Raw genomic sequence first — 71,172 nt, 5'->3', positions numbered from 1 at the left:
CCATTTAAGAGATGAGACACCTTCTTGCCTTCTTGCTTTCCATCCTACACACCCACCATATCTCCAGGACTATCATTCATTCACGCATTACTCATTCATTCTGTATGTATTTGCCTAACTGTGGTTTCCCTGAAGTTTCTGTCACGGGGAAAGAAAAAAAACACAACAACCCAGGTTCCCTGGGTCTTGTTTAGTCACTGAGTCTAGACCCTTGTCTGCTGTAGCCTGTTTTAAGACATTGTGGAAGGATTATTTGATTCAATCAGCAAATGTCTCCTACCACTGGGGCTATGTAGTGAATGACCCAGAGACCCTGCCCGCAAGGACTCGAGTCTGCTGAGGGAACCAGCTCCCCAGGTTCTCGCCCCACTGTACAGGGGGTGACTCGAAGACAAAGACTGGGTCTCTTCCTCTCTTTGCCATTAAGAGCAGACCAATGGCAGGCCTGTCGAGTAGATCAGAGAGCAGAGAGGGCAGTGGGTGTCCAGAACCCTCAGCTGAGAACTCTTAGGCTCCCAGCGGGGAGCGGTTGGCATCTCAAAGGTATAAATCAGGGTTTCTCAACAACATTAATATTGGGGACCAAACAACTCTCTGTATTGGGGGGCTGTTCCAACACTGTAGGGTTTTCAGCAACATCCCTGGTCTCCACCCACCAGAGGCCAATAGTAGCACCCCCATACTAACAAAGACAGCCAAAAGTGTCTCCAGACCTTGCCAACTGTCCCCTGAGGGGCAAAATTAGTCCAGATAGGGAACCACTGGCTTCACCGAAGCGAATTTAACAAAGGAAGTATTTACAGAGGCGTGGGCAGGCTAAGGGAAACTTTAAGGAATATCGAGGCACCCAGGGACTAGAAACAGCGGGGATCAAGGCCTGAAGGGGCAAGAGAAGGGAACAGTGTTGGTGCTCCCAGGGAGAGCTGGAACTGTGGAAGCAAGGCCAAGACAAGAGTGCAGATCTTGGAAAAATGTAACCCTAAGAAGATGAAGGCAAAACCGGGAGATGATGAGTTGCATCAGCACCCCTACTTGTTTCTCATCCTGCCCTTTAATCTACCACCGACTCCTCCCTCTGCCAGGATCCAGTGAGAAGTCGGGAGGCGTGGGTGCCTCCCAGGGCACAGAGCGGGGCAGACGAGGGCACGTGGAGGTGGTGGGCAAATGGAAGATAACCACTGCAGTGAGATGGCAGCAGGCCCCGGGCACTGGGCATCTGAGCTCAGTCTTGTAACTTGTGCAGTTTTCCAGGTGGGGCAGACCGGGAAAGGGCATTTTCTCCAGAGGGAACAGCACGTACAAAGGCACAGAGTTACAAAAGAGCCTGGCTCACTTAATTGTTTATTTAATTATGATTGTTTGTTTGATTGATTGACTCTGATCTACGAGCACTAGGTGAAAATAAAACATTCAAATGGTACAAAAGGGCATAAAATGAAAAGTAGGTCTTCCTCCCCCCCTTGACCCCAGCTACCCAGCTCACCTCCCCAGAGGCCACCTTTCTCTCCAGTCTCTTATCGCCTTCTAGAAAGAGTCAAAGCAAGTGCTAGCTGGGAAATGTATAAACTTCTAATTTGACTTGATTTCACGGATGTTTGTGGAACTGCTACTGTGTGCAAAGAGATGGACCAGGAGTCTGGCTTTGGACTCTAAGCTCGATCCTTCACCAAACACTCTGTGGTTTCCCATTTCCTCCTCCAAGCAAGGAGTGAGTCTCCAAGGACCCTGCCAGCCCTGCCAAGGGTTTGCCCACAGTTGTGTTGTTCAACTGATGTTTTGTGGGTTAAACAGAATGAAAGCTGAACCACTAGCAAGAAGCGCATTGTAACACAGGAGCACACATTAGCCTTGGGTGTGGTTCCAGAGACCCCATGTGGTTGTTTAGGAGAGACAAGTGAGGTTTCTGTCTCCAAAGACCTGCTGTTGTTGGAGTCAACAGAACAGTTGCCTAAGAAAAGAATACTGAAGTATGGCCTTAAGCGTGGGCTGGGTTGGGAGCAAGTAGAGTGGTGCTTGGCCTGGCTCACACCTGCCCAGGGAAGACCAGATCCTGCTTGGCTACCCCCAGCTGGTGTCTGTAGCCCTGGGGGTGGGGTGGGGGAGTTTAGGACCAGAAGGAGGAGCTGGGAGGGCCAGTAAGCTACAGATATGAGGAATCCCACAGCCGACTGGTACACCAGCAAATAACCAAATCTGGGAACCAAATAGATGCCCAGCCAGAAACCCAGAAGCCAGAACAACCCAGATCACCAGGAGCAGCCGAAAACAGGGCTCTTCCTTACCTCTGTTCCTCCATTCTGATCTCTCTTGTTCTCTCAAGACCCACTTCTTTCCTGGCAATGCCTGTATATCGAACGCTTAGGGCCAACCTGCCTCGCATGGACCAAATGCCTGCTTCGTGCAGGTGCTGACCACACACCAGTTCTCACTCCGCTGGCTGCTCTGCAAGGAAGGTGTTGGGGATCCCCACTTTGCAAACAGGGAAAACAGGCTCAAAAAGGGTGGGGGGTGCAGGACAGTGTGGGGTCAGGGACTGTCAATGTATAGTGATATCAACAGGCATTTTGTGACAAAGAATTATGGAGTGTTGAGCACAGAATCCAAGAATCAGAGAAATCATGAAGTCCAGGAGTCCCAGACTCACAGGTTAGCAGTGTAATCCACACCCCCCCCCCATCCTTTCACCACACCACGGATAAAATGGCTCTCTCTGGCCCATCTCCCATCTGTTTAGGCCTCTTCTTCTCTCACCTGGGGTCTTGTTCCAGCCTTCTCTCTGGTCTCTCCTCTTTCCAAACTTGCACGCAGCAGCCGAAGCAACTTTCCAAACTCTAGGCACATTATGCCACTCTTCCCCTTAAAACCCTTCACTGGCTCCCCCTTTGCCCTCAGGATAAAGTTCAAACTCCTTAACATGGTTTACTAGGTCCTCTGTCACCTGGCCATAGTCTCTTGCTACTCTGCTGATCTCCAGCACCCGTCCACCGGCTCTACACCAACTCATACTGACCTCATCTTAGGAGATATCCACNCTCTTTCCCTCTTCCTAACCCCTGGACCTTTGCACCTGCTGTTCCCTCCACTTGGACCACAGTGTGCACCAGCGCCCCCTTCTCTGTTTGGAATCCTCCCTCTCTCTTCCTGTCTCCTCTGGGAAGGCATTTCTGCTCACACCCCTCTCAAGGAGGCTGGGTTGGTGCCTCCTTTTCTACTTCCACCCCCCGCCCCCAGTTCCTGTGCCTCCCCGCTTGACTGCTCACTATGCTATGTATCACATGTGCCCATGGGCTTACCTGTGTCCCCATCGGCCACATGAGTTATCGGAAGGCAGAAACGGGGGTCATCTTTTCTCTACTGAACCCCTAGTTCCTGGCACCGTGCCTGCGGTGAAGAGTCGCTGAGCAAAGATATGTATTGTTAAATAAATCTTAGTATGTTAGAATCACAGAATCATAAAATTTGAGAATCATGGATTTGGCAAAACAAAAACCTGAAATCTCAGAATTGTATAATCATCAATTTAGAGAGTATTAGAAATACAAACTGCGAATTCCCAAAGCAGGACCTCAAGGTGGGAAGAATTCTTGCACAGGTAACTTGTCCAAGGAGTGTTAGTGTATTAGGAAAGTCTTAGTTGTGCTCTTCCATATATTTAATTTATATTTTTACATGTATTTATATAATATTACATTCATGTCTTGCAAACGTTTCTTTTTATAACATATCCTTCCATAATATGTATTAAGCACCAAACTTATTTATTAGGGAATATTTGTTAAGCACACATTATGTACAGATACTGTGTTGGCAACTGTGTTTTATCTATGGCTACATAGTAAATTGTCGTGATTTAAAGAAAATGTATTATCTCACAGTTTTTGCATGGTAGGACTTCAGGAGTGGCTAGCCGGATGGTCTGGCTTAGTCTCTCATGAGGTTGCCGTCAGAGTGTCCGCCAGGGCCATGGTCACCCGAAGGCTTCCTGTGGTGCCAATGTCTCATCCGCGTGGCTAGCCGTTGACAGGAGACCTCAGCCCCCCCTCTGTGTGGACTTCACCACAAGGCTGCCTGATGTCCTTACAACATGGCTGCCGGATTTCTCAGAGCAAGTAATCCAAGATGGCAAAATGGAAGTCACAATGCCTTTTTTAACCTGGCCTTGAAAGTCACATTTTTTCATTTCCACAGTATCCTTGGGGATTACACAGGGCAGTCCTGGTCAGGTTGGGAGAGGACCTCACAATGTGTGAATATCAGGAAGTGGGGCTCATTGGGGGCCATCTTGAAGGCTGGTGACCACAGCAGTGCTGAATAAAACTGACAACGTCCCTGCTCTTAGAGTTAACAGTCTGGGGGAAGGGTAGAGGAAGACAATAAATCAATATACAAATAAATAGATAGTTTCAATAGTTGTAAGCACAATGAAGGAAATCACACAAGACAATAAATTAAAGTACAGGTCAGCAAAGGAGAGTCATTGGTCCAATCTGGCCTGCTGCCTGCTTTTGTAAATAAAGTTTTATTGGTACTCAGTCACGCCCATTCACTTAGTTATTGTTTATGGCTGTTTTCACGCTGTAACAGAAGATTTAGGCAGTTGCAGCAGAGACTATAGCCTGCAAAGCCTCGTATATTTAGCTAAGTTGGTCAGGGAAGGTCTTTTTAAGAGGTGACATTTGAGCAGAGATCAGAATGGTTAGAAGAAAGCAGCCACAGGAGGAGCCGGGGAAAGAGTGAGTGTTCCAGAAAAGGGAGACATCAGGCTGTGAAATGAGAACAGGTTTGGTGTGTTGAAGACCAGGGCCAAGGGGGCTGCAGTGGAGTGACCGAGGGGCAGAGTGGTAGGAGATGATTTTGGAGAAGTGGTCAGAGCCGTGTCGTATAGGGTCTGGGCGCCCCAGTAAAGGCTTTGAATTTTGTTCTAGGGGTGGTGGGAAGCCATTGGAGGCTTCTAAGAGGGAGAAGTAGGATCTGGTAGGGGTGGGAGAGATGCCTGTAGTTTGCCCCCGCCTCTGAGCGACACAGTGCTTCTGCTGCCCCTCTAAGCACAGCTGTCCTAGAACTTGTTGGTGTCAATGAGACCCAGATAAAGACATTTTGCAAACTTTGCTATGTGTGCAGGACTCGGCAATCCTTCTTGCCATAATGTCCTTTCTTTTGACCCACTTTGAGTGATTGCTCTCCCATCTCTGCCTGCCTGTTCCGGATCTAGGCGATCTGTGAAGTTGGAAAGAACACTGGATTTTGAGTCCTGGATTCCAGACTCTTTCCTGACACGGACTTGTGTGTGACCTTGAGAGAGTCAGGCCACCTCTCTGGGCCTTAGTTTCCTCATCTGTAAAATGAGGTGAGAGCCCAGTCTGCTTGGAGCCAGACCCCATGATTAGAAGTGGGGTTGTATTGGGCACATACACCACAGTCCTAGGGAAAGCCCGAAGGTTCTGTTCACGGGCTTGGCCAGGCTGGGGTTGCTGACTTGGGCAATCGGTCACAGCAGTGGTTGGTCCATTGGGCAGAGGGCACCTTGCACATTGTCTCCTGCTTGAATTTTGAACAATAGGGCAGTTCGCGGCCTCCCAGAGCCCCCCTGGGATGGCAGGCTGAAGTTGGCTGGGGGCAAGGCCTTGGAGGCAGAAAGGAAAGTCAATGTCCATGTCCAAGGCAGCCTTGGATGTCAGAAAGAGCACACAGTCTGTTGTCAGAATCCTGGCTTCATCGCTTACCTGCCCTGTGCCCTGTGTTCTCAGTTTTCTCGTGTACGAAATGAGTGGAGTCTCACCTAGGATGCTTCAGCTGTCAGAGGCACTGGCATTGGGTATATCACTAAGAAAGAAAACACACTGACAATGAAATTATGACATAGTGCCTTCTTATGGTTTAGAATGCTTGTTTTATATTTAGTAAAGAGCTCAGAGACTGACTTACTGTTTTAAAAATCGCATGTCACCCTTGTGCATAAATACAAAGGAAAATATAAGTGAAATGAATTAGGGAACTCGGAAAACTTCCTCACGGTCAGCACGCAGCTCGTCTAGATAACTCTGCCGCTCGCACGGACTGTTCCTCGTCCGTATTTGTTCGAGCAGTGCTGTCCTCCACACACCGAGAGCTTGGCTCACCTGGCAGTTCTTGAAACCATGTTCCACTCCATGGTCTCCAGGCTTTCCTTCCCACCTGCTCCTCTCCTGCAAGGTTGATGCTAGTGCTTCCGTTGCTCCTATTAGGTGTCAACAGAGGGTTTTCAGGAAACAGCCAGGGCTCGTGTCCCTCCCTCGGCGGCCCCTAAATCGTTTGGGATGAAATACACAGGGTGAGCTCTCAGGCCACCGGGAGTAAGGACCAGAACCAACCAGGTCATGACTGCCACCTGATCTCACCACCTATGGGATGCCGTTGACTTACAGACCCATCCTACCTTCAGAGATACAAGGAGAAAAAAGGCGCTTCGTAAATATATCACAATAACCGCTTTAAATTAATTAAGCCAGGTGTAATGAGCCTCCTGGGGTTTAGGCAAGCACGGAACGTGATAAGTGTGTGATGGGCCCTGACCACAGGCCCCGTGTGCCTGGCTCAGCAGTGGCTGTCCCTTGGCATTACTCAAGTGTCCCCTGACTCTCCCGGCCTGGGGCATTGCCCTCACAGGGCTGCTCTGTTTTATGGCGACAATCACTGCCCCTGCCAGACGTGATCTCAAGCTATAAAGGCTTTTACAGTTTCACTCTCCCCCTGAGATAAGCCTGGGAGCCCTTCCCAAGGCCGGGGAGCAATTTCAGAGCCACGGGGGGCGGGGCCGGGCATTACACAAGTTAGGAACATGGAACAAGTTTTATGGCCCCAACTTCTCTAAAAATACCGCGTTCTCATATCCTCAGCGTGAACCTGGTGGTGAAACCTCCAGCACCTGGAGCACAGTGATACGGATTTCTTCACTCATTCATTCAACAAACAGGGTATTGGTTGCAGGGCACACCAGTACGGCTCTCCTGATGTTGTCCCTCGGACACGCCGTGTGGCCCCAGGGCAAGTCACTTGCTCTCGTCTGCACAAGGACAGTGGATGTTACCTGCCTCACAGCCTCACTGAGGTGGTCACTCCAGACAAGTGTGTCAGCGAGCACTTAGCCTGTAGTAGGCCTGCAACGGATGTGGCTTGAGCCCCTTTCCCTCACCATCGATTTCCATCCCATTTGTTCTTTGTGCCTCTTCTTCCTTCCAGCCTGGATGGTGGCGTGGTCCAGGGTGAAGTCCTCACCTGCATCGCTGCTGGCTACGCTCCCTCTTTAAATGAGCTCCATCAACCACTTGGCTTTCTTTTTCTTTCATTTTTTATATGAAGGTAGACATTTCCATGTTCTAAAACTTAACTCTCTTGAAGGTATGGTTCTGCAAGTTTGGGCAAGTGTATACAGACATGTAACCACCACCAGAGTCAAGATACAGAACATTTCTGTGATCCCCCTCCACTAGGCCCCTTCGTATTGGACCCTCCACCCCCACCCCTGCCCCTGGCAAGGACAGTGCCTGACCCTAGAATTTTGTCTCTTCCAGAATATCATAGAGATGGAACCCTATTGCATGTAGCCTTTGGGGTCTGACATCTCACACTCAGAACGATGCATTTGAGACCCAGTTTGCTTGGATCGGTGGTTTGCTCCTTGTTCTTGCTGAACAGTATTCCCATCTGGCTTTTAAATTACATCTATGCTTATGACTTGGACTTCTCTCCAACCCAACTTTGCCCTGAGCTCTAGGCTTGTATATCCAGTGATTTCTTGGATGTTTCATTGGCATCTCAAACCAAACCAAACATTCCCAACAGAACTCTGCTTTCAAACCCAGCTCTACTGCCCAAAACCTATGGTTTCCTGGATCTACTGCCCCCCTCAAATCTATAGCTCCCCAAATCTCAGACCCCTAAATCTATAGCCCCCAACTCTACAGCTACCCAAATCGCTAGCTCCCCCAAACCTGCAGTCCCCCAGTCTTCCTCATTTCAATAATCGGGACCAGCAGTCCCACAGCTACTTCTTTTCTTCCCTTCACACATCCCACCCATTAGCAAGCTTTTGGCTGAATCCCGATCTGGCCATCTTGCCCCTTCCACCACCTCTATTCATCTTCAGTGCCCCGTAACACATTACTCCAGACTTAATGGCTTGAAACAAAACTCATTTACTATCTCCGTGTCCAGTCAGAAGTCCAGGCATGGCGTGACGGGGTTCTCAGCCCACGGTCTTACAAGACTGCCTTCCTACCTGGGCTGGGCTGCATTCCTACCTGAAGGTTCCAGGGAAGGATCCATTTCCAAGGCTCATTCAGGTTGTTGCCTGGATTTGGTTCCTCATGGTTGTGGGATGGAGATGACAGTTTCCCAGCTGGCTGTTAGTTGGGGGTCGCTGTCCATTTCTAGAGTCTGCCTGCATTCCTTGCCATGGGGCTCCCTCCATCTTCAAAGCTGGCATGGAGCCTACCCCCGACCTCAAATCCCTCTCACGCTTCTCATTTCATTTGCCAGAAAGAAAGCAGCTCCTTTGAAGGGCTCAGCTGTTTAGGGCAGACCCACCAAGGGTGATCTCCCTATCACCAGGTCAACTGGTTGGGGACCTTCATTACATCTGCAGAATCCCTTCACGGCAGCACCCACATTAGCGTCTGTTTGAATAATTGAGAGATGGCGTGTACAGACCAGGGGGCAGGAGTCTTGGCGTTCCCTTCGAACGCTGCCTACCACCCCACTCTTGTCCCAGTTGCCATGCTCTCTCCCCTAGACCTCTCACAGCGCCCCTGGGCTTCGCTGCTTTCACTCCCGTTCCATGTTGTCTGCTCTCTACACAGCCAAGAGTGAGCTTCTAAGATTGCATCACCGCCCTATTTAAAAACTTCTAAGAGCTTCTCATTGTATACAGATCTGGCCACAGCCTTCCCCTGATCGCAAATCTCCAGGTGGTTTCCTGTTTCCATTTGCCCAGCGTTTGAGGTCCTTACCACCTGGGGGAGGGGTGGGGGGTGAGCCACCATAGCGTGCTTGCAGGTGTGGGATGAAGACTTCAGTGGCATGCTGAGGGATTTAGGGATACACAGGGACAACATTAGGTGGCGTGTGCAATGACTATGGGGTGGGAAGCTGGTCCCTGTCCTTCCTCCCATCCACAGGTTGCATTTCCTGTTACTTGCCCCGACTTCCTGCTCAGCTGTCTCTCCTCAATCCTGAATGTGCTTCTGTCTTTTCTCTGCCTTCCTAGCACCTGATCCTTCCCCTGCAAGAGCACGCCATCCCTTTCCCCAACCACAGCAATCATTCCCTCAAACAACCATCTCACTGCCGGTCACTCTCACTCCTTGGGCTCTTAATATTCAACTGCTTGGGTTTTTTCCCTCTGCAAAGGAAAATCGGAAGATCCACGAAGGAGGCACCTTGCGATATTGCGTCATCATAACCCCCAGGACGCTTTGGCAAGAGGCTTGGCCCATTGACTATTTCTGTGCCCACCATGCAGTGACCCAGTCATCGACGTCCTCCTCGATCATGGTGGCCCCTGGTGTCAGACAACTGGCAGTTTGAATCCGAGCTGTCACATCAGTTATGGACCTTGGGCAAGTCCCTTCCTCATTTGTAAAATAGAACAACAAGGTGCCCAACTCGGGGGGTTATTGTGAGGATCAAATTCTGTCCAGAAAAGTCTGGCAAAGAGGAAGAAGTCAAATGTTGTCCTTGGAATCAGGATTTGGTTTTGAGTTCCACTATCATCAAACAGCTACTCGGAATCCTGGGATTCTGGTCTCTTAGATCACATCCTGGAATTTACATAGGACATTCTGATTTGAGAAATGTAGATCAAAGGTGATCTGGGTTCCGTGAAAGAGGAAGTAGGGCATCCCCACCAATTTGGGGTGATGGGTCATTCCCACTGCATGGAACTCCCTACGGAGCTTCATGCAGCCTATCACCTCCACTTCTCATCCCCACTCTGAGCAATGGGGTGACATTTGGAATAATGGGATAAAAAGCTTTGAACATCATGGCTTTGGAAGCAACCTTTGTAGGTAGGGGACCAGGTCCCAGTTCTCAGCGAGGCTACCTGGGTTGGTAGAAGTGGCATGGATTCAAGTTCTGGCTCAGTGGCTCCCTAGCTGTGTGCCTCAGGACAGGTTCCTTTGCCTCTCTGAATCTCGGTTTCATCCACTCTAACCCGGGGATGAGTGGATCTGCTGTTTGTCACCCAAGCTGATGTTGTTTTGCAACTGAAATGAAAATCAGACTGGAGGCTCTGGCCGCCCACGCTGAGATTTGAGATTAACTGGGGCAAAGGGCTAATGAGGTGGAGGAGCCAAGGCCAGAGGGATTTATAGCAGCCCTAGGTTTATGGTTTTGATATGGATTTATTAAGCACAGTCTAGGACTGAGTAGCCTCCCCTGGCCCCCAGCCCCCATGTCCATGCTGGCAGCCGCATGGACAAGGCTGGGGTTGCAACATTATGGAAAACATTTCCTGGAGCTCAGGAGGGGAGGGGAGGGGAGGGACAGCGGAAGGCAGGAGTGGCCTCAGGGATCTGCACGCAATGAATGGGTGCTCTTGAGGCTGGAGAACTTGATGATCAGCTTCTCATTAGAAAGGGTCTGGGTGGAGAGTTCACACTGAGCTCTCAGTGGGGTGGTGGGCACCTCATACCCAAAAGCTCTTAACAGTTACTGTGGTCTCATTCAAGTTAATCCTGACAACACTGCCAGAGGGAGGCGTCATTCCCAGTTTACAGATGAGGCTCGGAGAAGCCGAGTTACACTGATCTGTGACTCCCAGACCACAGCTGTTGTCACCTCCCTTGGGGAAGCTGAAAGCATCGCCCTGCTCTGCCCTCATCTGTGAGTGTTCCCACACCTGTGCACCCAGAGTCCAGCCAGCCAGCAAGCCCCGCCCTGCCATCGCTGAATGCCATGGTGTGCTGGTGATGGGTAGCCGCTCGCTCCCCAGGGGGAAAGCCTTGATCTGTAGCTCTCACCCGTTCTTGTCCCACCGTCACCGTCAGTGCCACACTGCCAAACATGAAGTTGGGAAGAGAAGCTAACAGTGGGCTCTCCAGTGCACACCCCTGAGTGATTATGAGGTTAGGGTACGTGCTGGCCACGGCACGAGCCCACCTACCTAGTTCATCAGGGGAAAGGACCAAGGTGGCCATAGACCTGGCTAGAAATTCTCGAGTGTGTCCTTGCCTTTGTTCTTTTTAAAAAACACTTGCTTTTATGAAATTTCCCCCTGCCTACCCATCCCCTATGGCCTGCCGTTGGCCCAGGTCCCTGGCAATGACCCAGAATTGGGTTCCATCTCAGACCCTGTTGCCATTCTCCCAGATCTTTCCATCACTGCCCCCCCACATCCATCCCCTCTTCAAGGAGGAGGACTGACTTTCGCTCTGTCTCCACAGTGAGCACTTGGAACCAGGATCAGAGTTAGAGTCCCACTTCTACCGCTACCCTGAGCCTCAGTTGTCTCAGCTCTAAAGGGGGGAGCGGGACAGGGGTAACAATGTCTAACCTGCTTACCTCTTGATGTGAGATGAAAAAGCAGTAATGCATATAAAAGCATTTTGCACAGCGTAAAAGACTACCTGGCTATTCTCATTGTTTCTAACACCTGACATGGAAGAAAGGACACCCATCCAAGGACTTAGAAAACATATGTGCCATTTATTTTGCTTTATAAACTTTTGTTAAAACACACAAGAGTAAGAAATGGGTTTTTTTTGCTTCTTTGCCCCATTGGGCGGCAGTGACGGGCTCAGGGGTCAGCACGGGAGCTGGTGGTATTCACACCCATGGGAAGCAGCCCGCTTCCAGAATCACTTGGTGTGAATTTCACAATTCATCCCAATCAGGGAAAATCACAGAACAATTTGGCATAAGTAATTGGCTTGGTCATCACAAAAAATCCAGGAGCATCCGTCTTTGACCCTCTCCTCTAGCCATGCTGCAGGGAGTCATGTGGATTCTAGAAGCTCCTGAGAGCTGCCCAGAGAAGAGGCTGTCTCAGGGGAGGCACTGGAGGAACTGCTTGCCCCTCCAACCCTTGTTCAGTTCTCCAGATTTTGTATTTTAGGACCAGAACTCAGGTGGCAAGAGAGAGAAAGATTTTCCAATGCCATGTCCTCAGAATCAGAAAAGTAAACTGCTCTTCGTTTCAGGTTTCCTACATCACAATAAAATTATTAACATAGAATGGACATCTCCTCCTGGAAGGGTTAATTTGGGGCTGAGGACTGAGCCCCTGACCCAGAAGACTCCCACTGTTAAAAGCCACTGCAACCCTACTCCAACATGTGGAAAATTCTTACCTCAACTTCCGCTCCCATGACTGAGGCCTGAGCGACACTGGGGGCTAGAGGAGCAAAGGGTGGGAATGACCACAATGGCAGAAAGATTCCAGCTTCTCCACCTTACGCCAGATGAGTCTGGGTTCCCTGACTGGGATTTCTGGGGACTCGGAGTGAGGGATGGCCTGAGAGCTCTGAGCAGGGGATAGTCTCTCCTAGGACTGGGACTTGGCTTGGTGGCATGGGTAGGCCACGCCTGGGACCACTGGAGATATAGAGTGGACATACTGCCCTCAAATCCCTCATGCCTCTGCCACAAAAAGCAATCACTAATGGTGGAATTTTGGGGCACTGTGGTCCTGCCCCCATCCACTCAGAAGGGTCAGCATGGGGTGGGGATAGGTGGCAAGTCTAACTGTTCACTTTTCTACCTAAGCACAGCTCCACCCCCAGAACACATCGCTTTTGTTCCCACTAGCTAGTGACCTTCTCCAGAATTTTCCCAAAGACACCAAAATTCCCATGGATGATGTGCTGGCTGTTCCATTTTGGGGCTTAATGTTTCCAGAGCGGTGCTCAAACCCAGGCCTTCTCAGCTCTCCCTTGGCCCACCCAAACTATCCCACTCCTGGACCGCCAGGCCACATAGGTCCATCTCCTAAGAACCAGACCCCTGACGCCCCTCCCCCAGACTTGGGGAGTGAAGAGAGGAAAGGGGTCCAAGAGTTATGAGTTCTCCTGGTCTTCAGCAGACAGGATGCTGGACCCTGCCTGGACACTAGTGTAACCTCAAGCCAGTCTTCATCCTGGGTGTGGGCAGGGCCCCCAGGAAGAGTAAGACTTCGGCTTCTGAGGCTAATGACAGGGGCGGGAAGGCCCTCAACTGGATCACAGTGAGGACGAGGGCCCCTTTCAGAGATGCTCCACCACCCTGGTTAAGAACTCTTGTTCTGATCCAGGCAGACCTGGGATCCAATCCTGACTCAGCTACTTACTAGCTGTGTGAGTTTCAGGAAAATCACTTAACCACTTAGATCTTAATTTCGTCTTCTGCAACAGTCTCTGGGTAATAGAGAGGATGCAAGATGATGCATGTCGAATGCCTTAACACAGCGCCAGAAACGAAGCAGAATTTGAGACAGGCCCTGGAGGGGGGTAATTCCTCCCTGACATCCTTCTGAGCTGAGCGTGCACCCATCCATCTTCGTCTCCAGGTCTCCTCGCTCTCACCTGGATCACACCATCTGGATCACGCCATCGTCCCCTTCTGACCTCCCTGCTCCCTCCCAACCCACTGCACATCCTCCCCAGCTGCTCTCAGCCTCAGGGCCCAAACCTCAGTGCCTCAGTCCTGGCATTCAAGACCCCTATGCTGCTCCAGACAGCCTGGTCTTTCCATTGCCTCCTTGCTACGTCCTTTTCCAACCTGGGACCTTGCCCAGACTGTCTGCCCCTCCTTGGAAAGTCCTTTCTCATCTGCTCCACCGGCTGGAATCCAGCCCTTCCTTAAAGGCCCAGTGCAGAGTCTGCCCCTTTCCCAGTGCTTCCTCTGACCACCTTGGCCTCTCCAAGTTCCTGTTGCAATTGTCCTCCTTGGACTGTCCTCTCATTCTTGACAGCCTGTGGGGAGCATCACCCCGAGTACCGGCCCGATTCCCTAAGAAGGGAAGAGCCATGGGTTAGAGGCGGAATGGTGTCTTCCTTCTCAACAGTCTCCCACACTGTGCCTAGCCCAGCTAGTGCTTTAAAAATGCTCCTGAAATGACTGGGGGATTGTCTGCAAGTCTTCTTCAGCCTCTGGAGAGGTGTCTGTGGTGAAATTAGGACGGCTGAGGAAGGTGACAGTGGCAGGTGGAGAGGAGCGCTGGAGGTTAGGGCAGCAGAACAGGGAGGGGTCAGATGCCCCGATCTGACCCAGCCTTGAAGGGCTCTGTGTCTGGGGACTAGGACAGTACTTGGTGAAAGAAGTACCAGTCTGAGGGGGGAGGGAGCTGTGTTTAAGCAAGGTCCCATGTCGTCTCCAGACAGCTGTCCTTTCGGGCTGAAGAAGTCGGGGGTAGGATAATGAAGGGGAAGGCAGTGGCTTCAGCAAGAGAAGAGCTGTCCAAGGCAGCAGCGGATTTTCCAGCTGGGGTCTCCCCAAGTCAAAGCCCCGTCATCCAGAGCAGGGGATGGAGGGTAGCAATGGGATGTGGCCCACAGCCTAAGTTCTTGGTCCCCTTGTCTTTCCACTGCTGCCCTGAGACTGGCCTTGTTGTCACGGCTTTCCTCACTATGAACAAGTGACCACCGGGGCTCTCTGTGGGGGCTGGGGGGCCAGCAGAGCCCCCGACCCCCAGCGGCTTGCTAGATGACTTCCTGCTTGGTGATGGTCGGCTGGGGGATGGCGGAGGGGGGCTTGACGATCGTGGCAATCGCTCCTGGCAGGAGCTTGTAGGGCTCAGACCCCGAGCCACCTGGCGGTGAGGGCTGTGGAGTCTCAGGGGTGGCTGGAAGGACAGAGAGACAGACAGGGGCTGCTGAGAATTCCAACCTTTGGGGAGTAACCAAAGAGTCCTGGGAAAGTTTTTCCCCCCTCTCTGAATTAGTTTCTTCTTCTATAAAACGAGAGACTTAAACCAGACAATGTCTAAGTTCTCCTCTAGCTCAAACCTTCTGAGTCCCAGATCATGAAGTCTAAGTCTGGTGAGGTCTGGAAGGCTGTGGCTGGGCCAGGTATGGCCAGAGGCTTCTGACCAGGTCCTACCAACCCCCATCTCCTCCACCATTTAACATGGAGATCTGGGCTGCTTCTCCCAAACCAGGGCCCAATTCTGACTCTCTTCAAGGACAATGGGACATGTGACAGCAACATCCTTTCTTGGAGAGAAAGAGCAGCAGATGATGAGACCCAAGTGTCTGGCCAACTGGCTCCAAAAATACCATTTTTTTGATATTGAGGTAGATGAATAATGGAAACTAATTGGCCTCACAGCATCACGTATTTGACTCACACCATGAGCCACTTGGCCAACTTTATTTGATGGACAAGTTTCCCAAAGGACAGTCTCAATGAAATGCAATCTCATTTTAGTGGACCACCTCATCCCAATGATAACCTTACTTTTTGGAAAACTTTGTCCAATGACAAACTCACTCTTGTGAGATTTCACCTGGGAGGACCATCTAGACCAGTGGACATCCCCACCCAATGAGTAGTCTCACCCAATTGTCTAATGGGTAATCTTACCTAATTGGGCAGTCTTACTTCAAAGATCAGTTTTACCTAATAGGCAACATCACCTAATGGAATTCTTATCCCAATGGACGTGTTCACCCAATGGATCCCTCATCCCAAGGACAGCTTCATTCAATAGAGGCTGTTAACTACCTCACTGAATAAATGGCCTCACTGAAAAAAAAGCCTTACCAAACAGACAATCTCACTCCTCATTCCTCACCCTGGAGCACACAGAACTGTTATATCCCAATTCCCATCTTCTAGACCCACCCTCTTCCTGGTTCCCCTCTTAGGTCCCAACCTCATCCCTTGCTGAGTAGAGCTCAAGTTGCCCACCTGCCTGCCCCCTGGGTCGGGGCCACTCACACATCTGTCCATTGCTGAGGTGAGAGGGCATCGTGTTGGCAACGATGACGTTTGTGCCCATGTGTTCCTGCATCAGATGTGGGTGCAGGGGATGATGGGCATGAGGCGTGTCACTGGAGGACCCTGCAGGTAGAGAGGGACTCAATCAGGATGGAGAGTCTGAGATAAAGACCATGGGCCTTGAGGTACATCTTCCTCAGGTGTGGCCAATCAACCCATTTGTCCAACACTGACAGTGCCTGTTGGCTATCTACTTCTGAGTTAGTAAACTGGGGCTTACCATTCCTATCCACAGGTTTCATGAGGGTACCGAGAGGACCCAACGAACCAAGAGGACAAAAGTTAAAAGAAAGAAGGAACTTGTAAGGAAGCTGTGAGATCTAAATATTATAACTAGTAGTGTACTGGTTGAATATTAATATAATGGATTTAATCAATGGCTCTCAAAGCTACATAGCTTGCCAGTCCTTCCATTTGGTGCCAACTCACCTTTAGCCTTGTCCCCCCCCCGCCATCTCTGCTGCAGCCAAACTAACCTACTGAGAGCACTTAAGTGTTCCCTGTACTTCCCTATCTCTGCTTTTGCTATGTTCCTTCCATGAGAGATGCTTTTTCCACACCCCCATGTCCACCAGCCCAAAAATTCCAGCTCAGGTAATTCCACCTTTGGGAAGGCTTTCCTGATTCTCCACACTCCAGCAGAAAATAAACCTCTCCTTCCTTGGAATTCTCATAGTAAAGTATCTATAACCCATCTTTTGGGAACATCTACTTTTCTGTCCATGAGCATTACAATTACAGATATATTTTTCTTCTCTTTGAGGGCCTAGCAAAGTGTCTAGAAAAAGTAACTACTTCCAAAATAAATGTGTCAGAATGATAATACCATAGAAGGTATAGTTTGGTAATGGCTGTGGTCACTGGTGTGCCATGATGGGATTTTAGGGCTTGCAAGAGACCTCTAAAGTTTCAATGACAGCTACCAATTACTGAGCATCTAATTTGTGCCAGGTACTATTTTACAGTGTTTTTCATGTTTGAAATAATTGAATCCTCTCAATAGTCCTATAGAGAGGGTATCGTTATCATTATTGTCCCCTTCTACAGATGAGATTACAGGGCCCAGAGAGACTAATTATTTTATCCAAGTTTATCTGGCAACAGGGCACAAGCTCCATCCTGATCTTTTTTCTTTTTTTTTAAGATTTTACTTTTAAGCAATCTCTACACCCAACAGGGGGCTCGAACTCACGACCCTGAGATCAAGATTTGCCCGATCTTCTGACTGAGCCGGCCAGACACCCCTGTTCTGATCTTGATCTCAATGACACTGGATTCATAATTCACAGGGTCAAAGTGAAAATGAAATGACTTAGTAGTTCTCGACTGGGGGAGATTTGGGCCCCTCTGGAGACATTTGACAATACCTGAAGACATTTTTGTCCAGCACTCCTACAGGGGTGCTCCTGGTATCTCATGGGAAGAGGCCAGGGATGGAGCTAGTGTATACCACAGCCCCCACAAAAAAAGATTATCCAGTCTCAAATATCTGTCGAGGTGGCCCTTGGCCATACCATCACCAGTGACCATGTCACCTCCAAAGTCCTGAGTTCAAGTACCCTCGCTTAGATCCTGACTCCTACCCTTCCAGCCCACTTCATTTAGTGCTATCACTGCAAAAATTCTCTCACCCCATCGTGGCCATCAAGTCAGTGACCCCTACTTCTTTATATCTGTCACCATGGCCCCTGATTGCTGGAACACCACGGAGCTGCCTTCCATCCTGAGCTGAACTCCTGCTCGAGCAACAGGCTCAAACATGAAACTGCCTCCTGTAACTCCCGGATGTCTACGGTCAGCTCAAGCTTCGCCGAAGTCTAAATGGTCTCTTGGTTCGTCTCCATGGCCACCACCATCTCAACCTCAATCTGTTTTCCCTCCATCTTCCTCCTCAGTTAAGTTATTCCATGAGCGTCCCTGTCACTCAAAGCAAAAATGTGGGTTTCATTCTTGGCCCACCCCTTCCCCCCACATCCGATCAGTCAGCAAAGCCTGCATGTTCTTCCTCTGCGCAGATGATCCAGTTTATCCAGTCATGCCTCCGCCCCAGCCTCCACCGTCCTACCCCTGCCTGGTGACAATAACATTCTCTGGGGTCTCCTGTCTCTCGTGCGCCCCCCGGAAGTTCACTTCCTACCTAACATGCCGAGTAGTTTGTTCAAAGAGTAGTCTGATTTTTACTCTTCTTGCTAAAGTTACAATGAAAATGAAATCCAGATTTCTGACCATGGCCTACAAGACCGTATGCTCATGATTTGGTGTCTGTCCATAACCGTCTTCATCTCATGCCGCCCCCTCACCCCATCTCATGACCTTACCCTTCTTTCTGCAACACACAAACCTCTCCTGCCTTAGGGCTTTTCTAGGAGTTAGTTCAGCCTGGAATGTTTTTTCTATTGACTTTTAAATGTTCTACTTTCTTTCATCCATTGGGTCTTAGCGCTAAAGTCCCCACTTCGGAGAGGTCTGTCCCTGTTGGCCAACCTATCAAAATAGGCCCCCTTTCAGTTACACTCTATCATATTACCTGCTTAGTTCAAAACTGTAGTTATCCCCTTTATTGTATACTTGGTTACTGTCAGTTCCCACACGCCCCATGCACACGTGTATGCACATGTATGTGCACAACCACACGTGCGCACACACATGCACACACACTCCCACGAAACCTCCTGGAGGGCAGAGCTCTTGTTCTCTGCTGCAACCCCAGCACTCAGAACAGTGGCTGACACACACCAGGCTCTCAGTGCCTGAATAAAGGGACCATTGGCCCCATTCTTGATGAAGAAAGCCAGGAAGGGGTTTGAGGAGGCCCAGGTAGGTTAAGGGATCTGGGCAAAGCCACAGAAGGAGGAGGCAGTGGCGTGGAGAGGTGAGCTAGGTGTGAGGCTTCTCTCTCGCCCGGGAGCCCCGCCCACCTCTCAGCCCCTCCTGGGCCTGGCACGGACCTCCCAGCAACATCTCCTGCAGCAGGTTGTCGATCTTGGCCATGCCGAAGAGCTTGATGAACTGGATCTGCTCGATCATCTGCCAGGTGATGCTCTGCAGGGTGGGCAGCAGGAGCAGCAGCTCGCCGAAGCGGCCGCGGGAGTCGTACTGGCGGTCGTTGATGTAGTCCTCCAGGCTCACCTGCACCTGGGAGCGCAGCCGCTTGATCTTGCCCGGGTCGCTCAGCCCCTTGGCATCTGCAACGGGAGGGCATGGGCACGGGCCCCACTGGAGCATCAGGGGAGCCGGCACCCGGATCGCCCCTGACTCCTGAAGCCCTGGCAGGGGGCCTAGTGGCCCCAGGTCACTTGTGGAGTCCTTAGCGGTGCTGGGACCAGGATTCAGGGTCCTCAAGAACCGGGGTACACTAGTGCATCTGTAGCTTCCTGGATGCAGCCAGAAAAAGCGTTTCTCTCACATTTCCTGAGATGCAGAACTGGGAGATGGGGGGTGGGGGAGCTTCAGGAACATACCCAAGAGGGCACCTAGCAACCTCCCCATTACACATGGGGAAAATGAGGCAGGGAGCAGGGAAAGGATGTGGCCCAGGTCGTGCATCCAGCTGTTGGCAGATCCGTAATGGGGACTTGGGGCTCTTGATCACGGTTGAGGTCCCACCGACCAGACCTCAGCTCATGCTGTTTCTCTTAGAAGAGTCTCCTCGCTTCCCTCCTCCCTTGCCTGTGTCACCTTGGGGTCTCAGCCTAGGTTTCACCTCCTCCAGGAAGCCTTCTCTGTTCCGCCCTCCCAAGCCTGCTTCACGAGTGTCCCTCATGTCCCAGGTTTCTGTGGGTCTTCTGTCACTACCGGCCACAGAGGCTGTACCTGTTTCTTCCACTAGATTGGGAGCTCTGGACGGGCAGGCGTGTCTCGTTGGTCGTGTTAAACCCAACACCGAGCGCCATGCATGGTCGGGGTTTGTTATATAGATAACTAGGTGAGGGGATGGTTAGATGGATGGAAGGATGAGTGAATGAAAAAAAAATCAAGAGATAAGCTCTAGATCCTTAACCTAGAACGGGATTCAAGTGATGGTCCAATGGTTAAACTCAACCTTCATGGAGGTCATGCATTTATTTCCTCTTTTATGGACCACGTAAGTGGCAGAGAGACCTCCAGTCCAGGGCTCGCTCCGCTGATCTGCATTTGTGTATGCCTTCATTCAGTCACCAAACATCCACGGAGCATCGCCTACATGCCAGGCCCTACACTAGGTCACCTGCCCCTCCGAGCCAGGTTGCTGACCTTGACTCAGCATCAATAATTCTCCCCATTTTATTCAGCTGCTCTTATCTGTCCAGCTCTGTGCTGAGCACTGCAGGGATACTGCTTGGGTCCGGCTCTCAAGGAAACCAGAACCAGAAATCTTACTCTTCAAGAAATGGGGAATGGTGTGTGGTAGGTAAGAATATAGGCTTGACAGCTAGACAGTCTGAAGTTCAAATCCAGGCTCTGCCATTTCCTGGTTGTATGGCCTTGAGCAAATTAATCAATCTCCCTGTGCCGCAGTTTTCCTAGCTGCAAAATGGGGATAGTAGCCATTCCTACCTCAAACGTACCACGCTGTAAGTAATAAGTGACATAATCCACGTAAAGTATTTAGAATGGTGTCTTAGTGAGTGTTCCATGAACTATGGTCATCTCCCTCTTCATTACTATTATTACCGGAGGGGATCTCCATGTAGGTAGAGCCTAGCACTAAGGGCAGTGCCTGGCACGCAGCAGGTCCCCTCTAATGTGTAAGGAGGGAAGGGAGCAAGCAAGGCTTTGGAGTCCAGGCATCCTGATATTGTGAAATGAAATCAGGCTTTGCATAAAGACGTAACTACAAAGGCATCCTGTAAAAACACAGGTAGAAAGGCAGTAGATGGGACGGAGAGAGGAGAGGCAACAGCATATAAAGACAATCAGTAGAGACACTAAAATTGCAGTGAAAATGCAGGAAGAAGATGGGAGAGAAAATCTGGGAGCGGTGACAGAGAAAGTGAAACCTTCAACCAGGGCAGGAGGAAAAATACGATCGAAAATGCTAACTCAAGAAAGAGAAGGCTTAGCATTTTATTTAGAGCCAGAAGAAACAGTTAAAAGACTCAGAAATGGTTCCCCCAGGAGAGTAGGCTTTGGCAGGGACAGTGGGGTACATTTTAAGTATGTGCAGATATTGTTCTGATAAAAATTTTTGAGCGAAAGAAGAAAAGATGAAAGGAAAGAAAAGAAGGAAGATAGGAGGAGGTCAGGAGAGGAAGGAGGGAGGAGGGGACAGAAGGGAAAGGGGGGAAGAACAGAACAAAGCCTCTGGAGTTCGTGTGTCTCGTCAAGTCACACCATCCCTTTGAACCCGGGTCTTCCTCGTCTGTTAAACAGCTCATGCAAACGGCCTCGGCCAGTTATTGTACTGGAGAGTGAGGCTGTGAATGCAGGTGACATAACCCAGTAGAAGTCTGACAGAGGGTCTGGAGCCTCGGGGGTGGGCGGGGGGCATGGACTGTACCTGGGTCAAAGAAGATGATGGCTTTGAGGCAGGCGTACTCGTTATCGTCAATCTGTAGCTCCTGAAAGGGCAGCACCAGCTCGTCGAGGATGCGCATGGACACCCGACTCATCTCTGCCAGCTCTGGGCAGTGCCGAGGGACGATGTAGTCATTGCCTGGGTGGGTTGGGAAGGAGAGGGGATGAGGACGCCACCTTGGGTATACCCTTCTCCCCAGCTTTGGACAGGCCTTGCCCTTTGCAGGTGCAATGTAACTGGTGCCCACGGGAGAGGTCCCCATGGGGATTGTCATGCCCATTTTACAGATGAGGAAATGGAGGCCCAGATGAAAGGAATGAGTTACTTGAAGTCATTGGAGTGGATCTGGAGCCTGGCTTTCTAGGAGCCTTTCACATCACCCACACTCCGTTCTCCAATATGACCCGTAAGACCAGTGACATTCAAGGGCCACTTGGGAGGCACCAGTGCATCAAGGTTAAGGGCCTAGATTCTAGAACTAGACTGCCTGGGGTTGAAACCCAGTTCTACCGCTAACTAACCACATATATTTGGATAAATTACTCTCTGTGCCTCAGTTTTTTCATCTGTAAAATGGGGATAAATAATAGAGCTGGTATACCTCAGAGGGTTGTTGTATTAAGAAAGGAATGTTTGCAAAGTACTCAGACTAGTATCTGGCCCATGGCGTGATGTATAAAAACATTTAAAATAATACATAAACATGCCATGGAAGCCTAAGTGACATAGGCCGGGGGCTCGTGACATTCCTGGAGGCCTCTTGCTCCTGCTCTAGAAGCTACATCAGAGTGCCCGGGCAGTTCCACGGATAACCCCGCTGTGCTCTAACTTTAATGCTGGAGAACTTCCATTCCTTGCACCCACATTTCTTCGCATCTGAGTGGAGGACCCAGTTGGGAACACTGGGAAAAGGACCTTCTTGATCTTTCTCCCTCGCCTCTGCATGCCATCTTGGAACTCTCCCATGCCTGGGTGCATTCCACCCCGGGCATGCCCTCTGCGGAGCCCCAGCTGGGGCAGGCAGCCTCCGTACCTAGAAGCAGAACGTCCTTGAACACCATGGATCGCTTGGTGGCTCCGAGCAGCAGGTGCTCACCAGCATGCGCTCTGAGCAGGGCCACCTGGAAGACAGAAGGGATGGTGTCTGGCAGCTGCACCCCTGGGAAGGTGTCTGTACCCCCAGGGAAGTTGCTCCTAGCCAACTCAGTGACCCTGGGCAAGTCGGCTTAATGCTTCCCTTGCCTTTACCTGCCTGAACTATAAAATGGGCATCAGAAAACTGCTGCCTCCCTGCCCAAACCGATAAAACCTGGAAAAGATGCAGCTAACCTGGAAGGGGAAAGTACGAGCACTCAGAGCTGCGAAGCCAAATGCTGACTCTATCTTTGAACTGCTGCGTTCTTGGGCAAGCAAAGCGGCCTCTTCCCTCTGGGCCTCATTTCTGGGCCTGATGAAACTTAACACCATTCTGTGTGTGTGTGTGTGTGTGTGTGTGTGTGTGTTTCAGCAGAGATACAATGCCTTTCATCAGACTCTCAAGAGGGTCTATGAGCCAAAAGTTCTGAAACTGTGGGTCCTGAATTCCTACCCATGAACCAGCTGCAGAAGATTATGAAGAGTACTTAATAAAATGCAGATTCTTAGGCCCTACTCCCAGAGATTCCGCGTCTATACGTACGGGAGTGAGCCCAAGGATCTGCATTCAACAAGCTCCCCAGTTGATTCTGATGTGCACTTGTGTTTGGGAAATCACTGTTCTGGAAGGTCTCCAGGACACCTGCTCACTTGACATTATAAGATTCTAGGGTTCTGAGAGTGAGTTCCAAGAGGCTGGACATGGATATGGGTTCCCAAGGCCAAGGTGTGAGCGCTGGTCTTTGGCAGGGGATGAGCTTGACACATTCCTTCCCCGCAGAGAAGACAGAGCAGCTTTGGCAGCCTGAAGTCCGAGGCAGGGACCCAGCCAGGAGGACACTGTCTGTCCTTTCCGAGCCATCGGCTTTGGGGCTTGCCCTGGGCCCAAAGGATGGCAAACAAAGCAGCTGGTGAAAGTAGTAGCCAGCTGGTAACCTCAAGGATCTTGTCTGCAAGGTTGAGCTTGGGAATTCTGGAGCTTTTTTAGCAGGCTAAGCTAGGAATTAAAAATGCTTTGTTCATTCATTCGATTGTTCATTCTTTCAGTCATCAAATGTTAAGTGCCCAACTTCTTAGGAAGGAAGGATGACAGGGAGGGAGGGGGTGAGAGCCATGTGATAAAGAGCGATGGGACAAAAGGGGCTGCATTAGATGGGGAGGTCAGAGAAAGTCACTCTAAGGAGGCGACATTGTCTAGGGCATGGAAGGCAGCTGGCACATAGTAAACATTCAATAAATATTTATCTGAATGAAGGAAGGAATGGGTGAATGAATGAATGAATGAATGGGCAAACTCGTTAACTCCCTCCCCAGGTCTAGCAGCCACCTGCCCTTCTTCATCTATCCTCCCAGGGTTACATCCTGTAAGGATGACGAGGGAGAGGAGAACGGCAAACAGCCTTGCAGGCCATAGGCCACTTCCCATGACCAGGACAAGGGAGGCCCCGGATGCTTATTACTGAGTACTTGCCATCACCAGGCACTGTGGAGGGCATTCGTCACTGACTCCGGTGGCTCTCAAACCCAGGGCAGAAGCCCCGGCAGCAAATCCCAGCCCTGTGGCTGCCTCGCTCTGCAACCTGGGGCATCTAGATTCCTTTCCCTCTCTAGACCTCCGCCCCTTTATTCAATGCTACCCAGCCTCCTAGGTTTCAGTGGGTTGATGTCCAAAACAAATCGAGAAGCGAACAAACTTGGAAAGTGGTTCCTGGTGCAATGTCGATGGATTTGGGGTGTCCTTTGGAGGACAGTGTCCCCTAATTCTGCCAGGTGTGTCCCAACCCTCTTGGACAAGCTGGGCTCCTTACACACCATGAATGGGGAGCTGGGAACCCTCCTGACATGGTGGCTATTCGGGGGATGGGCAAGCAGGGTGGGGGGTGTTAATGATTGTCCTGTGTTGCTGGCCACCCATCACTGCTCTCTAAGAATGCTCTGAGCCCCAGCCAGGGAGGTTTAGGTGGGAAATCGAGGTTAACAATTGCTCAGCTTGGGGGTATCTTATTGCCCTGCTGAGCCCCTGGGAAGGAGCAGAAGGGATTAAACATTAATACAGACTCTCCAGCAGAGGGGACCAGGGCCAGCACACAAGGAGCAGGGGAAAAGGCAGGGGCAGCTTGGCCAGGATCCCTGGCCTGTCATCCCTCCCAAAGCAGGGAGGGATCCATGAGACAGGGCATCTAATCCAGGCCCCAGTGTGAAGGTGAGCACCAGCCAAACCAGTGTTTCCACAGTGTATCCCACCAGAGGATGTTACCAGGTATTCCAAGAGAGTCTGGGCCTTAAGGGAGTTTGAGAAGCCCTGGGTCCCACAAACTTCAAGCAGCTTCCTTGCCTGAAGGACTTCTCAGAAACCTTCCAAGACTAACATACATTGCCAGTGTGTTGTACAAATGTGCAAAACAGGGAAGCAAATGCACCAGGAACAGGCGTCTGGGGCGCTGTCCGAGCTTCTCTCCGAGCTGAGAAGGTGACCCGGTGTAGCAACCCTTTCCCACACAGGAGAGGCCTAGAAGGTGCCTGGTCAGGAGTGATCATTTGCAGGGCCTCAGAAACTCATCTGTCCTCAGACGTGCACCCCCACCACCCCAGCCTCTTCCTTCCCCCACCCCCCCAGGACAGTTTTGGTATTCCAAAGAAGGTACTTGGGGAAATAGAACACTGAGTTAAACCATCTCAGTGGGATACAAGAATGAAAGTGACATTTAGGGAGGCCAGCTATGGCCTCGGCCACAATGTAGGTGTTTCATTACATGATTTATGCATTTTAAATGTCCTTAATTCTTTCTGAAAGAGGTATTATAATTCCCACTTTACAGTTAAGAAAACTGAGGCCCAGAGAGATGAAACAATTTGTCCAAGATGACACAGAGCACCAGTCTCAGGGCCAGGCCTCAAGCTCAACTCTCATGATCCCTTGCTCTGGGGCCCTGTCCAAATCCCCCAGGAGAGCCGTCTGGTGCAGGAGTGCAGGGCTAGGAGCCTGGACTTCAGAGCTTGCCTACCAAAGTACACTTGCATGCACAGTGTTCTAATCCCAGCTGTGCTGGATACCAGCTGTGTGACCTTGAGCAAGTTACTTAACCTCTCTGTGCCCCAACTGCATCACCTATAAGATGGGAATGATAATAGTACCTAACTCATAGTGCTGCCAGATGGATTAAATGAGTTAAGATTTGTATAGTGATTTAAACAGCTCTGGGCACACAGGAACACCATGTGTGTTTTGTTAAATAGAATCACATGAATCCACGGCTATATCCCAGGTTGCCAGCAGGACCCACCGTCCCAGTGTCCCCACTGCCCGCAGTGTCTGCTCTCACCTGGTCGTCCAGAGGGAGCTCGCAGAAAGCAGGAATGTACTTGGCCCACTCCACGAGCACCAGCAGCTGCTCCTTCATGGACTCACACACGTCTCCGATGCTGGCGATCTTTTTCGCCCGAATGTCTCCGTTGATCCCAGAGACGGGGGAGGTGATCTGGGGGGCGTGAAGGACAACGCTGGGGATGGCCAGGCCCTCCCTACAATCTCTGCCCCCTGCGCAGAGAGCCAGCCCCCCCCACCCCCCCCCGAGAGAGTTTCCCTGTCTAGAAAAGGGGAGACGGACTGTGGACGCCTCTCAGCTCAGGAGGAAGTCCGGGAGCAAATGAAGAGAAGGAAGGATGCTGAAGAAGGCAGATATGAGGAAGGAAGGAGGGCTCTCCCTGGGCCTCCACCAGCTGTCTGCCCCCCACTTCCTCCTCTGCCAGCTATAGGAGGAACCCCAAGGAACCCCTCAGCCCTATAGGAGAAGCAGGGCTAAAATCATCCTTCTGATCTGACAGGTGAAAAAAACCACAACCCAGAGAGGTGCTGCTACTTGCTCAAGGTCACACAGCAAGGGCTGGGCTGAGCCCCAGTTTGCTAATCTGTCTACTTGTCTACTAATCTGTTCTCTTAGGGCTAACCTGATCCCAGGCCTTCCGCGAAAGCCAACTCTGCCTGGCCCGCAGAATGCATGCAAAAGGATGAACTAGAAAGTGCCACAGAGTGTCAGACCTGGGCTCGGGTTCGGTCTTTGCTACTGAACTGGCTCAGTTTCCCCTCTGTGATATCCCAGGGCCCTTCCAGCTGTTGCTCCAGGGAGGACAGGGATGGCGGCGAGACTCCTCTTTGGTGTGGGGGATCGCCAGGGGGCAGAGGGTCACCCTGATACCTGCTGGGACAGGACCTCGGCCTGCAGCAACGCATTGATGGAGGGCAGGCTGCTGTCCTCATAGCTCGACCGGCGAGTGCTGATCCGGTCCCGCTCATTCTGCACAGCTGTGAGGAGGCAGAGAGAGGTGAGGAGGGGGGGCAGGGATGGGACGGAGGGGAGGGCGGGACCCTGACTGCTGAGGAGCTGACGAGGTGTGAGGGGAGAGTCTGACCCACAAGGAGATACTGCAGGGCTGACCTGCAGTAAAGGAAACGGTTGGAGGTGGGAGGAGGAGGGGGCATCCGAGGGGCAGAGCCTGGGTAAGCACATGGGAATGAGAGGAGATGGATTCCAGCCCAGCGTGTGGAAGAACATTCGAAGCCCCAGAACTGCCCCCAACACAGTGGGGTGCGGCGGGAGTGACCCACTCGTCCCTGGAGGGAGGCAACACAGTGGCACCTGGGCAGAGGGCTGGAGATGGGTCTTGGGTATTGAAGAGGAGCTGTCTAGAGGTTTTTAAGCTCTGTTTTGGAAAAGGCCCCTTTTGTTCCAGATGACAGTGTGTAAAATAAGGAAAATGACTGGCTCTGGGTGACATGGAGACGGCCCAGGCATCCCTGAACACCGAGACAGAAGGCCCGGGGAAAGGTGACCTGGAGATCCCCACCTGCCCCGACAGTCCCATCCATCGGCAGGAGGCTAACCCTCTCAGAGAGAGCACGGACAAGCCCTGGCTCCCTCCTGCCCCACCTCTGGGTTCACCCCCAGGAACTCAGAGCCCGGGGCCTCCATCTGCTAGGGCCCCACACCCCCCTGAGCCTCCCCATCTGTGTCAGTCCTGGCCTAAGATACAAGATGGACCTTCCGCAGCTCTGGCCCCGTCCCCTGGAGTCCAAGAGGCCTCACTGTGGAACGAGGCTTTGCTGAAGCTGGCAGGAGAGACGGCGAGGTGGCAGGAGACCCGGGTGCCCATCTGGAACCTGCCACTTACTCTCTGTGTGCTGGTACGAATCACATCCTCTCTCGGGGCCTCAGTTTCCCCATCTATAAGCTTGTCCATCTCTGTTTCTCTCATGGGCCACCTCTGCTCACGCCCACATGCCGTCCAGAACCCTCCACTCTGGCCTGGGCCCTGCTGCCTCTTCCCAGGAGCAGCTCAGGCTCTCCTCATTGGTCTCTTGGCTTCTGGCCTCACCCTGACCATCTGGGCACCTCTTCGAGGACAACGGGATCTGCTACAACCGAACTCAGTCACATCCCCCCGCTGCTCAAAAGCGGTGACTCCCCATCTCATGCAAGTGAAGCCCTCACCGTGGCCCCTCCTCTCCGATCCCACCCTGCCCGCCCAACTGCCGCTGCCCACTGCCTGGAACTTGCTTCCCCCACAGCTTAGCTGCCTCTGTGCTTGGCTCCTGGCTCCGCGCAAACGTCACCTTCCCAGAGACACTTGCTCTGACCACCCTGTCTGATGCGGCATTCCCTCCCTCAGGCTCTGCCCTTTATTCTCCTGCTTTCCTCCCCTCGGGGGCCCTTATTATAGAATCGCTTGTTCATTCCTCTACTCTCTGTCTCTCGATGGGGAGGAAAGCTCCAGAAAGCTAGAACTCCGTGCCCATTCACTGCTGTAGCCCCAGCAGCTAGCATGGAGCTTGGCGCACAGTAGGTGCTCAAGAAATGTTTGTTGAGTGACTGAAAGAACTCTGATTCCTAGGCGGGCCCTATTTCTCAATGGAACGTCCACGTGCAGCCATTTACCTCTCTCCTGATTTCACACATCGTTGAAATCAGAGAATGAAAGCCAGACAGTGTAAACCGAGCCCCGGCGTGAGCGGGATATGACGGCCATCGCCAGGTCAGAAATCTCTCCTGAGACCCACGGCCCAGGCCAGGGCCGGCCCCAGGGCCGCTCCCCTGCACACGTGGCGGCCCTGCCCGCCGACACCCCTCCCGGCTGCCAGCGCCCGCACCCACCAGGGCGCCGAGTGGAGGCGGGCCCAATAAAAGGGCTGCTGTCAGCAGCTGCGGATTGGGCTCCCCAAGGTTAGCCGGTGTTATCAGTGCCCAGCGCGAGCTCAGTCACGGAATGATGTTTTCCAAATGTTTGCTCAGTATTAGCAGGGTCGGGGACCTAATGTAACTTCTATTGAATATTAACCGACCCGGCCAGAGGCAGAGAGGAAGATGAGCCTGTCTTCCCAGAGAACCCCTGGATGGGGCCTATGGGGGGCTGGGCCGGGGTTCTGAGGAAGGGCCCATCAGACCGCCCCTGGCCCACCGCTAGCCTGTACCTGCTGCACCCCCGGCCCGGCTTCCTGGGTGGGCTTCGTGCAGGGGTTGGGCACTTGTCCTGGGTCTGCCAGCCAAGCCCCAGGTAGGCATTGTCTCAGGTTACAGGACAGAATTCGAGACCTGCTGTTGGGCCCACTGACCGCCAGCTTTCTCCCCAGAGTCTTTGTCCCTTCAGGGAACCCACTTCTGGCCTGTGGGATCTGGAGCCCTTCCCTGCGGTCAAGAGGAAGTTTCAGGACTCTAGACCGGAGACGATGTCCCCAGGCTGAGCCCTCCCAGTTTCAGTCCAGGGAGCTCAGCATGTGCCCAGCTCAGGGGAGCCTGACTCCACCCGATCATGTCACCTGTCTGGCTTGAATTTCCCCATCTGTAAAGTAGGGAGGGGGTCGATTTGGTGACCTCGCCTATGGGCCAGTCCATAAATCCTGTTGGCAGCGCAGGCCTTCCTGTGGTCAGGGACCACTTCTGGGTTTCAATTCCTGAATCCTAAGGCTATCAGAGAAGAGAAATGAAAACCTGTCCCAACTCTCCTGATCACGGAGGTTTCCACCGAGAATCTCTCCTGGCTTTGGGGACTTCCCACCAGGCTGACGAGGGGTGTCGGGACTACAAGACTTTGGTAGAACTGGTAATACTCTTTCTTCCCAGAGCTTGACTGCCGTGAGGACCAAACACCATGCCCGCCGGCCTATTCTCTGAGCAAGCACACGACTGCAGGTGTCACAATCTTCCAGTTAACCGAGGCTTGCAAATCGGTACCAACACGGACTAGCTCACACTCGCTTGCCACCAGCCGATGTTCCCATCCTCCTGGCCTAAAGCCTCCTTCCCTAAGCCAAGCAGCTCAGGCTATTTTTGAGGCCACGCTAAGGCAGAATGGCCTGGGGCTCTCCCTCCCTTCCAGGAGCCAGGATACGAGTCTGCTGCCTCCTTAGCAGCTCCAGTGGAGGACCAGGGAACAAACACACATGCCCCCAGGGGGCAGGTAGATCCGTGAGTGGGTAGCCGGACTCCCAGAGCTGGAAGGCATCATTATCATTTTACAGACGGGAAAACCGGAGTCCAGGAGAAATGTCTCCGAAGTGAACCCACCCAGTGCCGCATAGGTGTCAGCAGGCCCAAGTCCCCGAAAGGACTCATGATCTCAAAGCAGGGCCCTTCAGGGATGGCACGCAGACACACTTCCTAGGGAAGGGACAGGGGGATGAGGGGCTCCGAGGCAGAGACAGGGTAGGGGGGAGTTGCCCCTCCTTTGCAGTCGCTCGGGCAGGCTGGTCCCCAGTTCCTGTCCTGGGGTGGGGTATGTGGGGGTGGGGTGTGTGTACAGGACTAGACCTAGGGCCGGGCTGGTGTGAAAAAGCTGTGGGCAAGGAGCGAGGCTCTGGTGCCAGAGCTGGGGAAGGTGAGCGGAGGGGAGAAGGAGATGGAGTAGTTAAAGGATTTTTGCTTCCTGAGCTTGGGCTGCAAAAATTATAAATGTCCCTGAGGTCTGGAGGTCATAAAGGAGGCAGTGTCGAGGTATCACCAGATAGCACCCAGCTCTAGTCTGAAGCACTGGGTGCAAACCTCAGGTCTTGCACTGAGCAGCTGGGGGGCCTCAGGCAAGTTGCTGAACCATTCTGGGCCTCAGTCCCCTCATCCAGGGAAAGGGGGAATGACAATAGTGCCAGCCACATAGGGCACCACGTCACTTGTAGAAAAGCCCAGCCCAACGGCTGGCATCTGCTGGTTTCAGGAAACCTGGAGAGAACTCTATAAATCTTCCCCTCCACCTCCACCCAGGGCAAGTCTGATGCCTTGTTCCTACTCTGGAGAACGTGACAACTTTGGGTCACCCGATACTCAAGAGTGGAGACTAAGGAATGGGGGCGGGCACTCATCCCTGGGACAGGAAGCTCAGGAAGAGAGACCCCCCCTCACCGTCCACCTTTGCTGAGTCTAGGTGGCCGGAACACGGACATTCTCTGGTCTCTTCCTGTTTGCAACAGCAGATTAAGAGAAAACGCCCAACTGGGCTGCCCGTGGCCGTGGGGCAGGTAGGGGGTGGCGACGGCTGGGAACCTGAGTAGCCCAGAATGAGAGCTTATCTCTTTCTCAAGACCAAGCCCAGCCCCGCCCTGTGACCAGATTGCCAGGCCCTCCCTCGTCTCAGCCATTAGCCATTCACCCTGGGGCCTGTCACCAAGTCATAAAGTGTGGCTGCAGTTGTAAATGACTGTCCTGGACCGTGGGGTGCGGGTGGGGCAGTGGGGAGGAAGGGGGGGGCGAGGCTCACCTTCCTTCTTCATGCCGGCGCGGAAGCACTTCTTCAGCCTGCAGTAGCGGCACTGGTTCCTCTTGTCTTTGTCCACCACGCACTGCCGACTGAATCTGGGGAGGGCTCGGACGGTTGGGTGCAGAAGGGACAGCCTTCCCATCCCGAGGCCATCCCGGCCTTGACTCCCAGCCTCCCTGCCTTCATCACAGGAGTTATGCTAACCACGAGAAAGGCCCTGTGGACTCTCTAGGAATCCAGCCCTGTCCTGCTGAGGCTTGGAGAGGGGACACGTAGCCCGGGATCACTCAGCCTGATGGCAGAACTGAGTTGGAAACTCTAGCCCCTTGAGGACCCGGGGCACTGCTCTCTCTATACCACATTCTAGGGAAGTCCAGAGCCCCTGGCAGGAGCTCCTGGTGATGGCTCAGGCTCAATACTGGGTCCGCCCAAGTGACCCACTTAAGCAGAAGCAGTGCCCCACGGTGGTGAGGGGTGGAGCCCTGATTCAAGCTGGATGACCTTGGACAGATTCCTGGCCCTCTCCAAGCCACAGCTTCCTCTTCTAGAAAATGGGAAGAATCATAGCAACCATGTCTGAGGCGTGTTGACAGGTGGAAATGAGAAAATATGTGGATAGGACTTGGTACAGCATATGCAAATGGCAACCCATCATAACCGAATGCTATGATTTTATTATTGTTGTTACTCAGAATGGGAGGTGCTTTCGAAGGAAGGATTCCCAAGGCCTTGGGAAGCCCCGGGGAGGGGGGGGGCAGTAGAAAGGCCTGGGGCCAATCCTCTATTAGCCCCAGGGAGAGCACCCTGTTGGGGGATGGGCCCCATCCTCTGAGGCCTCCGAGGAGGCTTGATCCCAAGTCTCATGGATCCTCATTTGCTAAACAGGAAAAGTAACGATGGGCTTGTAGGGCCCGTTAAATACATATACAGACTCAGCATGTCCAGCATTTAGTAAGTGCTCAGTAAAGGGCAGCTAGTAGCTATATGATTAGTGAGTGAGGTTCCTAGAATGGATGTGCCCATCTGGATCCCCGAGGCCTAAGAAACCAGGGGAAGCTTAAAGGCCTCACAAGGCAGATGCCTCTGGGACCTAGTCAGGGAGCAGACAGACTCTGCGGAACATCATTAGCCCAAGTGTACCCATTTCCCAGCTAGAGAAATTAAGGCTCAAGCAGGGGCTCCTCACCTGCAGGAGTACATGTGGTTCTTTCTCACGCTCCTCCGGAAGAAGCCCTTGCAACCGTCACAGCTCGAGGCACCGTAGTGTTTCCCTGTGGCCCGGTCCCCACAGATGGCGCACAGGGCGCTGACACCCAGGCTGTTGGGTGCGTTGAGGTTGGCACCTTCTGATGGGGATGTGTCTGCACCAGAGGAGACAAGAGTGAGGACTCAGGAGGGGCCCTGCTCCCCTGGTGGCTTAGGTACAGGAACCAACACAAGCATTGTGGGGATCTGCCCCCCAGGGCTTCAGCCTCATCCAGACCCATGGGCTCTTCTCATTCGGTCAGTGACCTTGGGCAAGTCCCTTGGCATTTCGGAAGTCCTGTTTTGCATCTGTTACTTAGGGATGGTTGTGACAATGACTTCACAGAGTCATTCGTGAGCGTCTGCGACTCCACGGGGGAGACTGGTAGGCCCAGCTTTTTCTGGGAAGTAATGAAACCTTGATCACGCCCCTATGATGCATCTGCCCCTTACGGACCCTGACTGCTTGGACAGAGGGGACTGTGGAAGGGACAAATACGCCCCCAGCATCTGCTCAGAACCTGCTTGGGTCCTGTCCCTCGTTTCTCAGTGGTATCCAGAGGCCTCACAAACTCTTCCAGGGAACGGGAACACATGCACCAAGGACAGTGGCCCATTTGTCCGTCCTCTTGGGAGGTCATGGCAAGGTTCTGGGCATCTTTCAAATACCACCTGTCTCAGGGGCAAAAGCTCTAGCATCTACGTAAGTCTGAGAAGGGGGATAAGAGACAGGCGGCCGAGACCTTGGATGGGGTGTGTGGGGTCCTTGGGTGCTACTGCTGATGCTGCCACTAACTCACCTGTGACCTTGGGCGAGTTCCTTTTCCTCCCTTCAAGTCCCCCTGGGCCTCAGTATCCCTAACTGTAAGAGGCAGTGATTCAACTGTTCTGGTTGTCTGCAATTTTTTTTTTCTAATTTCAGTAGCTGAACCATCCCAGTGTGAACAGATCTTCCATCAAGGATAGACCTCTTGGAGATGATGAGAAACCAGGGACCATCTCCCCAGAAAAATGCATGCATAGGCACACCACACAGTCATACGCACATGTGTTTCCATGGATACCCTGCATCTGACACTGAACTCCTAGGGAACGACCCACTGAGAACTGGAGAGGGGCAGCGTGCTGCCGTTAACGGCACGCCGTAGCCTGCCTGCCAAGCTTAAGTCTGAGCTCGCCTACTTCTCAGCCGTGTGACGCTGGCCGCCTGAGTTTCTCCTCCGTGTCTTTGTTTCCCTGCGTGGGAAACAGGGAGCATCATAGTTCCCTAAGACTGCTCGGAGGAGGCAGTGAATCAATGGAGGGGACATGCTTGGGACATAAAAGCACTGTATCAGCATCTGTGAAGGACAAACTTTTCTGCAGAATCAAACTCCTGGAGCAGATGACGTCCAGCCTTCAGGCCTAAGCGGACACCGTTGCTCAGGCGGACGTCTCATCTCCACTGTCGCCGGGCTGACATCGCCTAGATTCCTGACGGTACCCAGAGCTCGGCCCCCTCCACTTGGTGAATTATTCCCGGAGGTGGGGATAATTGTTAAGCCATGTTGGTGCCCTTTCTCCTCCAGCCTCACTTCCCTCGACCCCTGGGGAGAGATGACCCCACAACTCCTGGCCGTTCAGGTGGGGGCTGGGGGCAGGGGTCCCTCCCTCCTGCGTGGAAGGGCCTGGGTGCCGGTGAGGGTATCACCTCACCGCTGCATTCAGCAGACAGGCTCCATTCTCCAGGTGAGAACACCAAGGCTCAGAGAGGATGGGGGACTTGCCCAGAGTCATCCCACTCCTGGTAAGGGGAGGAGCCAGGCTTACAGCCCAGGCGTGCTGGATGACTCTGGCCTGGGCTGCCCTTGCTGGGGCGTCTGCTGGGGCCTCTGGTAAACAAAGACCCGCTGTTGCTGTTGCTTCCAAATCAGGGGTGGGAGACAGGTGAGGGGCTCTCCGGGGAGCTCCGGGGCCAACAGCTCGGGAAGTATGTAAAATGTAATCCCAACACTCACACCCTTTCAAACTCCAGGGGAGACCGCAGGCCTCTCTTACGGGTGCCTGGTGTTCTCGGGGCGACCCATGTGGGGCGAGGACCAGAGCTGAGCACCGGGGGCCTCTTCTGACTTAATCCTCCGGTTAGCTCCGGGAAGCAGGTGCTCTCAGGTACTCCCATTTGACAGATGCGGAAGCAGAAGCTCAGAGAGGAAGACAGCTTGTGGAGTTCGCACGGGCAGAAAGAATCTCTGCAGAACGTCAGCCCAGGTCTTTCTGGCTCCTGAGCCGGAGGCCGTGCTCTCCATGGGACATGCAGTGGCGGCCTCCACCCCAGGCACACAGGGCCCCTGGGAGGTGCAGGCGCTGAGGGGGTGATGGGGCTGGCCCCAGGGAGTAGTCTGGGGCTGGGCAGTGGCCAGGAGGGTGACAGCACATAATGTCCCCGCAGGGTCGCACGACACCCTGCCTAGTGCAGAAGCTTATTTACCATTTGCTGTGATTTTCCCCTCAACTCCCTGACATGGACACTCCTCAAGGCCGGCCGGCCAGCAGGCCTGAGATGATTAAACCCATTCTGCAGAAGCTAGAGAGGCCAAGCAAGGGGACATGACCGGCCCAAGGTCGCACAGTGAGCGGACGGCGGGGGCAGGGGAGCAGCTGGTGAGGCTGAGCAAGGGCATGGCGGTCACGTCTTTCTGACTAAGCCGAACTGACCGCAAGCGTTACAGACCCTGGCTGCAGCCGCAGAGCCATGGAAGGAAGGCAGGGGGCAGGCTGACCTCAGTCACCTGCCACACATCTTATTGGAGGCTGGCCTAGGGCCTTTCTCCTCTAGAAGCGTCCTGGCTTCTAGGCTTCCTCCCTTCCCCCACCACCTTGGGGAGGAGAACCTCCCACCCCAGCTTCAGACGTGCTCTTGGCGATGTGGGAACAAATATATAAACCTGGGGAGAGACACACGTGGGGAACAAAATCTGCTCAGAGAGAAACGGACGTGGAGCTGAGGTGAATCTCCTTCGGCAAACGTCAGGATCAACCCCCTGCAGAATCCAGCTTAGCAGAGAGTACCGCTCAGCCCCCAGTCCAGGAACGTGCACCCGGACAGGAGCAGGGCACACGGGGCCACAAGACAGCATGCCCAGAGAGGACATATGTCCAGAAAGCACAGGGCACACTCACAGATGCGCATCCACAGCGCCTGTGTGCGAACATCCACAGATAAACGGACACACGCTCGCCGCGCTTCCGGACACAAGCAAGACAGACACCAGCCAACGCAGACGCAGTCATCAAATACAAATGGAGACGGACAGAGCAGACACACAGACAAACGAACACCAATATGCAAATGGATTCCCGGAGGCACATCCACGTTTGCCAACACAGCACACCACCCACCCACCCACCCACGAGTGCACGGAAACTCGCGCGCGCACACCCAGACGAGGCCACGAGCACACCACAGCACCCACCGCTGACTGGCATCTCATTGAGCAAAACTTCCCTAAGGACTCCATTTTTTTTTTTCTTAAGTGGGGCGTTCACCCCAGGAAAGTCCCAAAGACACCCGGCGGTGCCTCCATCCAGCATCTCCAGCATACCTTTCTACCTCTCCGGACCTAAGCCGAAGGGCTCAAGAAGGGGCCTAGTCGGGCCCAACTATGGGAACTGGACACCAAGGGGGAGGTCACCATCATGTCGCCACTCCCAGTGACGCGCTGAGCAGAGAGCGCCTTGAGGTAACAGGGACCAGACGGGCCAGACAGGACCGCCTGGGATCTACTTTTGCTGGAGCGTTGCCCACGCAGGCCTCCCCTCACCCAGAATGCCTCTGGTCGCTGTACCTGGGCACACCTGTCTCACCTGACAACACCCGTACTGACCTCTAGGCCCGACCTGCCGTTCTCTATCATCCTCCTCCCAGTCCGGCATCGAGTGCCACAGACCCGCTCCCCAGCAGCACGCCCGGGCACACCTGCTCCCACCTACCATTGCCCATCGCCAACACCTGCACATTCTCGAACTCGAGGGTGGTGTAGGCTGGGTCCAGCGCGGCACTGTAGTCAGCCATATCCATGTCGACGAGGGTTTTGGAAAGGCGCATCCTCCCCTTCCACACCGCGACCACTCGCCCTGCCCAGGATGCCCACCCCGAAGGCTCCGGGCAGAGCCCCGGCCCCCTCCCTCCGCCTTCCCACTGCCTCCTCCCAGGGGCCCTCTCTGCCTTCCTGCGTTTCAAACCGTCCTCTGGGAGGATCTGCCAGGAGTCTCGGCCTAGCCCCTGAGGAGGGGTGGAGGCTCTGCCGGGGAGGGGTGGGGGTTAATGGTTAATCGGCTCCCCCACTGGTGGATAGGCTGGGCGGGGCTGCAGGGATTTGGCTGTTTGCTGGTTTCTGGTGGACACCGGGGTGCTATTACAACAGTTGGGGCCCTAACTCCCCGATATACAGCTACGGATTTCTGTTAAGACGGGCACGCTAACTCGTCGGCACTCATTAGACCCGACTCAGCCACCCCCCCCAAGTCACTGTTGGCCCAAGTCAGGCATTCTAACTGATATGCTGAGACGCTGACAGCCCACCTCCAAGATGCCCTGATTCAGTAACTTCCCAAATCATTGACTTCTACCCTCAGTGCTCTCGAGGAGATAAAGCTGCCTTGTGGCACATGAATTAAAGGCCTAAATCCCAGGCCCCAGACACCAATCTTCTAGATCCTCCTTCTGGGAACTCCCTTCCAGTTGCCCACCTCCCTGGGGAGCAGCATGGACTCACCTTGGGTTCTCCTCTCCTGCTCCCCACGACCCCCCAGTGCCCACCACCAGCACCCACAGCACCCCAGCGGCTCAGGCCCCGCCAGACAACGTCTCCCAGTGCCCTCACCTCCTCCTGCTTCCTTCCCCCGCCCCACCTCCAACAGCCAGAGACGAGGCTCGCAGCCCCACAGACCTGGATTATCAGGCGCCTACCCCCTGCCAATCATGACTTTGGGTAAATGATTCTCTTCCTGGAGCCTCAGTTTCCTCCTCTGTAAAAGGCATAATCGACCTCCCAGGGTGGCTTGAGTATTAAAGGAGATGGTATCGGGCAGCACCCATCAAGCGTCCCATCCCTCCTCCCCCCCATCCCATTTCTATCTCCCTCTTCTCTCCACCCATCGCCTCCTTCAGAGGGGCCTTCGTGGGCCTGTCACCTGAGCAGTCGCACAGGACCCCACACATAGGTCCCTGTGTTTGGTTTAATGCTCTGCTGTTGCTGAAATTCTTAATGATTTCTGAGCGAGGCGCCCTGCGAATTCTGCACCTGGTCCCGCCTGCCTTCTGTGGGCGTTCACCCTTCTCTCGTCGTGTCCTCCAGCCCCCTGGGCCTTCGACACAGGCCCTGCCAAGAGCTCCCCACATAGCCCGGGAGGTGAGGTCGCAATTCAGGAGGTCGAAAGCGCCGGCAAGGGCAGAAGGGCCTAGACTTGGGAGGCTGGGAGCCTGTCTCCGGGGTCTGCTGAAGTAAGAGTGGGTGAATTAGTGACAGCTGATGAGCGAGTAGCGACGGGGTGAGTTAGTGGTGGAGTGAATCAAGGAAGGAGCGGGTGAATTAGTGAAAGAGTGAAGGAATCAGTGAATGAGTAAACAAGTGGCGGGGTTTCTGTGTGCGCAAATCAGTGGGAGAGGTGGTGTGTGTTCAAGGATGGGCAGAGGCATCCTCCTCATTCTTCCAATTATGTAGAAGCCCCTTCTCTGCCCCGTGTAGTCTTGTTCTGCCCCTCTCCATCGTCCCCCCGGAGCTGAGATAGGGAAGCAATTGTCCTGGAGGAGAAGAGAGGCTGGATTTGACGTCAGGAGACCCAGGTTTGGGAGCTAGTACTGTCACTAGTTGGATGCTTTGTTCCAATCACATCTCTCTCGGGGCCTCAACTTCCCCATCTGTAAAATGGGGAGATCTTGGCCCATTTGTCTGTTGGACAAGACCCGCAGGGAGGGAGGAAGAGAGACCCCCCACCCCACCCTGCAGTGTGCACCTAGAGTTTTTGATAAAGGCCCGAAGGAGACTTCCGACTACTGGCAGGTTCCTCCCGTGCCCACCCGGGGACTTCTGACCCCAGCTCCAGCAGCCAAGACAGAGCTCAGCAGGGCAGGAGAACCGATTGAGGCATAAACACAGAGAAGGAGGGGCAGCTCTGGGAGGGGCCTCTGAGGGCTGACCCCAGGTCCTGCCACCTGTCTGGCACCTGTGATAGGCCACACACAACGACTCCTCTCACGAGCTGGCCACATGTGACCTCCACACACGGCGGCTCGTCAGTTCTAAGAGGCACACTCGCCCATCGCCAGAAGTGGGATGTGCGTATTAGCATGTCAGAGTTTCACTGGCAACAAAAATAACAATTTTTCAATCTCTATAGATGACATCTTAGACTGAATTAAACAAGGTCTATGGTCCACCGGGGTGAGCCATGGCATGCCACATACATGACCCACTACACAGAAGAACGAGCAGGTGGATAGTCGCATGTGATAAGCTACCAAGAACACAGAGTGGGACATGAACACTTTACCAAACACACAACACGCATGACCCACTGCTTATGAGTCACAGTCCAGAAACCTGTTTCATGCCCCGCCCACGTCGCACACACCCCAGCCTCCTCCTCATGTAAATCTACCAGATCTCGAGCTGTAACTGCTCACACGTGAATTTGCATAACTGATTACAGACATGACTGATTTCACCCTTAGCCGACCCCGAACAGTATCTTCTAGACACACGTCCCTCATATAAATGACATGCCACCTATAAGATCCACTGGCTCTGTGATCTCCAGCAAGTTATTCTTTTGAAGCCTCAGTTTTTCCTTCTATAAAATGGGCCTAACTTGTAGTTTGTTGTGAAGATTAAATAAAATATCATAAGGGTTCTTAGTCCTCCTTCCCTTTCCCTTCCACCACTTAGAGGGTAAACCATAGGCCTGGGAATCAGACAGAGCTAGGTCAAAATCCAGGCACTGCCAACTTCCCAAAGCTATGACATCAGGTCCCACCCCTCCCAGCCTTAGTTTTGGTATCAGATAAATGGGTTGATACCTTCTTTGCAGGGACGGTGTGGGCTTTAAATGACCAAGTGTAGGCATCTGGCGCAACAGGGGCAATGATCACTGGTGGCTGATTCCTTGACCCACTGGCCACACAATCGGTGGCAGTCAGAACCCCCTGCTCAGGAGAGCTCCCGGGGACGACCTGCCCGACTATGGACAAACCTGGGCCCCTCTGCCATCAGCTCAGCGGCCACTCTTGCTCTCCACCCCACCCTGTGGTCTGTCTGACCCCACTCGACATGCAGTGGCTCCCAGCAGATGACAGAGGACCTCAGAGCTCACAGAGAGGTCCAACTCCTTCATGTTGTAGATGGAGAGATGGAGGCCTCTAGAAGGGCAGGAGGGCTCATCCGGGGCAGCCAGGGGGATGGGGTTGCTGCAGACCCAGCTGTGAGCAGGGCCTTCCAGCGTCCAGTCTGGACAGTGGTTAAGAGAGCTGCCACGCTTGACCACTTCCTTCTCCTTTTAAACCACAATGATGGCTAATGTTTCTGGAGAGATTCTGTGCTAGGCCCGCCCGGTGCTAAGAACTTGCCACTCTTCTCATTTTATCTGCCGTGCTTTACAGATGACAAAACTAAGGCTCAGAGACAAGAAGTGACTTGCCTGAGCCCACACGGGAGGAGCTGTAATCTGAGCCCAAGTCTGACTCCAGAGCGTAAGGGCTTCACCCCCTATATGCTGCCTCCCTCCAGGAATCCCAGAAAGGACATCAGAATTCGGGGGCACCGGAGCTGGTGATCCTATCACATTACTGACCAGAGACTGGGGATCTGAGGAGCCCAGGAGCCTGTCCCTGTCACATGAGAGTTCAGAGGCACCCTCCAGACGCTGGCCATCCCAGGCTGCCTGGCACCCTAACTTCCCCTGGCCACTTACCACCCCGCTTACCACCCCGCTATCTTTTGTCGTTCCTCACCCCACCCCCACCGCCCAGGGAGTGGTGCAGGGAACCCGGACTTATCAAGACAAAGAACAAAAGTCGTGGGGGAAAGAAGCCAAGAGCCATCTCCACTCTGGGGTAGGGCCCTCCAGTTTCGCCCCTTTGAAATTTCAAATTCCAGTTTGTGGACAAAGTCCTAAACTTTCTCACAATATAGGTCCCCAACCACTGACCAAACTCCAGTCCAGGCAGCCAGCAGGCCCAGGGCTGGCCTGGCCCTGCCGCTTCCCTTGGCAGCACTCAAGACCAGGGAGAGGGGGGGTCCTGGGCCAAGTGGGGTCTGCGAGGCCATCCCTGCAGCCCTACCCCACCCCACCCCACCCCACCCGACTGGGACCCCTGCCTCCCATCTGAGAGGACAGCTCTCTTCCTGAAGCTGGGATCTGTCGCTTGCTGGTACCAACAGCAGATATCAGGTAGGCCCCCTCCCTGTTCTGGGCACCTTTCCCCTCCTTGAATTCTTCAAACACTGCCCATCCCACCGTCCTCACCTGGATAAGGCCACATTGGCTGAATCCAGTCATGACCTCACAGAACTTCAAGACTAGAAAGGGTGTCTCAACAAACCCACCCATTTGGTGGATGGAGACACTGAGGCCCCAGGGTAGTGGCGGCTGGCTGTACGTTGAACCATAGACCTCAGGCCCCTCCCTGAGCCCCAGAAGGTGGAAGGGAACTGCTCAAGGCCACACAGCGGTGGAGGGGGTGGAAGGGCTTTGCCTTCAAAAGAAGACCCCAAGCTCTGGGTGTCCTGCATCCCAGCCCTCAAGGGCCCTGGCAGTGCCTCCTGGGGACCCTGCATGGTAGAACGTTTGTTCCCTCAGTCGTTGATGGCCACGGGGTTGCCACGGGAGTACTTCCGAGAGGAAGACGAGGGAGCTCGGGGCTGAAGGCCAGTGGATTTGGAAGGAAACAACATTCATGTGGTTAACTGATAACCGAGCCCCATCCTTGGGCCCCCAGAAGCCTCCTTCCTCCCTCTCCTCAGCATGATTAAGACGAACTTACTTGCCTGCTAATCATTGCTGAGCCTGTTGATTTTGCCTTAAAAAATTAACTGGGCATGAGTTTGCGGTTTGCCTCACCCCTAACCCTGAAAAGGCCCGGGTGGGCAGGAGGCCACCCGGGTTATGCAAGAGGCTGCTGGCCTCCCCACGCACGTCCAGTGCCTCCTCTCCCGCTCTCCAAAGGGTAGGTTTTGCTCAAGAGTCAACAGTCTGCTTGTTGCCCCCGCTCTAGGTCCTGAGCAAATTTGCTCTGTTACCAAACAGAGATAAAGGCAGCTGGGGGGAGAGCTTTACAAACAGGGATGCGGTGCGGCAGCTTTGAGCACGGGATTCTCGAGTCCTGCGGTGTCAGAGCCCGGAGAGTGCTTAGGAGGATGTGGGCCCCGGGGCCTTTCAAATGGAATCTGAGGCTCCCAGGAGCCCGGGAGGGTAGGCACAGGCCCCGCTTCACCCAGTCCCTGCCTCTTAGAGTCTTAGACGCCCTCCCCTTAGTATTTCCTTTGAAAGGTGGAGCCAGAGCCAATGGTGGGGACTGGAAAGATGCTGGGCCAGGCTCATCCCCTCACTCCCTATGCAGATGGTGGGGGCGGGGTGGGTGCTGTTGTCATCCAGGACAGAAGGTTACCCCAGTATTGAGTCTCCAGCTAGCCTGAGAAGACAGGGGCTCTCTCTGGACTCAGTGATGGGTTCCGGACATTAGTAAACCAGATGCACTGAAGACGCCCTTCTCCGCTGTTCACCCCCCTTCCCGCGGCTGGCTGGGAGCAGAGAGGTGCCTGGAGCCACCTGGAGTCTGGGGAATTCACCTGGCCCTGGCCCTGTGGGCCCTCTGAGCAGCAGCCATGAGCTATAAACCAAGTTGGAACCTGCCTCGACCACATCCTCTCTCTGGAGGGGTCGGGCCAGAGAGAAAGAGAGAGAGAGAGAGAGAGAGAGATGCAGGGCCCTGCCCTGACTCCGGACCTCTCGTGGATCCATTTCCTCACCTGATTGGGAACAATCATACCTGCCTCCCCGGCTCGTGGAGGCCGAAGCCGTGAACAGCCATGGCTGGTGTCCACGCAGCTGTCTGGGGGGCTTTACACGGGCTAACTCATTAACCCTTACACCCATCGATGAAGCAGGCAGTCATCTTATTACCATTCTGCAGACCTGAGGCACAGAGGGTCTGAGCCACAGGCCTGAGCTCCTACGACGGATAAGGAACAAGAGCTGGGATTCCAACCTGAGCGGCTCCAGAGTCTGTGCTCTTACCCCCGGGGCTCCCCTGCCCTTCCAGGGCTGACACTCGGTGCCCAAGGCAAGCTGGCCAGGATGCTGACAGAGTAAGCCCCGTCCTGCGGCACATGTGGGCTGTGTGCATGGACTGTGAGGGCTGGAGAAGGCCCAAGAAGGCAGGCCTGTCTGGGCTGGAGTGGTCAGGGATGGATCCCTGGAGGAGGTGGCATCCTGGGCCATGGGAATACCCAGAAATGGAGAACATGGTGGCTGATGACGGAAGGACATGGAAGGCACGCTGGCCAGAGAGAAGGGCATTGTGGGAGATGCTGACCACAAGGCTCAGGAGGTAGGGTAGAGTGTATGGTCCGGAGAATGATCAGGAAGGAAGCCAGGAGGACTTGGGTCTGTGGGCGGGGCCTGCCTGAGGCCTGCCTCCTGCCAGGTGGCTTGTGACTTTTGGGCTGAGGCTGTTGCTGTCCCTCCTGTTTTTATTCCTCCTCCCTCCTGGTTATGTTCCTGACTTTATCTGCACAAGTGACCTTCGGAGTGAGATGGGGCCTGCACAGCCCCTGTGGGGCCTGAAAGATGATAGTGAGCCCCTGCTTGGCCCAGGCCCTGGTCATGGTGTAAGGGATGAACCCCTCCCTATCCCAGGAAATGCACTGGGTCTCCCTGCACCCAGGTACTGAAGGGCCCCAGGGATTTGCCTGAAGGTCACTGAGATGTAGTGTTTGGGAGTCCTGAGACTCAAGCCAGGGTTGCTACATACAGTTGTACAGGTTGCCCACTGCACAACGGTTCTCTGTGCAAGGAGGTGAGTCAGTGTAGAAATCTAGCCCCTGTTTCGGTTACCAAACCAAGTGCCCATGGAGACTTATCTGCCCAGAGGAGAGCGCCTCTTATTTATTTTCACGAAGGCTCCATGAGAGCCCTGCCTCAGCTCTGCTTCCAGCCACTGTGTGACCTTAGGCAAGCTCATTTCCCTCCTGGGCCTTGGTTTCCTGTTTGAAAAGTTCTCTAGCATAAAGCAGAGATCCAGCTCCGACGGTGAATTAGATTCACCTGGAACTTTTAAAAAAATACTGATGCCCAGGCCCCATCACAGGCCAGTGATCAAATCTAGGGATTGGGGTGGATGGGTGCTAGGCACCAGTATTTTTTAAAGTCCCTGGGTGATTCTGATGTGCAGCCAAGACTGAGACCCACAGTGGGAGCTGGAAAGGCCTAGATATGCATCCATGCTCTGCAACTCCAGGGAGGCTCAGCTTCCCCATCTCTATAATGGGAACGATGATAGCTTCCTGGTAGAGTCAGAAGGCCGATTCAGCGGGATGATATTCAGACAGCACGTGGCACTATGGCCGGCATGTAGGGAGCTCCAGACTCTGGGTACCAATGACCAGTATTTTGCTATTGGCAAAATGAGACTGGCTTGAAATAAAGGGCCTTTCCAGGTCAAAAATTCAGAGACTCGGAGGCAGGCTTTCTCTGTTCCTTATGTCAAGTCTTCATACTTTGGTCTCCATCTTGGCTGCACGCCTTTCATATTATTGAGGCATGCGTGATTGTTATTACTTGATATTTTACCTAATTTATTTAAATTTTTTAATTAAATTTTTGATTCGGTATTACATTCACGTGGTTCAGAAATAAAAAATAAAAAAGGTGCACTTTGACAAGTCTTGCTCCCCTCCCTGGCTGCCTTCCAGTCCACTTCCCCTCCTCAACACCGGCCACCACTTCTCTCATTTCCTTAGCCTCTTCCAAACTTGCTTCCTGCAAACCCAGCAGCATCCAAGGCCTTGGGTTTGCACCCCCGCCCCAGGCAGTGTTCCACACCTTGCTCTGGTCTTTAATAGCAGACTGTAGACTCTTCCATAGCAGTTGAGAGCAAGCTTTGAGGAAGGAAGGGTTATTGCCCCCCCTTCACAGGTGAGGAAACTGAGGCTCAGACTGCTGAGTGTTTGAGCTATTTCCACCTGGCTCCAGAGCTGTGTTTGTCCCCTGCCCTAATGTGGCCTTCCAGGAAACCTGGCCCAGTGAGCTTTGGAGCCTGACCTAAATCTCTCCGGGGCTGGCCTGACAGGAGGTGGGATGGGGGTGGGCTGTCAGGACCCCCACTGTGTCTGGACCCCAAAGACACAGAGAGGTTGAAGGGGGGAACAAAAAATGTCCACAGTCTTCCAGATGGTGAAGCCATCTGGTGAAGCCAGATGATGTCCCCTGGATGGGAGAGTTAGGGTCTGGTGGCCATGTCCTCTGGTGGAGTGGAGCCTATCGGGAACTCTGCCAGCATCAGGCTGTCAGGGAGGCAGGGAAGGCCAGGAGGAGAAAAGGTGGGGAGGGAAGGGAAGCATGGTCAATGGGTCAGGCCCAGGGGAAGGAGTCCGAGGGGACCCCTTCCTGGAGGTCAGGGAGGAGCACTTGGAATTCAAGGCAGAGGGGGCAATGCCATCCTAACCGGTGTTTTCTGCCCAGGCGACCTCAGGGCTGCCTCGGGATTGTCCACCTGCTTCAGGCCACTAACTCATTGACTTCGGCCAGTCATTTCTCTTCTCTGCATTGGTTTCCCAAAGTGCAAAATGAAGGAGATGAGGGAGCTGGTCTTTAGCTGGAAGACTCCATAAGGCTCCCTCACCTTGTGGAGGGAATCTGGATCCGCCTTGATCAGAACGGCAGCCACCCATTAAGAACCCTGGGCCTTTCTGGCTTGGGGGCTCGGGGTACGAGGCCTCTGCACTGCTCCCCAATCTAGACTCCTCCCCTGGGTCCTGGGTCTCTCTTCCACCACCCCGTCCTCCTGTCCAGGTAGATGTGGAGTCAGGACCATACCTGGGGGGTGCTGGGGGAAGCCCTGGCCCCAGTCTGACATCCTCCTCCTGGTGCTATGGGGTCCCGCACAGTAAGCAACTTCTTCATCCTTGAGGGGGCTCCTGCTGCCACCCTGGCACCCAGTACCCTGTGAGGGCTGCGAGGCAGCGTTAATCTCTTAATACTGGTCACAATGAGATTTCAGGGATGGTAGGAGGCGGTCTCCATGGAAACGGAGGACCCGCCCAGGACCCATGCAAGGAATTAGCCACAGGGTTCAGCAAGGGGGTCCTGGAGACCCAACCCAAACAGAACAGGAAGGACAGCAGCCTCAACTCCTGGGTCCTGCCCTGGCCCTCCCACGGTCTCAGAGGGCTTGAGACAAACCAGACCCCTCACACTGCCTGTCAGGAGGAGGAGGCCTTTGGCTGACCAAGGGGTGGGGCTCCTGGAGGAACCATATTCACAGGGACAGCCCTGTCACCTTTCTGAGGCTCAGTTTCTTCATCCTCCAATTCGGTTCCAGTGCTTAACCCAGAGACTTTTCCAGAATACCACAGGCTTCAGAGTATGTCAGACATGAATCTGAAGCTCAGCTTTTTAGTCAGACTGTAAACCCAGACCAAGCACTTCATTTCTCTGAGCCTCAGTCTCCTCATCTGTGCAATGGGCTCAGTGATACCAACCTAGCGTCGCTACTGTGCCTGACTGGTGGGTCCGGATGCTCAGTGAACGAGCCTCCTCCTCAGCTCTTTCTGACTGCCTCCCCAGCACACCTGCCCCCCACTCCCAGCCACTCGCAGCTTTCAGAATCCCACGGCTTCCCCTTGGCTCTGGCCTTTGCACATGCCGAGCCTGCTGCCCAGAGCAGCTGTCACCCTTTCTTTTTCTCCCCTGCCCCTCCAAGTCCCATCTTCGTCATCTTCCTCCCACAGCCCTGCTGGTTTCTTCTCTGTGCTCACACAGCCCCCAACACTTGACATCATCACAGTGTAATCAGATGGTGGTTACTGCCTCCTCCACTGGACTGTGTCCCATTTACTGTTCTGTTCCCAGGACCCAGCTGCAACTGAACATAATGGGTTAGATGGATGAGTGAACGAAGGAGGAATTTACCCACCCAATCACTTAACATGTATTCCCCACTTTCCACGTGCACTCTGGCAGGTGTGGAGACACAGTTGTGAAGCCAATAGGCAAGAGCCATCCCCCCAGGGTTGCAGTTTTAGCAAATAAAAATACAGGATGCCCACTGACATTTGAATTTAAGATAAACAATGATTTTTTTTAGTATAAATATGTACCAAATAACGCATGAAGCATACTTACAATAAAAAAATAAGTTGTTGTTTATCTCAAATTCAAATGTCACTGGGCATTCTGTAGTATCTGGCCCTCCCTACTCCTTCCCTCACAGACTTTATATTTTGGTGCAGAGGTGTGATGGAGAGACAGTAAGCAAGGAAATACATCTTTAAATAGAGAATTTCAAATAGTGATGAAGTTGCAGTGGCAAGATGGTCAAACAGCAGGCATGACAGGGGCGTCTTTGGATAGGGTGATCTCCAGCTAGTGGCCTTGACCTGCACGACACAGTCCTAAGCTCCTATGAGATGCTCCTTTGGAAAAGTCCTTTAAGGATTTGAAAGGGCACGGAGGAGGCCGTTCAACTTAGAAGGGCTCCGAGGCGGGCAGAGGGCGCAGTGGAGGGAGGGGGCGCTGCTCTATCTCCTTTGACAGACTCCACAATTTTGCATTTTGGATCTGGGCCTTCACAAACCTTCACGAACTCGCTGTCCCACCCCTCGGTCAGCCAAAGTCCTCTGCGGGGCTGGGAGCCAGAAGAAAGGGCCAAAGGGGCTGTGCAGAGAAGCGTGGCCACCCGGGCTGGAGCAGGGAGTTCTAACACCGTCCCCCACACCCCTACCCCTGTCCCGCGGTTGCCGGAGGGCACAGGGCAGAACTAGTGCCAAGGCAGAACCGGAGGGCGTCGGGGAGGGAGCGGCCCAGACACTCTGCAGCACCTCGCTTCGCGCATCCCGGGCTCCACCTAGTGGCCAATGCTGGATTGGCGTTCAGAAACTTTTCATTAACCTCACGGGTTTAACCAATCATAGCGGAAGTAGCATTACAATCCCACCAATCACAGGCCAAGACGGACTACATCGATCCAAACCCAGCTCCGCACGATGACCAATCGCAATTTGCTGAGGTTAGTTACAGAGTAAGCTAACATTCCTCCAATCACACACCAGCACTTGGCCCCTGCACCAATCGGAAAGCAAGATTTTAAAACTTGTTCCCCGAGGCTGGTATGGCGTCGCCCTTACATCTATGAAATGTATATTCCCAGCACCTGGTCCCAACGTGCCGGCGTCTTTAAGTAGGGTCCCAAGCTTCGGGCTGGCTTCGAAGTCTACATTTGCATTCGGGGGCATCTATGTATTTTAACACTGAGTGATAGTAAAAGCATTAAATATCCCCCATTATAAAAATTAATGCGCGGGTCCGGGAGAGTGGGGAAAGTATGCCCTTTGTTTGGAGTAGGCACCCCTGAATTGGAGCTCAGTTACCAGGTTTGCGAAGGACAATCCACTCCCCCTTCCTCAGTCTTTGAAAGAACAATAGCAATCCCGCCTACGTTAATTGGACTATTTCATCACCCAAGCCCATCTCAGTCATTCAAGCCCAAACCATGGGAGTCACTATCTTTATGTTCTTCCTCCCGTCCTTTCCAAATTATCAGAAAATCCAGTTCTTGGCACCTCCAAACGTATCGCAGATTTTCACCATGTTTTCATCTCCACCACAGCCAACCTTGTGCACATCAGTATCATCTCTGGAGGTCTGCAAACGTCTCTTCACGTCTGTTCTCCCACGTGCTGGCTCCCCTAACACCCACTGTCTACCCAGGGGCCAGGGATGATCCTTACACACAGACTGGATCAGGTCCCTCCCTTACTGAAAACTTTATGGCTTCCTGTGCATTTGTAATCAAACTCATAAAAATCAAAACTCCCCCAGACTGTGGGACCTTGATGCCCTTGCGTCTATATCCCCACATCTCCAACCCCATTTTATCCCTGCTCACCGCAACCCCAGTGGCTGCAGCCACGCTGGCCTTTTGTTTGCTTGTCTTTCTGCCTCAGGGTCTTTGCACATTCTTTTTTCTTCGCCTGGAAAATGGCTCCTGGGACCCTATCCTTGAATTCCTCTCCTTTCCAATTCCCTTCCCTGGATAGCTTTTCAAAGTAGTGACAGAACCAGATCCTATCTCAGCCGAAGCTCACGCCGCTCCATCTACCTTCAGGGAAGAAACAAAACCCAACCACACAGTTCAGCCCACACTGCTTATGAAATAACAGCACTCCCACCCAAAAGGAAGCCTGAAGGAGCAGTATTGGCTTAACAGAAAGGTGTTGTCAGACTGTCTTCTCCTTGGTGGACCAGAGTCCCTTCTCTGAGAAGGCCACTTGGTGAGGCAGGTCATAGTGGTCAAAGACAGACCAATCCAGTGACTCAGTTTACCTTTCTAGACCCATCTTTCAGACTCCTTTATTCATAGTCTATCTGTGGGCTGTTCTCCACTGTTCCACTCCTCTCCTTTCAGGCACCTGGCCACTTTCTTGCTTCCTTTGAAGTTAGATGTGACCAGGTGACTTGTTCTGGCCAATGAAACGAGAGCAGAAAGACCGTGCATCACACCTGGGCAGGAGCATGAAGAGCCAGTGCTGGGGGCATCATGGAAGCAAGTGTGGGTGTGGAGTTACCAGAGTAAGGAGTGCACCTGCTGGCCCGATGGGCAGGTACTGTAAGTCAGCAATACGCTCAGCTGTGTGAAGCCACTGAGACTGGAACTTTTGTCACTGCAGCACGGCCTCACCTAACTTGACTGCTTACGATCTTTCCAAAGATCCCCGATTTTCCTATGACCACTATGATTTTTGTCATATCTGAAAGCCACCTATGCTATTACTTAATATTTTTCTTACATCAACTCACTGATTTTCATTTAGATTTATTTTAGAAGGAAATGTTATTAGTACCCAATGAAACACCAGTATCATAAATAGAAAGCAATGGGAAATAAATGGAATGAAATAAACCATTATATTATATAATCCTGTTGCCTTTCAGAGACTCTGGGCCCTTGGTCGTTCTCTCTTTGTTTAAAAAAAAAAAAAAAGGAGGTCCCTAAGTGTGTGGCAATCTTTTGGACTCCAAAAAGCTGGCTGAGATTGTCAGATGTTTGGAGGCAGCAGGCTGAGAGCACAAATTCTGGAGTCTGGCTTTCTGGGCTTGAATTCTGGTTCTGCCACGACTGGCTGTGTGACCTTAGGTGAGTTACTTAACTGCTCTGTGACTATTTTCTAATTGGCAAAATAGGAATGATAATGATAGGTGTGTCATTGGGATGTTGTGGGGATTATCCGTGCTAATAGATGGAAAGGACTTAGAACTGTGCCTGGCACACGGTGTGTTCTGCACAGGTGTGCACTCTCCAATAATGTCAGGAGCAGGATCCACACGGATTTGAAGAAATGTCTGAACTCGATGAAGAGGAATGAGAAATCCTCCACACCGCTTAAAAATCAATCACCTAGACAGTGTGGGTGGGGAGAGCTGCCCTAGTGGCAGGTGACATGACTAAGTTCTAGAGGTTTTACTTGGCAGCTGCTGCCCACACCTCTCACCTGGGTTCATGTGACATCAGGGAGGACCAAAAGCAAAGACAACAAAAAGTAAACAGGTGGGACTACAGCAAACGAAAAGGCTTCTGTACATAAAAGGAAACCATCAACACAATGAAAAGGCAACATATGGAACGGGAGAAAATATTTGCAAATCATACATCTGATAAGGAATTAATATCCAAAATATATAAAGACCTCCTGTGTCATAGGATGGGACAGGATGAGAAAACCATATCCTCTGAAGAATAATTAAAGAACCAAAGGAATTCTGGGCTGGCTGATGGGGATGAGGAAAAGGGCAGCTTGGCAGAATGGTCAAGGCCACTGCCTTTGAAATATCCATGCTACCATTCGCATAACTGACCTTGTGAAAATTATAAGCTCTTCAAGCCTTATTTGCTTCGTCTGTAAAATAGGAATCAATAATAGGACTTGTTAATCCATTGCTTCGTGGAGTCAATGTGATCAACCTTACAACGTGGCACGTAGTTGCCTGTCATGTACTTCTGTTATTTATTGAAGTCGAAGTACTTTACTTTGGGAAACAATGCTTATCTCTTCTTACAGCCCCAGAAAACAAACCAGGACCAACAGATGAATGGTACAGAGAGGAAGGTGTGTGCGCCAAATTAAGATGTTTCTACCAGATGCAACGGTTCTACCAGGGGAGAAGCTGCTTTATGAAGTTGTGAGCGTCTTGTCACTGGAAGCATCAAGCCCAAGCTAAGTGACCATCGGTCAGGAAGGACAGTGAAAGGATTCCAGCCATCAATCCAAGGCTGAATCAAAGTAGCATCTCCTAGGTGCAGAAGTCTTAAATAAAACGTGATTACAACCAAATTCATGCTGGAAAAACTGAATATCCGCTTGCCAATGAATGAAACTGACTCTCAGCTTACACTATATATAAATATTAACACAAAATGGATCAACACCTAAACATAAGAGCTAAAATTATACAACTCTTAGAAGGACACACCGGAGAAAATATTCATGACATTGGATCTGGCGGTGATTTCTTTGGATATGACACCAAAAGCACAGGAAACAGAGAAAAAATAGATTAACTGGACTACATTGAAATCAACAACCCCTGTGCACCAAAGAACACTTAGGAACAGAGTGAAAAGACGATCCCTGAAATGGGAGAAAATCTCTGCAAATCATACATCTGATAAGGGGTTCATACCCAGAGTATATAAATTCCTACAACTCAACAAAAAACAGATTTTAAAATGGGCGAAGGATGAGAATAGACATTTCTTCAAAGAAGACATACAAATGACCAAGTAGCACATGAGAAGATGCTCCGTACCCCTACTCATTAGTGAAATGCAAATCATTGCAAAACCACAGTGAGATACCACTGCACACCTGCTAGAACGGATATTATTTAAAAAAACAAAACAAATGACAACCAGATCATAACAAGTGTTGGTGGGGATATGGAGAAATCGGAACCCTTTCGATCTGCTGGGGGGAATATAAAATTATGCAGCTGCTACGGAGAGCAGTATAGCAGTTCCTTACAAAATTAAAAACAGAATTACCATAGGATATGGCAATTCCCCTTCTCGGCAGGTACCTCAAAGAATTGAGAGCATGGTCTGGTAGAGATATTTTACACCCATTTCATAGCAATGTTATTCACAACAGCCAAAAGGCAGAAGCAACGGAAGTGTCAATTGACAGATAATAAACAAATGTGTGTTTGTGAAAAACAAGCAAATGGGATAACAAACAAAATGTGATATACACACAAAACAAAAAATGTTATAGATACATATAATGGGATATTGTGTGATAAAAAGAAACACAATGTGATATATCCATATTATAGAATATCATTCAGCTTTTAAAGAGGAGGAAATTCTGGTATGCCATAACATAGAGGAAGCTGGAGGACTTCATGCTAAATGAAACAAGCCAATCACAAAATGACAAGTACCGTATGGTTCCGTTTATATGAGGAACCTGGAGCAGTCAAAACTGTAGAGACAGAAAGCAGAATGGTGGTTGCCAGGAGCTGGGGGGAAGGGAGGCATGGAAGGTTATTTTCCAATGGGTACAGAGATTCAGTATGGGAAGATGAAAGAAATGTAATGTGGCAGCTTCCAGGATTTTTCTTAAAGGACAGCTGCAACATGACTTTGACTCCCTTTTCTTCTTTGTCCCCTCCAACTTTCTGTAACGAGGACATGTGGCTGGAGCTCTGGCAGCCATCTTGGACCATGAGGATAAAGACCTCATGGTGATGAAAGAACAGTAGCCGGAAGGAGCCTAGGTTCCTGAGGACTACTATGGGGAAGCGCAGCCATCCTAACATCGCTGCCTACATCGGGACTTTCACAGAACTGAGGAATAATCTACCTTGCTTAAGCTACTATTATTTTGTACCTCGGCTACTTATGGACAAACTAAACCCTATCTGATATGCACATTATTACTGCTTCTGTGTGATATTTTACTGGAGGCCCTAACAATGCAATAAAACAAGAAATTAAAAACAGATATAATAAGAGAATTTAGCAAGATTACTGGATACATTTTTAATATATTCAAAGCATTTTGGTTTTAATATTTTGAAAATGTAACATCAACAAATGAGAAGACTCAGTTTTAAAAACTACTTACAATAGCAATAATGATTATAAATTATCTAATAATGAATGTAACAAAAGACTTTGGATGATTAAAATTATCTAACTTTACTGAAAAACTTAAAAGCAGACCTATATAAATGAAGACCTCTATCAATGTGTCGTACTCATGGCAGAGGGATTTATTATATAGAGACGTCAGTTCTTCCCAAATTAATAAATTCAATGAAGTTTCAATTAAAAGCCCAATAGGACAAAGCCACTTAGCTCAGTACTTGGCAAATTGCAAACACTCAAAATATGGTGGCTGCTTTCACTGAAGCCCAGTGGAGGAGATCAGTATGCCACTGGTCTCTAACCTTTGTTCTGTTCTGTTCAGCATCATCCTAAAATTTACGTAAATGAACAAAGAGAATAGGCAAGATGGTTTTTAAAGAACAACTATACTATGAGAAGGACACGCTGTACAATATATAAAGTTACAGGTACACTGCCAAGGATGGTAGATACCAGCCACATGTGACCACTGAGCTTTGGAAATGTGGCTGGTTCCCACTAAGGTGTGTTGTCCGTATAAAACACACATCATATTTTGAGACTGTGTATTAAAAAAGAACAAAATATATCTCATTATTTTTTATTGATTAGATGTTGAAATGATCAGATGTTGAAATTATATATATATATATATATATATGATCAAATAAAATATATTATTAAATAATTTCAACCATTTCTTTTGGGGGCTTTTTTAAATTAAACTTTTTATTTTGGTATAATTGTGGGTTCACTCACCTGGGTTTAAAGAATTTTTTTATTGTTTAAATGTGGCTACTAGAGATAGGTAAGTGGACCAGTATACAGAGCCTAGAAACAGATCGCCATAGATTTGAAAATGGGAGACAAAAAGAAATGACATTGCATGTCAGTCAAGAAAGGATGTTGAAAGAAAGAGAGAGAAAGAAGTTAAAAAAGAAGCGAAGGAAGGAAGGAAGGAAGGAAGGAAGGAAGGGAGGATATCCTATTCAGTAAATGGTGTGGGGCCAACTGGGTATCCATATAAAGTAAAATATAGTAATGGCATCTCTATTTCATACAACACACAAAAATCAATTCCTATGAATAAACACCTAAATATGCAAAATAAAACTTTAAAACTTGAAGAAAATATTTAGTATAATATCTTTATGATCTCAGGGCAGCACAAGATTTTATGGACAAAATACAATAAGCACAAACCATAAAGGAAAAGATCAGTAAAGTTAATGACCTGATTTATCATTTAACCAGGAGGTAACTTCCATATAACCATAAACTTCTATACAACAAAAGAGGCTCTAAAGAGGGTGAAAAGACAAGCTACAATCTGATCAAAGATGCTTTCAGCTAATATAACTGAAAAAGGATTTGGGTCAAGAATAAATAGCGCCCAGGGCACCTGGCTGGCTCAGTCGGTGAGACTCCCCACCTTGGGGTTGTGCATTTGAGACCCACGTTGGGCGAAGGGATTATTCAAAAATAAAATCTTAAAAAAAAAAAGAATAAATAGTTCCTTCAAATGATAAGAAGAGGTAAATAATGCAACAGAGAAATGGGCAAAGGATATGAACAGGCACTCCGAGCGCAAACTCAAATGACAAAAAGAGCCTTTCCCTCTGGAACAGGGGAAATACAAATTCTCATCTTACGTTCATCATCTTCTGGAATCAGGTGCCGGTGAGGATGTGGAGCGACGGGAACCCCAAAGTGAGGATGCCCACTGCCTGAGATCCAGAAATTCCACTCTGCGTGTATCCTAGAGAAACCCGCAGCCACGGTATCAGAATGTTCTTTGCAACATTGTTCCGAAATAGCAAGAAACGGGAAATGACTCCGTTGTCCAAAACCAGACACTCATACACAGCATACCCAGTGAGTGACCTACTTGTGTCTGACTGGAAAGAGCCGAAAAGCTGTGATAGGAAGGAACAAAAGGGGGGCGCTGCAGGATGCGTACAACATACCATTTGAGTACATCTTTCAGATTGACAGAATAGTACATATTGTTTATGTAGCCACGTAGAGCAGAAGTATAAAAACATGTCTGGCAATGATAAACAGCAAAAGTTGACAGTGGTCACCTTCGAGAGGGGTGGCAGGGGGGATGAGATCAGGGAGAGGTACAAGGGGGCTTCAACGCAAAATATAATATCTCACTTCTCATTAGAACAAAAAACGAGGGGCGCCTGGGTGGCACAGCGGTTAAGCGTCTGCCTTCGGCTCAGGGCGTGATCCTGGCGATCTGGGATCGAGCCCCACATCAGGCTCTTCTGCTATGAGCCTGCTTCTTCCTCTCCCACTCCCCCTGCTTGTGTTCCCTCTCTCGATGCCTGTCTCTATCTCTGTCAAATAAATAAAAAAAAAAAAAAAAAAAAAAAAAAAAAAAGAACAAAAAACGAATCCAGTGAAGAAATGGCCATGCGGTAAGATTCCACAAACCTGAGTGATGGCACATCAGTGTTCACAGTGTTATTCTCTATACTTTCCTGCGTGCTTGTAATATTTCCAACTTAAAAGAAAGATATTATGAAAAATTTAACTTTCTTTCTACCAGCAACAGATGATTTGCATGTAATTTTTAAAAATCGTACTATTTAAAATATCTAAAAAATTATTATTTTTTAAATCTAGGAATGTATTTAAGCTATAGCGTTTCTCTGCTTCGGGGCAGGGAGAGCTTTCATGGGTGCTCATGTTTTTCAAGGGGCTCGGTGTGGAGGTCTCTCTTGAAGTGCCCAAGGCACTGTCACGTGTTAAGGACTCTGAGGAGTGCTCAGTAATGAAATTTGCACAACTTCTTTTAATCCAACATCTAACAATAGGATCTGTCTTGTCTGAGCGGCCTTGGGAAAGTCTGACCCCATGACCTCCACGGTCTGACCTCATGACCTCCATGGTCAGCCATTCCAGTTTTGACTTTGCCACTAACCTGCTGTAGACTTTGGCCAACTCACTTTTCCTCTTGGAGCTTCAATTTAAGATATTAAATGAGTGTGTGTGAAGTTTAGACTCTTAAGATTTCTTACCTATTTCCAGGTCTAATACCCCATGCTGGAGCCCTGTGTTAGGGTGACATTTCCACTTAATTTTACTCCTCCTCGCTCTATTAACTTTTTCACTATTTTAGCAGACTCATGGTAGGAGAATTATGAAAATGCACTGAAGCAAAATAAAAACTGATTAAAAATATCCCACAAGGTCCCTATGGGCCCTTTTTCAAAAGGTATGGTGATAGGCTAGCATTTATGGAGCACTATGTGCAAATGCACTGTCTTAGGATAGGTCTGTTCTTATCCTCATTTTACAGAGGAGGAGACTGAGGGTCAGAGGGTACTGTCAGCTATCCAAGGCATACGGCTTGCATAGCTCTAACCCGTCTTCCCAACTCACAAGCACAAGTTCTCAGCCACTACCAGACAAGGCCTCCCCCATTGGAAGGGGGGGGGGTGTCTCCATCCCTGCCAAGATTCCTTTTCCCCCCTGGCTCCCTGAGTCCTTCAGGATTCTCTCATCCCCCCAGGGGAGCTCTGGAAGTTATCTCTTCCAAAAACAAAGTCTGCGCCTTTGCCATAGAATGAACTCTGTCCCTCCCCCAAATCCGGTCCACCTTATCTCTGCAAAAACTATGACTTGCCCTGGAGAGGGGGGAAAAATAAGCCTCTCCCCACCCCAGCTCCACCCCCAAAATCACTGGATTTGGGGTAAACTGGACAGGCTGGAGACAGAAGAATGGGTGTGTAATTAAGTTTCAAATTGACTATTGTGTTATGCAAATGTCTGATAAAGGAAACACAATGGCTGCCAGATGGGGGCTGGGAGGTGAGATTTCCCAAGGGGAGAATTCTAGAAGGCAGGACTGGAGTTCTGGAGCCTGGGTCCTCCAGACGGACAAGCAGGCAACCAGGGTGGGGACGCCAGAGATAATTGTAGGGAGGAGAGAAGAGCCAGCCAGGGACAGGAGCCCGAGGCTTGGCTAGGACCGATCTATTCAGCATGGGACACAGAGGTGATGAGTGAGCAGTGGACTCGGTCATTGCCATGGTGTCCAAGGGACCAGAGCAACACCATTCAACAGGAGTACAATGGGAACCACATATGTCATTTTAAATGTTTCAACAGTCACGTTAAAATAAAATGGTAAACTTATGAAAAACGAGATCGTTTTCACAAATAATGAGCTTTCCCTTGGTCTCAGCAATCAGGGGTCCCAAACCCAATTGCCCTCAACGGTATGCGGAATAGATGGTACATAAGCCAATCTCACACTTTCCTGTAAGAAAACCAGCAGCGAACGAACAATGGTTTATGGTCATCAGTGTAACTTCGGTGTAGGGGCATTGAGGAACGGTGGAAACGGCCCCAAATTAGAGAAAGCACCGCCAAGCTAAATTGCTCCCGTAGACTCTTGTCTCATGGCCACGGGGGACCAGTGTTGCTACAGCTTCCCATTGTGTTTGAAAGGAGCAGGAAGCTGGGATTTTTAAAGGTTGGCAGTCAATTCAAATCATATTCAAAAAACCCCCCAAACTACCCAGATCTCAGCCTCTGGTCCCCATCAAATCCTTGACTATGTTTTACAGAGAAGGAAACTTGGTTCACGGCGGTTAACTATTTTCCCAACTCATAGCAAAGACAAAGAACTGGCTCTTCTCCTCATTTCGATTACTTCTCCTAATAACCAGCATTGATTTTTTCTTTTTCACTGTCCTTATTGAGCATTTACTAGGTGCCGGGTTCTGTGGTGAACTTACGTACCATACCACCAAGGAGGTAATGTTTATGATGCCAGGTTTAGAGAGGGGAAACCAAGGCTCAGAAACGTGCAGTGAACTGCCTGAGATCCCAGTGTGGGGCATGAACTTGGATCTCTGTTTGATTGGAAGAATCTAGATGCCCCCTCTGGCTATGCTTCTTATGCTGCACAGCCCTGAAGAAACTCAGAGACCATGGAGCCCGGTGGTTTTCACCCTGGGGCTCCTCCAAAGGGGCTGGGGCTACGGTGTGGGCAGCTTCCTACACATCCACACTTGCTTTATTATTTTTTTTAAGATTTTACTTATTTATTCATGAAAGAGAAAGAGAGAGAGAAGCAGAGGGAGAAGCAGGCTCCCCGTGGAGCAGGGAGCCCAATGCAGGACTCGATCCCAGGACCCCAGGATCACCACCCAAGCCCAAGGCAGGCGCTTGACCCACTGAGCCACCCGGGCGCCCCTCCACTCTTGCTTTAAACCAACGGCCTCCATTGTATCATTCCTCTGAATTGGCTTCCGGGTAAGATTTTGTTTGAAGAGAGGCTGCCACTGCTTTTCTTTCTTTCTTTCTTTCTTTCTTTCTTTCTTTCTTTCTTTTCCTTCTTTCCTTTCTTCTTTTCTTTCTTCTGTCCTGCCACGGTCCCTGGTCCCTTGATTTACAGAGCACTTGTCGCTTACATGATTTCCTTTCCCTTTCCTTCCTCCTTTCCTCCCTCTTTCCCTTTCCCTTTCTCTTTCTTTCTTTCTTTCTTTCTTTCTTTCTTTCTTTCTTTCTTTCTTTCTTTTCTTTCTTCTTGTTTAAATTTGGAAACCACTGACCTGCCACGGTCCCTGGTCCCTTGATTTACAGAGGAGGAAACTGAGACCCAGAGGTAGCAAGTGCCTGTGGTCCGTCTGCAAGTCAGAACCAGAGCCGGGGCCAGACCTGGGTCCTGGAGGCCCAGCCTGGAAGGCCGGCCACTGGGTGTGCCAGGGCCTCCCTCCAGCGTCTCTGCGCTCTGCCCAGGGAAGGGCCAACTGTTCCCTCTGTGTCTCACCACGTGCTCCGCCCTTCCTCATGCCTGTTTGGATAACTTTTCGACCTGTTCCTTCACAAGCTCTCCCTGAGGTGTGGCTGCCTCGGCTGCTAGGCCCGGGGAATCCTGGGGCCTTGGCAGTGTGGCGGCCCGCCTGGCCAGTCCCACAGCAGACAGTTGTCAAACAGTGGCTGTCTGGGCAGCGGGAGGCCTGTTGACCCAGGGGAGAGCCCAGGCAGAGGCTGCAGCTTCCTCCCCAGACCACGGGCCCATCCAGCCCCTCAGCATACTAACTCAGCTGTCCTCGGCTGTACTGGCTCCTTCCACAGATTTTACAGAGCACTAGTGTGTGCCAAGCACCATTCCCCATGCTGAGGATTCAGCAGGCAACAGGAGGCCAGACTCCCTGCTCTGATGGAACTTCCACCGTAGTGGAGGAGACAGATGAATGCACAGTCCCAGAGCTGTGAAGATAAGAGGATTGATAGTGACGGTGGAGGTGGGGCGGTCTTAGATTTGGGTGGTCAGGGAAGGCCACTAAGTGGGATACTCTAAGTGGGAAACTTTCGAGCTAAGCCCCAACCTATGAGAAGAAACCCGTTATAGGAAGATCTGGGGAAAGGCCTTGGGGCAGAAATACGCTTGGAGAGATTAAAAGATAGTAAAAGGTCAGTGTGGCTGAACTAGGGTGAGCAAAAGGGATGAAGACAGGAGAGGCCAGCAGAGGGGCAGACAAGACTTGGATTGCATGGGACCTCGTAGGTTAGGGAAAAGAACTCGGCACAAAGGTACCGANNNNTGTTCAGCAGGGATTTTGAACATGAATACATTCTGAATTTCTCCTGTAACTTTAACTTCGCTTTTTCTCTCTGGGGCTTTCCGTTTCAGGACTCTATTTTTCAGGTACACTCCAGGGTGTTTGAAATAGGGTTTCGTTATTCTCTTTTCCTTTTTAATTTAAATTTTCTTTTCAAAAATTTAATCAAAGCCGTACAGGTACACAGTTGAAAGCAAGCAATTATTTTTACAAAGCTGATAATCAATAATAGTCGCTGTCCACCTTCCCTTCCCTGAATCTAGCCCTACCACCCGGAGGCAACCATCTCCAACTACTGTAGCTAGTTTTCCTCTGTATTTCTACATATTATGGTTATCCCACTACTTCTTGATTTTTCAGTCTTAGATGTAATGTATTAACTTGCTAATAGGAAAGATCCTACGTAACTATTTCCCAATCTAGAGATAAGTCAATATTCATTGTTTCCATATACACAACCACATTGCTGTCATTAACTGTTATCCACAGCTGATGTCATCTGTATATGAACCCGAGCTTTCCCGGCATTATCTCAGTTAATCTTCACAATAACACTGTAAGGTTATTGGTTGGTTAACATAACAATACTAAGACTTTACAACCAACAACATGGGTTGCACCTGCAGAGATATCCTGAGAGGTAAGGTGAGCTGGCATTATTCACCCATTTTTCAGAACACATGCATCTCGAAATGACAAAGAAATTTCTACCTATCACCATGCAGTGCAGTGGTTAAAATAATACTCATCGGGGGTGCCTGGGTGGCACGGCAGTTGAGCGTCTGCCTTCAGCTCAGGGCGTGATCCCGGCGTTGTGGGATCGAGCCCCACATCCGGCTCCTCTGTTGGGAGCCTGCTTCTTCCTCTCCCTCTCCCCCTGCTTGTGTTCCCTCTCTCGCTGGCTGTCTCTATCTCTGTCAAATAAATAAATAAAATCTTTAATAATAATAATAATAATAATACTCATCTACCCCAAAGGAGCTGGGGTCCCCATGTGAAGGAGCTACACTCTTCTATCTTACATTTTGGGTCTGTTAGTAACACCAGCCAGCACTGCCCTGACTGCTACAATGCCTGGGTTTGAATCCCAACCCTGACTCCTAGTCCGTGTGGTTTGGGGTTCAGTTATATCTCTGAGCCTTTGTTACCCCTTCTGAGAAATGGGTATGATGGCAGTACCAAAGGAAGTAATCGTTACGAATTGTTTAGAACAGTGGCTGGCCCATAGTAAGTACTATAGACGTGATAAAATCAATCAGAACTGGAAGATGAATGAACCAGGACCCAGATCTGGGCCACATGATGCCAAGTTCAGTATCTGACCCCAAAGTCCTAGACATCTGTATTTCTCTTCACAATTTTTATCTATCTGCCTATTACCTGTACTTTATTTACCTGTAATTATTTACTTGATATTTTTCTTTCTTTTGAAGGCATATATTAATTTTTAAAAGTATGTTTTATGTTAGTGCTTTAGTATGCTAGTTATAAAATTCTCTAACACACAGTAATATATAGTCAGTAAGGTTTCAAAATGTTTGTCCATGTACTCCTAAAATCAGCCCTTTCCCGTGGGTACACCTAAGGAGAAGTATGCTATTTTTAGGTCTATAAAGAACCTTTGGGAACGTTCTGTCCAGTGGCTTTAAAACCATTTTGACCATGACCCTATAAAACAGGGACTCAAGCCTGCCTCCCTGGGTTGGAATCTCAGCATTTCCTCTTAATGCCTGTATCACTTTCGCTGAGTGACTCAAGCTCTCTGTGCCTCCATTCCCTCCTCTATAAAACGGGAATGACAGTAATAGCATCTACATCACAAGGCCATTGTGAAGATAAGGAGTTAGTATGTGTAAAGCCCCAGCAAGGACTTTATAAAGTTTTGCTGTGATCACAACCCCACCCCAAGCACCCATCCGTAAACATGTATAAACAAAACAAGAGTCTCACACATGCAAAATTTACTCTTACTGCAGGGGATGGACTAGGATGTTTTCTCTTCTACTTCATTTTTTAAAAATGTGGTCGTCTTGGGGCGCCTGGGCGGCACAGCGGTTAAGCGTCTGCCTTCGGCTCAGGGCGTGATCCTGGCGTTATGGGATCGAGCCCCACATCAGGCTCTTCTGCTATGAGCCTGCTTCTTCCTCTCCCGCTCCCCCTGCTTGTGTTCCCTCTCTCACTGGCTGTCTCTATCTCTGTCGAATAAATAAATAAAATCTTAAAAAAAAAATGTGGTTGTCTTTGTGAAATTTCACTATCTGTTTCTGATTATAATTCATGTTCTTGTCTGTATGAACATTATACTTCCATGAAAATATTCTTTTAAATGGTACTTTTTCTTAAAGATTTTATTTATTTTGAGAGAGTGAGCACAAGCGGGCAAGTGGGGGGGGAGGGGCAGAGGCAGAGGGAGAGAGAGAATCTCAAGCAGACTCGTCGCTGAGCACGGAGTCCCATGTGGGGCTCGATCTCACGACCCTGAGATCGTGACCTGAGTGGAAATCAGGAGTCGGATGCTCACCTGACTGAGCCACTCAGGTGCCCCAAATAGTACATTTTTATTCAAAGAAAAGGCAAGAAATGATAATGAAAGAAACCAGCTGATTATATCAACAGCAAATGTGCTGAAATTATGTTGTCTAACACAGTGAGGGTCATTAACAGACTCGGGGCCCCTAATAGCTGGGATGTGCTGATCTATAATTTCTAATAAAGACTGTTGAGTTAAGGTCTAGGACTAAGATACCTGCCTGAAATAAAAAATGTGTGCTTCAAAGGCTTTTTAAAAATCATATATTAAAGCAAGGGTCAGCACACTAAAACCTCTTGGTTAAATCTGGCCCACTGCCTGTTTTTGTAAATAAGGTTTTATTGGAACACAGCCCCATTCATTCATTTACATGTTGCCCACGGCTGCTTTATGCAGCCAAGGTCCTCCAACAGCAGAGCTGAGTGGTTGCCACAGCTCCCACCTGGCCTGCAAAGCCCCACATATTCACTATCTGGCCCTTTTACAGAAAAACTTTGCCGACCCTTGTATTCAAGTTACAAGGCAAAGCCCCTAAGCTTAAATTAAATCTTTTTCTATTTACAGCTTGTTCTAGTCTATTCATAAGTCTAGCAGATTTTAACAATTATATTTCCCCCAACATTTTACTTCAAAAATTTCCAAACCTAGTAAAGATTGAAAGAATAGTACAGTGAGCACTGACTTATCCCTCACCGAGATTCCAATCAGTGAGGAACATTTGGTCACATCTGCTTTATCACTATCTATGTATCTGTGCACTTTTTTATTGAAATATTTGACATTAAAAATCGTGTATTACATTCGCCCTATGTATTTGTGTTGTGTGGGGGGGCACCTGTGTGCGTGCCTGACCCCGCACTATGGCGGTCAACTGTATAGCAACAAATTCATGTCCCCCTTCCACAGTTTAGAGCGATTCCTGGAAAACAGCTGGCCTATAGGGACCACGCATCCCAGATTCCGCTGCTTTTGACCAATGTCATGTGACTAGTCCTGACCAATGGAATGTGAGCAGAAATGACAAATGTCATTCTGAGTCAGGGGCCACTTCTAGGGTCCCTGGATGACAGAGGTAAATAAACTTCTAACTTCCATCTGGGGTTCATTTGTCACATCAGCTAGGGTTGCCCTAAATCATAAACCCACTAAATTGCATGAGGCATTAATGGGTGAAGACTGCATCTTGAAACACACTGACCGGTCCTCTGGCTTTCCAAACACTGTTGAACTGTGGAGTCCTTGCATCAAATGTTCCCATTCAAAGGCAGCATGCAGCTTCTCTGGTTGAACCAGACGTTGTGAGTGGGGGAGGCTAGGAGCCTGCTTCATTTGAACCCCCATACTGGCCTCAAAAGGGAACCCTGGGAAATCCTTCTTGACTCCTCGAGCTCCAGTGAATAATGCATGATGACTTCTGAGTAAGAAGCATGCCCTCTTTTCTCAGAAGACGAGGCAGAGAGCCAGCAGAATGACTTGAGTGGGGCCACAAAGCTCCCACTGTGTCCATGCCTCCCGTCTGCTCCCCATAGACCCAGACTATGAACCAGGCCCTTGAGAACAGAGCGCATCCCAAGGCTGGGAACTAGGCTTTGTTCTGACTCTCCACCCAGCCAACTACGTGGAACAGCCAGTTCCATAGCCCTCGTTCATTTCAGTGTGTCCCATGGCTGCTACGAGGTGCTTAGCACACAGTAAACACCCTGTCCCTCTCCCATGCAAGGTGCACACTCCACAGGTGGTGTAAGAATCATGAAAATGTATATGGCGCTTTCTAGGTGCCAGATATTCAATACTTTCCAGGTATAAACCTCACTGGATTCTCCCAATAACCCTAGAAAGGGGGTACCATCATTATCATCCCATTTGACAGATGACAAAGGTGGCAACCCCAAGCCTGCCTCTCGGCTCCGAGCTGCTAATCACGATGGCTCCTCAGAGGCTATTGTAGGGTAACAGGTGTAGCTGAAAGAATGAAGATTTGGGGTCAAGCAGACTAGATGTTCATCACTCATTCGCTGTGTGATGCAGGAAAACTGCCTTAACAACTCTGAATCTCATTTTCCCCCATCTATAAAATGATGATAATATTCCTCACCCTGATAGGTCATTGCAAGGATTGAAAGGGAAGACATGGGCACCTGGCTGGCTCAGTTGGTGGAGCGTGCAATTCTTGATCTCGGGGTCGTGAGTTTGAGCCCCACACTGGGTGTAGAGATTACGTGAATGAATGAATGAATGAATGAGTGAATGAAATGTTAAAAATAAAAGGGAGAAAACATCTAAAGTAACGCCAGAGTCCTGCCTGTTGCATAAGAAGGGCTTCATTGGGAACAGATTCCTTTCTTCTTTCCAGGCCCACCCTCATGCTAGAGGCATGTGAGTCAGAAAGAAATGGAAGGCATAGTTCGTACAGGTAAGCATCTCATAATGTTTTAGGAATGAGATAAATCATTCACAGAACAATCAGGAAAGTCCCAAGATACTTTCAATAAAGGATCGAATGAATTGCAGTTAAGTACAAGTAAAATCCTTGCAGGGTATGCCAGGCTCTAGGCCTTTGCATATGGTATTCCCCTCCCTCTCCTGGCTGATCCCTGCTAAACCTTTGGGTTTTAGCTTCAATATAAGTCCACTTCTCCAGGGTCAAGAGGTCCCTGATCCCCTGCCCTCCTCCTAAGTCTCTTTGTGTGCCCTATCCAACCACATCCTGTCACTCTGTCTTTGATTGTGGCTAGGGGATCTGTCTTTCCCACCAGATGGGGTGGTCTCCAAGATCTGAAGCCACATTTCATTCTCCTCCATTCCTAGCAGAATGCTTGTATTCCATAAGCCCTCAGTGATGTAATGAATACAGGAGGCTCCTGGGTGGAGAGAGGATCCACTCTGGGCATCGACATCCTCCCTTTATAAATTGGGACAAAATAAGATGATGGTTTCTATACTTTAGCTCATCTGGACCCAAAATCACATAAGGAACCTAATAAAAAATTTAAGATTCTTGAAACTCACCCCAGGAGATTCTAATTCACCAGGTCTGGAGAGGAGCTCCAAAACATGTCATTCTAAGAAGGTTTTCCATTTGCAGTTAGGTTTGTGAACCAGTGAACCATAGAGGCTGAAACTGAGTTGAGGTGAAATGGGAAGAGGTGATAAAAGAGGGGAGGAAAGGGAAAAGGGTGGGGGAGTCTACTTAAGGAACGAAGAGTGGGAGCAGCCACGCCTGACATCCAACACAGTCCTATAGCTGGCCAACATCTGGCCTCCGAACAACTTTGGACCCATCAACCCTTCAGGGAAATGAAGCATTTTGTAGTTTATGATACTTTCCTCCTTCATTAGCTCGTAGAATCCTCACAACAACCAAGTTTCATTTGATGGATGAAGAAATTCAGACTCAGATGGCTGAAGCAAAGTGTCAACCGTTGTACAGCTTTCAGTGGGAGAGCTACTTAATCAAACTGCCTCTGACAACAGCCTCTGATCTGGCCTGAGGCTGATACTATTGGTCAAGGGAACTAGACCCACTTACCCAGGAAACATCAGGCTCATCTGTCACTTAGATATCCTGCTCTGATGAAGGATTGTCGACCAGTGGCCAAATCACCCCATCTCCTTACTTGTTCTGCCCTGAGCACTTACAGGTGCTGCTCGCCCAGCCCCGCCTATCTCATCCAACCATCCATCCATCCATCCACTCTTCCATCCATCCACCCATCTCCCATCCATCCATCCATCCATCCATCCACTCTTCCATCCATCCATCCATCCATCCCCCATCCATCCATCCATCCATCCATTCTTCCATCCATCCACCCATCCCCCATCCATCCATCCACTTTTCCACTCATCCATCCACCTATTCATCCACCCATCCATCCACCCACCCATCCATCTACCCTTCCATCCACCCACCCATCATCCATCCATCCATCCATCCATCCATCCATCCATCCACTCATCTATGCAGTTACTTATTCATCCACTTATACATCCATCCACATATCTCTTCATCCATCCCATCCATCTACTTATTCATCCACCATACCTACCCATCCACTCATCTACCCACCCACCCATCACATCCATCCATCTTCTCATTCATTCATTCATTCATTCATTCATTCAATAAGCCTCTATCAAAGTCAACATAGGGCCAGGTCCTGTGGTAGCCTATAATAAAACAGCAGGTATCAGACAAATACAGACCTTGCCTTCAGGAGATTTGAAATGCTTACAAAAATGACAAATTCCCAAAGGACCAAAACAAATAATTAAGGGAAGCTTGTTAAAAGAAAAAGCATAGGAGAGGGCAGGAAAATAGTGAAGCCAGGAGTCTGGTTAGCACATAGATAAGCACACTATAGCATCTTATCCTCATAATTGCTAAGGGCAGCTCCAGATTTGCCTGTGAGCTAGTTCCTGGCACCCACAGCAAACATGACAACGTCAGAGTCACAGGATATTCCATTGTGGCAGACACCACACAGCAGCTCTTCCTGCTTCCTTGTAACACAGTAGTGTTGTGTGTGCCCGGGGCACATTGAGAAATGTCTGCAGACATTTTTGGTTGGCACAACTGATAGGGAGGATGCTACTGGCACCGAGTGAGTCAAAGCCAGGAAAGCTGCTAAATATCTGGCAATGCACAGGACAGCCACTGCAATCAAGCATCGTCCAAGCCAAAATGTCCCTAGTCCTGAAGCTGAGAAACCCGTTCCGAGAGGACCCTGATTTTGTTTGGAGCAGTACTGTGCCAGACCCAAAGAAAAGAATATCGTTGGTCTAAGCCAATCTTGGCTTTCCCATTTCTTTCCACTGGATACTTGATCTCAGCTTTCCCTGAGCCAGGGAAGTCTGCTGGGAGGTTTCTGGGGGAATTTTCTTTTTGATAAAAGAAACAAGTGCTTCAAGGAATATCCCTTCCAGCTTCAGACACTTGAGGGTAGACGAGATACCTGATACTGTGCCAGCCATGCTGGGTCTGTAAAGCCAATACGATGAGCAGGGAGAGAAGAAGGAGGGAAGAGCATGGATCTGGCTGACATTGTTGACCATTGTCATAGGGTTGTTTCTTAAAACCTCCTTCAGTCCATTCATCCCACAAATGCTTACTGAGCATCTGTTCTGTGCCAGACGTGTGCGGGCCGAACAAACCACTGATGGTCTCTGACTTCACGCAGCTTATAGCTGAGTGGGGGACACAGACACCACAACACCCCGATGCTATCTGATCCGAGTTGTGATGAGAACTATAAAGGAGAGGGGCGCCTGGGTGGCGCAGTCGTTAAAGCGTCTGCCTTCGGCTCAGGGCGTGATCCCGGCGTTCCGGGATCGAGTCCCACATCGGGCTCCTCTGCTAGGAGCCTGCTTCTTCCTCTCTCACTCGCCTGCTGTGTTCCCTCTCTCGCTGGCTGTCTCTCTGTCACATAAATAAATAAAATCTTTAAAAAAAAAAAAAAAAGAACTATAAAGGAGAAGCCAGTGTGCCATGAGTGCGCTGCAAGCCCAGGAGAAGGTCAAGTTCACCCAGTATCACCACACCAAAGCACAGCCCTTTAAAGACTGTCCTACCAGGGTTCAAAAATGTGAGACAGCAACTGAGATTTATGGCACATTTACTCTGTGTCAGGCACTATTCTGAGCACTCCTGTATTAACTCATATGATTCTAACTACAACCTTGCCGGCCAATACCTCTCCTGAGGCTCTGCTATGTACCACGTCCCTTACCCTGCGACTTGACTCTGCAACTGCAGCCTTGGGGGGTGCGGTATTATCTTTCGGGGTGCGGTATTATCTTTCATCAGAAAGGGCATTTTTCCTAGAGCTTTTCTGCACAACGTCCCTAGTTCATGTTATAGGTGAAACATGAGGGCTCAGAGAGGAGTAGGCCACACAGCTTTAAAGGGAGGGTGCAGACCCAGGATGCTAACCCAGATTTATTTTCTCCGAAAAGGAAGGTGCACACACACACACACACACACACACACACACACACACACCAACAAATGCCCAACCGTCCCAGGCCGACAATGTTCTTCTGTTGATGGGTCCTGCAAATCTGACCAGAGGAGCGCTCCTTTCTCTGCCCAGCCAGATTTGTAGCTTAGTCAAGAGGGTCACAAGTGGACTGAAGTCAGATGATTTTTTTTTTTTAACAATCCTGAGCTTTAGTTTTCTCTTCTACCCTTGGAGATAACAATACTGTTATCTGGAACAACTATTTTAAGAATTCTAAATGAAGTCATAGGCAGAGAACATCCATCCGTCCAACCATCTATCCATCCAGCCACCCAATAAATGCGGGTGGCCCACTTGCTTGGTGATGAGTACCGCGTAGGGGTCGGGGTGAAGGGGTGTGAAGACACCTACAAAGTGCATAGACCTGGGAGACAGGGAAAGGCCGTCGGGTATTATTATTATTACAGTACCTCCTGGAAGGAACGTGGGGCGCCTTCTGTTCACCCTTAGCCTAGGCTTGTGGCCTGGAGCTCTCCTTCCTCAGAAGCTGACTATCTGGTCCCTATGCAGACAGTCTTCCTCTGGCTACAGGGTTGATCGAGTCTCACAATTGTGTCTTAACCATGGATGAAGCAGCTAGGGCATGTGCAGCCCTTCAGCTATGCTATCTCCTCTCGCTGCACCGCCCCTCTGCGAGATAGGTCTTGTCAGGTCTCTCCATTTTGCAGGTGGAGAAATAGATTCAGAGAGGGGAAGTAACTTGCCCAAGGTCACACGCTGGGCGTGGGGGATGGATCCCCAGGCAATTTTTGGTTCCTCGGCTCCTGCTACTTCCCCTGCCCCCCTCCCCCCCATCACACACTTCTGCTTGATGGCGGATCACAGAATGATCCCCTGGACCAGTGAAGAGATCGGCCCCTGATTCCCTGAGGCCATCTATCCTCAGCTGATGACAATATTCAATAATATTTGCGGACTCCTTATTATGTACCCGGTGCCAAGAGCTTACACCTTGGTCTCCTTTCATCCTCAGTGAGGGCCTATAAGACACCCTCTCTCCACGGCAAAGAGAAGACACCTGAGGCACACAAATGTTGAATAATTTGTCTAAAGTCACAAAACTAGAACCCGGATTCCAGAGGCCAAGCACTGTATGTGTCTGTGTGATTTAAATCAAGCTATAAAACGCACCTAATTTTTAAAAATCCAAAATGTGCAAAAAAAAACCCATTAAACAATATTTCTTGAACCTCCCTCCCCAGCAATAAAACTGTTACTGGTCTTTCTGTCTTCCCACTGGTTTTCTATGCAAATACAAACGTGTGTACACACACATGCGTATATCCGTTCTGTTATCGGAAATGTGAAATGCTGCACACAGTTCTTCCGAGGGTAACCTGGAGGCCCTTCCCTATCTGCACACAGATCTGCATTTTTTCCTTCAACAATGGGACAGCATTCCTTGGGAAAGACGCATCATGCTTTGTTTACCCATCCTTTACTACGGGACATTTGGGTTACTTCTAATCATGGGGTCACCCCAGGAGCAGAACCTGAGCTTTCACCGTCAGGAACACACTCNTTCCTAGCCTTGCACCTGGGTTTCATACATCTAGCATGAGATCATTTCCCTTATCAGACGCCCCACGCTGGGTGTTAATTCAAGGGGCTTCCCTTTGGTGAATTATCCAGACCTGACGGCCCTCGTCAGAGGGGTTGGCCAACTCTCCCCTTGGGTCCCGTCCCACCTAGACCATGAGCTAGCTCCATGCTAGGCCCAGGAGGGCTCCCTGTTGGCTTTGACTGGTCCCTGGTAGCCTGGGGGTCTTTTTCGGAAAGACCGCTAGGATATATCCCCAGGAAAGCAGTCTCTCTTGGCAGGCGAAACCAGCTAGCCCGTGCTCCGTGGTTCCTACAGCCCCTCCCAGCACTTCCCAGACCAAAAATGCCATGCCCCTTAGTGTAGGACTTCAGTGAAACAAGTCACCTGTAGCCCCGGGCTTCCTGCCGTTCTAGAGGAGCCCGCAAGAGTCTTTGGGCTCCTTGGAAACACACAGTGGGGCGTTCCATGGCCTCCCAAACTTGACCATGGTCCTGCCCTGCCCAGTCCTCCCTGAGCCCCGACCACGGGTCCCACTCACCATAGGGACTCTCCCCTGGAGCCCCGAGGGGCGCGTTCACACTGACCATGGCCGAGCCCACCCAGCCAGAGACGCGGGGGCATGGAGGAGCCGGGCCCCCACACACAACGGCAGCGGGGCCACCGGGAGCCAGTCCACCAGGAAGGCAGTGAGTACAGCCAGCTGCCACCGCCTGGTTATCTTATTGATTCTTCTAATCACCCAAGGTGGGTGGATACGTTAAAGAGTAACCAGTCACTTAGGGAACCTGCGGCCGAGGACTGTCACTGTTACCATGGCAATGGCAACCTGGCCAGCCCCGAGGTCCACTTGGGCCCTAGTCCTGCGTTCTGGGGTTGGGGAGACCTGGAGCCAGATATAGGGGACACCAGCCCCTCACCCCAACACGAGGTAAGGGACCGGCCAGAAGGGGTGAGGCGGTGAGAGTCCAACCTGGGCTGGGTTTTATTGGCTCCACATAATGGGTGTGGCATGTGGCAAGAGGGAGGGGTGGCAGAGAAAAGGAACGGGTGGGAGACGGTACGTATTAAACACCTACTGGATGCCGGGAGATACATGTGGGCATCACGACGTTTAAATTAAACCTCAAGGAGGAAATTGAGCCACACAGAGAAGTTGCTTCCCTGCCATCTCACAGCTGGCAAGAAAGGAGTTGAGTGAGCATTAAAAACCACAATCTCCCCTTCATCTAATATATATTTACTGAGCACCCACTGTATACCAGGCCCTGTGCTAGACTCCAGAGATACAGAAATGAGCAAAGTAGGCATCACTGGGGCTCCTGGGTGGCTCAGTCGGTTGAGCATCTGCCTTCGACTCGGGTCATGATCTTGGAGTCCCGCGATCGAGCCCGCATCCAGCTCCCTGCTCAGTGGGGAGTCTGCTTCTCCCTCTGCCCCTCACCCTGCTTGTGCTCCCTCTCTCTCTCTCTCTCAAATAAACAAATAAAATCTTAAAAAAAAAAAAGTAGGCATCATCCCTGCACCCATGGAACTTATGGAC

General features: G+C 50.7%; 1 protein-coding gene across 3 annotated transcripts; it reads right to left on the bottom strand.

Moving 5' to 3' along the window:
* Positions 1-14,654: 14,654 nt before the first annotated feature.
* On the bottom strand, positions 14,655-36,656 carry HNF4A (hepatocyte nuclear factor 4 alpha). Of its 3 annotated transcripts, XM_008698080.2 has the most exons (13): positions 36,542-36,656; positions 34,382-34,431; positions 33,541-33,571; positions 33,242-33,244; positions 32,514-32,688; positions 31,328-31,422; positions 26,782-26,888; positions 25,909-26,064; positions 22,485-22,572; positions 21,434-21,589; positions 18,903-19,139; positions 15,865-16,017; positions 14,655-14,797 (listed from the first exon to the last, which is right to left on the bottom strand). In XM_008698080.2, exons 1-13 carry the CDS (start codon positions 36,654-36,656, stop codon positions 14,655-14,657), a joined length of 1,509 nt encoding a protein of 502 aa, XP_008696302.2. The 3 variants fall into 3 exon arrangements, with proteins under 3 accessions (XP_008696302.2, XP_008696303.2, XP_008696304.2); XM_008698081.2 differs by lacking the exons at positions 33,242-33,244; positions 33,541-33,571; positions 34,382-34,431; XM_008698082.2 differs by lacking the exons at positions 33,242-33,244; positions 33,541-33,571; positions 34,382-34,431 and having other exon boundaries at positions 15,895-16,017.
* Positions 36,657-71,172: the final 34,516 nt, after the last annotated feature.

The sequence above is a fragment of the Ursus maritimus genome, unplaced genomic scaffold (genome assembly GCF_017311325.1).
Source record: "Ursus maritimus isolate PB19 unplaced genomic scaffold, ASM1731132v1 scaffold_22, whole genome shotgun sequence".
Classification (NCBI taxonomy): Eukaryota; Metazoa; Chordata; class Mammalia; order Carnivora; family Ursidae; genus Ursus; species Ursus maritimus.
This window is presented reverse-complemented; position numbering and strand designations above follow the sequence as displayed.

Coding starts and splice junctions, on each gene's coding strand:
- HNF4A (XM_008698080.2), bottom strand. CDS start 36,656: ATGCGCCTTTCCAAAACCCTCGTCGACATGGATATGGCTGACTACAGT. Junction 26,889..31,327: donor CGCCGGCATGAAGAAGGAAG/GTGAGCCTCGCC, acceptor GCCTCCTCACAG/CTGTGCAGAATGAGCGGGAC. Junction 19,140..21,433: donor CATCATCTTCTTTGACCCAG/GTACAGTCCATG, acceptor CTCCCGTTGCAG/ATGCCAAGGGGCTGAGCGAC.